Here is a 72089-nt window from a genome sequence, read left to right as displayed (position 1 = left end):
AGGCAGTAAAAAAGCTGTATATGTGATTCTACCATGCTCATATGTGTTCTAAGGCAGTAAAAAAATTGTATATGTGATTCTATCGTGCTCATATGTGTTCAAAGGCAGTAAAAAAACTGTATATATGATTCTATCATGCTCATATGTGTTCTAAGGCAGTAAAAATATTATACTGAAATATTATATAAAAGGTTAGTATTGATAAACAAAATATACTGAAATAAATTATATGCACTGCACCTAAGTTAAGGCAATCAAAGTTATATGAAATCTAACGACATGTAATACATCACATGAAACTTTCATACCTGAGAGGCACCTGCAAACGAAGCTCCTCTGTTCTGCAAAAAACTATTGAACTCATCCTGGAGAATGTCGACAATTGTTTTATGAAAGTAGTCACGCATTGTGTCCTTAACGATCTGGCGTATATCATCCCAAGAATCAGTCGGATGCTTGGAGCTGATGTTGACGGAAGAAGTCTCTGAGCCGTGATTGGAGGAAGTAATGACTGGTGAGGTGTTCATATTACTCCCAAACCCGAACACACGACCCTTTTTGGGTTCACCTGCTGCAGTCTCCCATGCTGCAGGATCAAATGATGGATGGTGAGTAGAGTCATCGTCATATCGCTCTACCATCTGTTGCTCATATGACTTCTACAAAATAATGTTCACAATATGAATTAATAATTAAGAATTACAATGTTTATGATAACTTGTATATTACAATGATTATTAATATAATAAATACATACCATTGTCGTTCTCGCCTTCTCTGATACGAACTCTCCCGTGGTCTTACGTTTATGCGTTTGAACAAACACATCCTTGTATGGTACAATGCCTCCTTTTTCTGCTTCCAGCAAAGTGAAATGATAAAAGATTTAGTTAACATGTTTGCAACAATACTTATAAAATTGATTTGTTTATATATTGATGAGTTACCATTTTCTTCAGATGGCTCCCAAAAGTCCTAGATCCACCTGTGTGTAGATGGGATTCAGGCATTTTTGCTCAATTTTGTGCAGCCTTCGCTGAGCGGTTTTGAAATGTATCCCCAGACAACTTGTCACACATTGCATTCCAAACATTTGATCTGATAGTAGGAAGTCTATGGCCCTTCCACTGCAGTGAATCATCTATCCCGCCAGATGCTTTTCTTGCTGCAGTCTTCATATTGTGCAGCATGTCTGCAAATCGATTGGCAGCCACCTTCTTCCACACCTTCCTTGCATCATGTTCCTTCATCGTAGTCGCAAAGCAATTCAAAGCCTATAAATATTTTCAGAAAGTTAGTAGACATGACTATAACAAATAATTAAATATGAAACACATTAACTATGACAAACAACTGTATACCGTGAATGAGGACCACAATCTGTCTATCACCTCTTTTGGATACTCTTTCCATTGAGCGATCGGTCCTGGTAGATGTTGAAGTAGTGAATTCCTAATATCGCGTACTATTTCTTGTAGCTCAAACCTCATACTATACAAGAATTGGTACATAGTAAATATCAATATATAATATTTATAAAATATGCAATAAGTGAAAACAAAATACTTACAGTCAATTATCGATATACACTATTCGAATGAGTCTTCTTGTGCCCGACTGAGAAGACCCTGCATCCTGTGTTGGCTTCTGACTTATATGATCAACTGGTGTAGGTGGGTCATGTACAAGCGAAACATCATTTATAAAAAAATACGTTAGAAATTCTCATAATGCGTATTTCAACTAATCAAGCATCTAATTAGTTAAATGGTATACCTATCAAAGGAGCCCGTGAAGATGAAGGCTGAGACTGACTACTACTGGATGAACGACCACTGTAAGATCCACGAACCATATTCTAACAAATAAAAAATGTCATGCAATATATTCAAATTGTTTCAAATCATTCACATCAAGTATTTCAATACATTCAAATAATTGAAATCAAGTATTGCAATACATTCAAATCATTGGAATACCTGCAAATAATTCAAATCATTGCAATACATTTCAATACATTCAAATAATTCAAATCAAGTATTGCAATACATTCAAATTATTCAAATCATTGGAATACCTGCAAATCATTCAAATCATTGCAAGACATTCAAATCATTCGCATCAAGTATTGAAATATATTCAAATCATTCACATCAAGTATTGCAATACATTCAAATAATTTAAATCATTCACATCAAGTATTGCAATATATTCAAATCATTCAAATCATTGTTATACATTTCTATATATTCAAATAATTTAAATCATTCACATCAAGTATTACAATACATTTAAAATATTGGAACACATTCAAATAGAGGTTTGTATTACAAGATTTTGCTCACTAGCTTGAGAATTCTTCCTTATCACTTGTTTGACTTTCATATTCTTCTTCTTCTTCATTGTTTGCCCATCCACTTGGTATATCATTTGGATCACATTCTTTTATGAATGTTTCATCGACCAATGGAGATATGACATGCATATCATGTGCAACATCGTGACCATAGAAGAAGTCATAGATATCATCTGATTGATAGTAATCACTCTCTTCAGTTAACTTGTCTTCCTGTAACTTATCATATTCAGGGTATAGTTTGGACTTCACCTTGCAAATTGCCCACTATTCATTTCTATTTGACTTTTTTGTACTCAGATATGAAGTATAATAAACTTGTTGAGCTTGCGAGGCTAATATGAATGGTTTATATGTTCCAAACCTTGATTTATGATTCACCTCCATAATGCCTGAGGCTTTGTCGACTCTTGTTGCAGTTGGATCAAACCAATGACACTTGAATAAAGTTACCTTATTATTTATGCCTAAGTAAGTCAACTCCATTATTTCCTCTATAACACCATAGTAATCATGTTTATTTTTACCGTAGCTGCTACCCTTGACACACACACCACTATTCATCGTTGATTTGTTTATATCGTTGTCTTTTGTATGAAATCGAAAACCATTTATGATGTACCCGTTGTAACATTGCACAACTTTGGTCGGACAATTTTGTATATCACATATTCCTTGATCTTTAACATCACCATGGCGGACCTATAAACATAAACAATGATTGTGATCACGACCAATTAAGTAACTTAGTGTTGTTTACAAGTACACAATTTATGTAAGCGTCCTTACCAACTCTTTCAATCACTCCACAAACTTAGTTTCACGTTCTTTTTGTACTTTTGCATTAGTGAGATGTGAAACTTATCTTCACAACTCCAAATCAAATTGTCTACAAACTACAAATACTTATATTACCGAACCATGTATACACGTATAGAACATAAAAGGATTTAGAATTGTGTTGCATCTACATATACTTACTCGATGTATGGGTCGATCGCTGAGCAATTAAAAAGAATATAGATGTGTGCTACGTCTTGCTCTCAATTTGCCAAGAGTCTTGATCGACAACTACCAAATGCATGCCTAAGTGGTTGAAATATCGACAGTTTATCAGCTACAGTTGTTCTCCATCATCGTTATGAAGCGGGCATTTGTAACGTGTTGGAATGTGAGGTTTAAAGTACATAGATGAGAAATTTGAAATCTCTTTTAAAGTGTAAGCCTCATAAATAGAGCCTTCTACTCTTGCTTTATTACGGACCTTTTTTTTAAGGTCAAACATGTATCTGTCAAAAATATACATTTCAAATTTGAAATATCTGTCATTGAAGAGACAAATATAAGAAAATATATACCTTTCAAATGGGTACATCCATCAATATTGCACAGGACCACCAACCCTTAGTTCATATGGCAAATGTACGATCAAATGTTCCACAACATCGAAAAATGCTGGCGGAAAAATCTTTTCTAGCATACAAAGAGTAGTGATGAGGTTCTACAAATCGATTGTTCTACAAATCGATTGTTCTTACAAATCTTGTAGGGACACCTAATCCGATCTGTGGAATCCACTGTACTGACACTTACCATTACAAATTCAATAAAACTTTCAACACCATTTATATATTTATGCGACAACACATTGTCAACTATCCTACGGTACATCTATTCACGGTTTGCAGTCATTTTGTCGTATGATGTTACGAATAATATCCTAACCAGTTAAAAGAGAATCATCAGAATGTTATGATGTGGAAAATATCAAATTTATCATGCAATATATGATGTCATACAATCACAAGAATTATGATGCATGTATTGATAACTTAATATTTTCATGCGCAAACTATTCATAACACGATACATTCATTTGGAGCATGCATTCATTATACAATTTCACATGTAAGTCATAATAAAATTGGAAGTAACTACATGCAAGCATGAATACAATCACATCAAACATTGCAATACATCAAAAACATTCATATCAAAAAAATGTCAAACATGTACCTGCAACAAACACACTCCAATATCCCGCTAACTACTACCATGCCTAGCATGGAATCCGTACTTCAAAAATAAGAACACTTGTATTCTCATACATTAACATAAACAATGATTGTGATCATGATCAATTAAGTAACTTAGTGTTGTTTACAAGTACACAATTTATGTGAGCGTCCTTACCAACTTTTTCAACCACTCTACAAACTTAGTTTCACATTCTTTTTGTACTTCTGCATCAATGAGATGTGAAACTTCTCTTCGCAACTCCAGATCAAATCATCTACAAACCATAAATACTTATATTACCGAACCATGTATGCACGTATAGAACATAAAAGGATTTAGAATTGTGTTGCGTCTACATATACTTACTCAATGCATGGGTCAATCACTGAGCAATTAAAAAGAATATAGATGTGTGTTGCATCTTGCTCTCAATTTGCCAAGAGTCTTGATCGACAACTACCAAATGCATGCCTAAGTGGTTGAAATATCGACAGTTTATCAGCTACAGTTGTTCTCCATCATCGTTACGAAGCGGGCATTTGTAACGTGTTGGAATGTGAGGTTTAAAGTACATAGATGAGAAATTTGAAATCTCTTCTAAAGTGTAAGCCTCATAAATAGAGCCTTCTACTCTTGCTTTATTACGAACCTTTTTTTTAGGTCAAACACGTATCTGTCAAAAATATATATTTCAAATTTGAAATATCTGTCATTGAAGAGACAAATATAAGAAAATATATACCTTTCAAATGGGTACATCCACCGATATTGCACAGAACCACCAACCCTTAGTTCATATGGCAAATGTATGATCAAATGTTCCATAACATCGAAAAATGCTGGCGGAAAAATCTTTTCTAGCAGACAAACAATAGTGATGATGTTCTACAAATCGATTCTTCTTACAAATCTTGCAGGGACACCTAATCCGACCTGTGGGATCCATTGTACTGACACTTGCCGTTGTAAATTCAATAAAACTTTCAAAACCATCTATATATTCATGCAATAACTCATTGTCAACTATCCTACGGTACATCCATTCACGGTTTACAGTCATTTTGTCGTATGATGTTATGAATAATATTCTAATTAGTTAAAAGAGAATCATCAGAATGTTATGATGAAGAAAATATCAAATTTATTATGCAATATATGATGTCATACAATCACAAGAATTATGATGCATGCATTGATAACTTAATATTTTCATGTGCAAACTATTCATAACACGATACATTCATTTGAAGTATGCTTTCATTATACAATTTTATATATAAGTCATAATCAAATTGAAAGTAATTACATGCAAGCATAAATATAATCATATCAAACATTACAATACATTGAAAACATTCATATCAAAAAAATGTAGTGATCGTCCCCCAGAGCGGCAGGCACGGGGTGATGTCGTGGTTCAGGAACCCGGCGACCGCCAGGCGCCCTACGACCTGTCGCCCCCCCTGTAAAAAAAAAAAAACGAGGCAGAAGGGGCAACCTTCTGCCAGAAAAAAAATGAGGCAGGGGGTCACCCCCCTCCATGAAAAAAAGTGGCAGGGCACTACAACAAAGCAGTAGATTAGCGACGACCACCTTCCGTCGCTAATCCGTCGCTAACCATGTTAGCGACGGATTAGCGACAACGCGGCGACAGTATGCTTACGTCGCAAATATTTCGACGCTAACTGGCGACGGAATAATTCCGTCGCCAAGTCCGTCGCTAATTGCGACGGAATAACGAGCGCTATATTCCGTCGCCAATCCGCCGGTACTAAACGGCGACCACGGCGTGGCGACGGATTTAATTCCGTCGCTAAGCCGTCGCTAGAATAATATGAATAGCGACGGAATCATCCGTCGCTAATCCGTCGCAAAAACGAAAAAAAATAAAAAAAAATTTATTTAAAAATTAATTACGGAGAACTGTACAATTTATATTTCCTGTACAATTTATATTTCCTGTAAATAAAAAACAAACCACACAAAAAAATTCATATAACAAGTATCTATAATAATTAATCGTTCCACCTTAAAACTAAGAAGTTTAATTATTTACAATTCAACAATTACAATTAGGAAAAATAAAAAAAATAGAACTTCTTCAACAAAGTCCTCTAATCATCGCCAAGATTTTGTGCGTCTTCTTGTTCATTGTCTTTATCTGTCCCTTCAGCTCCACTACCCTGATTATCGCTAGCAGCCTACACAAGAAAAGAACAGTCAGTATTGATAAACAAAATATAATGAAATAAATTACACACTATATGTGATTCTATCATGTGCTCATGTGTGATCTAAGGCAATAAAAAAACTCTATATGTGATTCTATCATGCTCATATGTGTGCTAAGGCAGTCAAAAAATTAAATATGTGATTATAGCATGTTCATATGTGTTCTAAGGCATCTAAAAAAACTCTATATGTGATTCTACCATGCTCAGATGTGCTTTAAGGCAGGCAAAAAACTATATATGTGATTCGATCATGCTCGTATGTGTGCTAAGGCAGTAAAAAAATTGAATATGTGAATATAGCATGCTCATATGTGCTCTAAGGCAGGCAAAGCCAAAAATTTTATATGTGATTCTATCATAAATGATATATAACATGTTCATATGTGTTCTAAGGCAGTTAAAAAACTCTATATTTTATTATAGCATGCTCATATGTGTGCTAAGGCAGTCAAAAAACAGAATATGTGATTATAATATGCTCATATGTGTTCTTAGGCAGTCAAAAAACTGAATATGTGATTATAGCATGCTCATATGTGTTCTAATGCAATCAAAAAAACTTTATATGTGATTCTATCATGCTCATATGTGCTCTAAGACAGACAAAAAGTTAAATATATATATATGTGATTCTATCATGCTCATATGTGTGCTAAGGCAGTCAAAAAATTGAATATGTGATTATAGCATGTTCATATGTGTTCTAAGGCATATAAAAAAACTCTATATGTGATTCTACCATGCTCAGATGTGCTTTAAGGCAGGCAAAAAACTATATATGTGATTCGATCATGCTCGTATGTGTGCTAAGGCAGTAAAAAAATTGAATATGTGAATATAGCATGCTCATATGTGCTCTAAGGCAGGCAAAGCCAAAAATTTTATATGTGATTCTATCATGCTCATATGTGTGCTAAGGCAGTAAAAAAATTGAATATGTGATTATAGCATGTTCATATGTGTTCTAAGGCATCTAGAAAAACTCTATATGTGATTCTACCATGCTCAGATGTGCTTTAAGATAGTCAAAAAAACTATATATGTGATTATACCTGAGAGGGACCTGGAATCGAAGATCCCCTATCCTGAACAGCGGCCTTGATCTCATTTCGGAGAAAGGGGGCGACGGTGTATTGGAAGTAGTTATTCAGTGATTCATTAATGATCTCGCGTACATCATCACCGGAAAGAATAGTCGGCTGCTTGGAGCTTATGTCGGCGCAAGAAGTTGGTGAGCCGTAACTGGAAGAACCAATAACTGGTGAAGTGTTCATATTACTCCCAAACCCGAACACGCGACCTTTTTTGGGTTCACCTGCTGCAGTCACCCATGCTGTAGGATCAAATGATGGATGCTGAGTAGCGTCTTCACCATATCGCTCTACCATTTGTTGCTCATATGCCTCCTACAAAATAATGTTTAAAGTATTCATTAATAATTAATGATAACATTATGATGACTTGCATATATATTGCAATGATTATTAATAGAATTAATACATACCGTTGTCGTTCTCGCCTTCTCTGATACGAAGACTCCCGTGGTCTTCCGTTTATGTGTTTCTACAAACACATCCTTATATGGTACACTGCCTCCTTTTTCTGCTTCCTGCGAAGTTAAATGATAAAAGATTTAGTACACAAATTTGCAACTATACTTATAAAATTAATATTATATATTGATGAGTTACCATTTTCTTTAGGTGGCTCCCAAATGTCTTAGATCCACCTGTGTGTAGATGGGCTTCGGGCATCTTCGATCGATTTTGTGAAGCCTTCGCAGAGCGATTTTTAAATGCATCTCCCGCCCACATATCGCACATTTCATCCCAGTAATCTCTCCTGATAGTAATAGGACCATGGCCCTTCCACAATAATGGATCATCTACTACGCCAGATGCTTTTTTTGCTGCAGTCTTCATAGTGTGCAGCATGTCTGCAAATCGATTGGCAGCCACCTTCTGCCACACCTTCCTTGCATCATTTTCTTCCACCGTAGTTGCAAAGCGATTCGAAGCCTACAAATATTTTCAGAAAGTTAGTAGACATTGCTTAAATAAATTAAATATGAAACACATTAACTATGAGGAACAACTGTATACCATGAATGAGGACCACAATCTGTCTAATACCTCCTTTGGGTACTCTTTCCATTGAGCAACTGGTCCTGGTAGATGTTGAAGAAGTGAATTCCTAATCTCCCGTACTACTTCTTGTGGCTCAAACCTCATGCTGCACATGAATTGTTACACAGTAAATATCAATATAAAATATTTAAAAGATATGCAATAATTGAAAACAAAATACTTACGGTCGATTATCGATATACACTATTCGAATGAGTCTTCTTGTGCCAGCCTATGAAGACCCTGTTTCCTGTGTTGGCTGTTGACTTGTGCGATCAACTGGTGTAGGTGGGTCGTGTACAGGCGCAACATCATCTGTAAAAAAATACACACCAAGTTCTCAGAATGTGCATTTGAACTAATCAAGCATCTAATTAGTTATATGATATACCTATCACAGGAGCCCGTGAAGATGAAGGTTGAGCCTGGCTACTACTGGATGAGCGACCACTATAACCTCCACGAACCATATTCTAACAAATAACATATGTCATACAATACATTCAAATAATTCACATCAAGTATTACAATGCATTCAAGTCATTCACATCAAGCATTGCAATGCATTCAAATAATTCAAATCATTGACATCAAGTATTGCACTAATTCAAATCATTCGTTAATTGCATAAATTATAATACATTCAGATAATTGAAATCATTCACATCAAGTATTACAATGCATTCGAATCATTCGTATCAAGTATTACAATACATTGAAATAAAATTTTTAATCATTCACACCAAGTATTGCAATACAACTCACATCAAGTATTACAATGCATTTAAATAGAGGTTTCTAGTATAAGATTTTGCTCACTAGCTTGAGAATTCTTCCTCGTCACTAGTTTGACTTTCTTCTTCTTCTTCTTCTTCTTCTTCATTGTTTGCCCATCCACTTGGTACATCATTTGGATCACATTCCTCTATGAATGTTTCATCAGCCAATGGAGATATGACATGCATATCATGCGCAACATCGTGACCATAAGCGAAGTCATAGACATCATCTGATTGATAGTAATCACTGTCTTCAGCTAACTCATCTTCTTGTAACTGATCATACTCGGGGTATAGTTTGGATTTCACCTTGCAAACTGCCCACCATTCATTTCTATCTGACTTTTTTATACTCGGATATGAAGTATAATAAACTTGTTGAGCTTGCGAGGCTAATATGAATGGTTCATATGTTCCAAACCTGGATTTATGATTCACCTCCACAATGCCTGAAGCTTTGTCGAGTCTTGTTGCAGTTGGATCAAACCAATGACACTTGAATACCGTAACCCTGTTATTCATGCCTAAGTAAGTCAACTCCATTATTTCCTCTATAACACCGTAGTAATCATGTTCATTTTCACCGTAGCTGCTACCCTTGACACACACGCCACTATTTATCGTTGATTTGTTTATACCGTAGTCTTTTGTATGGAATCGATAACCATTTACGATATACCCGTTGTAGCATTGCACAACTTTGGTCGGACCATTTTCTAAATCACATATTCCTTGATCTTTAACATCACCATGGCGAACCTACGCACAGACATAAACAATTATTGTGATCACGATCAATTAAGTAACTTAGTGTTGTTTATAAGTACAAAATTTATGTTAGATTCTTTACCAACTGTTTCAACCACTCCACAAACTTAGTTTCACGTTCTTTTTGTACTTCTGCATTAGTGAGATGTGAAACTTTGCTTTGCAACTCCAGATCAAATCGTCTGCAAACCACAAATACTTATATTACCGAGCCATGTATCCACATATAGAACATAAAAGGATTTATAATTGAGTTGCATATACATATACTTACTCGATGTATGGGTCGATCGCTGAACAATTAAAAAGAATATAGATGTGTGCTGCATCTTGCTCTTGATCTGTCAATAGCCTTGATCGGCAACTACCAAATGCATGCCCAAGTCGTTGAAATATCGACAGCTTGTCAGCTACAGTTACTTGTTCTCCATCATCGTTACGGGGCGGGCATGTGTAACGTGTTGAAATATGAGGTTCGAAGTACATAGATGAGAAATTTGAAATCTCTTCTAAAGTGTACGCCTCACAAATAGAGCCTTCTACTCTTGCTTTATTACGAACCTTTTTTTTTAGGTCGAACATGCATCTGACAAGAATATACATTTCAAATTTTAAATATCTGTCATTAAAGAGACAAATATAAAAAAACATATACCTTTCAAATGGGTACATCCATCGATATTGCACAGGGCCACCAACCCTTAGTTCATATGGCAAATGTATGATCAAATGTTCCATAACATCGAAAAATGCTGGCGTAAATATCTTTTCTAACAGACAAACAGTGGTGATGACAGAGTCCTCGAGATTCTTTACATCTGATACAATGACCTCCGATGCGCACAATGTTCTGAAAAATCCGCTCAACTCAGACAATACCCCCCATATAGGTTTGTCTAACATATCATGGAATGCTAGGGGTATCAATCGTTGCATAAAGATATGACAATCATGGCTCTTCAACCCATATAACTGTCCATCGTCAATCTTCACAGCCCGAGCAATGTTAGAGACATCCATCTGGAAATCTCAGTTGTCTCAACCATTGACATACATGTTTTATTTGATCAGGTCCGAGCACGTACTTCGCCTTTGGTTTCAGTACTTTGCCATTATACTCTTTGAGTTCCAATTCTGGTCTTTTACATATTAATTTTAAATCCATACGGGCCTTCGAATTATCCTTCGTTTTTCCTTTAATATTCATTACTGTATTGAACACATTATCAAACACATTTTTCTCTACATGCATCACATCCAAATTATGTCGTATCAATAGGGTCGGCCAATACGGTAGTTCCCCAAAAATAGATTTTTTCGTCCAATTGTGTTCCTTCCCAAATCCACGGAAGGGTGTAGGACTGCGGGCATCTGTTAATACATCTGGAAAGTATCGCAATCTTCTTAAAATCTCTATGCCAGACAATCTTGAGGATGGACCTTCCATTTCAGTTGTGCCTGCTGTAAATGCATTCTTTTGACGTCGGAACGGATGATCGCTGGGTAGAAATCGACGATGGCAATCAAACCAGCAAGGCTTCCTTCCATGCCTCAATCTAAAAGCTTTGGAATCCTCCATGCAGTACGGACAAGCCAACCTCCCATGTGTGCTCCAACCAGATAACATACCATATGCAGGGAAGTCACTGATTGTCCATAGAACAGCGGCCTTCATGTTGAAATTTTGTTTTTTGTGGGCATCATACGTGGTAACACCGTCATCCCACAGTACTTTTAATTCATCAATCAATGGCCTTAGATATACATCAAGATTTTGGCCAGGTGAGGTCGGACCAGGGATCAACAGAGACAAGAAAAGATTTGGACGTTTCATACACAAGCTTGGTGGAAGGTTGTATGGAGTTACAAATACTGGCCAGCATGAGTATGGAGTTGATCTACCCCCAAATGGATTAAATCCATCTGTACATAGACCGAGTCTAACATTTCGCACTTCCATTGCGAAGTTCTGATGAGTACGATCAAAGTGCTTCCAAGCTTCAGCGTCAACAGGATGCGTGATCTTGTTTTCATCGTGTCGAACTTTATTTGCATGCCATCTCATGTGTTTAGCTGTCTTTGAAGACATATACAATCGCTGCAATCTAGGAGTGATAGGAAAGTAGCGGAGCGACTTGTATGAAACTTCCTTTGATCTCGTGCTACCATTGCCTCTTGTCTTTGGCTTGAACCGAGGATGCCCACATGACGGGCATGATATGTCGTTTTCCTGCTCCTTGAAATACAACATGCAGTGATTTGGACAAGCATCAATCTTTTTGTAACCCATACCTAGAGCGTTGACCATAACTTTTGCACGATAGAAATTTTGTGGCAATTTCTCATCTTTAGGCAACATACTCTTCACAATCATGCACAAACGGTCAAAACATGATTGACTCAAATTATACTCGGACTTCAAATTCATTAGTTGAAGAACTGCAGACAAGATAGTGTGACTCTCACAACCGTTCCAAAGTGGCTCATCAGCATCTTTAAGTAAATCATAAAATCTACTAGCTGCATCGTTTGGTGATTCTTCATCTACGACAGTTCTTACATCACTAGAACTCATAGCAGAACCCAGTTCTGTTCCTGCAGCATCAAATATCAAATTCGTATATGGATTATCGTGCACCACATTCACCCGTGCATCAAAATCGTTTCTAAATTCTTCTCCATGAAACGCCCAGTTCTGATAATCACTCACAAAACCCTTCCTGTATAGGTGATGTCTAACGCCATGAGGTTCTACAAATCGATTATTCTTACAAATCTTGCAGGGACACCTAATCCGACCTGTGGGATCTACCGTACTGACACTCGCCGTTGCAAATTCAATAAAACTATCGACACCATCCATATATTCATGCGATAACTCATTGTCCACTATCCTACGGTACATCCATTCACGGTTTGCAGTCATTCTGTCGTATGATGTTACGAATAGTATCCTAACGAATTAAGAAAAAAACAATCAGAATGCGACAATGAAGAAAATATCAAATTTATCATGCAATATACTATGTCAAACAATAACAAGAATTTTGATGCATGCATTGATAACTTAATATTTTCATGTGCAAACTATTAATGACATGATACAATCATTTTAAGCATGCTTTTATTATAAAATTTCACATGGAAGTCAAAATCAAATTGAAAGTAACTACATGCAAGCATGGATACAATTACATCAAACATTGCAATACATCATAATCATTCATATCAAATAAATGGCAAACATGTACCTGCAGCAAACACACTTCAATATCTCACTAACTACTACCATGCTTAGCATGGACTCCGTACTCCAAAAATAAGAACACTTCCATATTTCTACATTAAAATCATGCTCAGCATGATCTCCGAACTCCAACAAAGCAGTCCTAGATATCAACAACTAAGTGAGTGTGTGAACAATAAAGTGCTGCATTCAATAAATTAAATAACATGTGATACGTTTGCATCACTTACTCACCACGGGTATTTACCCGATTTGCATTGTTTTTGTCATTTACTTACCACAGGTGGCCGAGCACGAGTTGGTTCCGTTGAAAAATCTGCACAAAAACAAAACAAATTAAGTAACAAACTAACTAATCATGAAACAAGATGAAACACTAACTAAAAAAATTAAAACAAATTAAAACAACTCTAACTAATTGAAAGAAGAGAAAAGAAAAATAGTATATATGTTAAGCCAAATCTAACTAGAAGATGCTAATTTAACAAACCAGCTATAACATGTTGAACCAGTCGACTAACATAAAGTCATAGACAATTTCTAATCTGAACTACTTAGCAAAGGAATAGTAAATCAATCAATTAGTTTACTAGAAAAGATGTGAACTCCGTTTAACCACCACTATCATAAAGAATTCAAATAGCCCTAATCTAACTAACTGATTGTGAGAACATTAAATACCAATCTATCTAAGAAAAATATAATTATAAAAGACTAATAGATTGAAATACTCTAACTAACCAGATTTCAAGAAAACAAATTGAAGTAAAACTAACTACCAGTAGACATTAACAAACTAACAAATTGAACAACATGGACAACTTGTATATATACATTACAAAAAAAAATTCAACTTAAAATCCATATGGACAACATATATGCAAACTACACTTAAAACCATATGGACATCTTATATACACATATTACAATTTTTTTTTCAAGCTAATCACATGGACAACATAGGGATCACATAATAACTTTTTTTTTTTTTAAAAAGAGATCACATGGGCAGCATAGGTATCCATAACAAAAATTCTTTTCAAAACAGATCACATAGGCAACGTAGGTATCTCATAACAATTTTTTTTTAAAAAGAGATCACATGGGCAGCATAGGTATCCATAACAAAAATTCTTTTCAAAACAGATCACATAGGCAACGTAGGTATCTCATAACAAATTTGTTTGGCAATGAATTGATCTTTATTCACAAAGCAGATAAGATAAAAACAGGTTCTGTGGACTTTTGATCCGGGGCGGGTCCGTACAGCATCTTTTTGAGCTCCCGTTCAAAGATCTTCATAGCTGGAGCAGGCAAGGAAATCGGGATCACCATCCCTTCTCCCCCTTCGTTATTCTTGGAGTTGACGTAGAAGCTAACCAAGCCGGGGATTGGGCCGTCACTGCCCTTGGCTGGACCGCCGTACACCGGCATTCCCCAGCCGAGGTCCAGCTCGCTGAACCCGGCATGCCTGATGTCCGAGACCACGAAGGTGCGGACCACCGTGATGTTAGGCCGGCCCTTGAGCACCATGAGGTCCGCCACTGACCTCATGTACTCGTCTGTCACCTCCTCCTTGGCCTTCTTCACGAGCTCCACCGCATAACCTAGTGGGTTCGCACAGAGCTTCGCCGCTATCGAGACAGCTGCCGGGATTACTATCAGGCATTGCCGTAGTACCCCTGCGGCAGCGGCGGAATGTACCGGGACCGCGCGTTGAAGATGCACAACAGGCGAACCTCCTCCTCCGGATCGGGCTGGAGGCCGGCAGTGCGGCACCGCCATAGGCAGGGGGTCGACCCCCCTTGCCGGAAACGCAGGGGGTCGACCCCCCCTGCCGGAAAGCACGGCAGGGGGTTAAACCCCCTCCGTTTCCGGCAGGGAAGGGGCGTACCCCCTGCGTTTAGAAGAAGAAGAAGAAGAAGAAGAAGAAGAAGAAGAAGAAGAAGAAGAAGAATATTACCTGCGCTTCGCCGGACGGTGGCGGGAGGTTGACAGGGAGCGGCAGCTGGCGAGCGCCGGCTGGCGAGCGGTGGACGGGGAGCGGCGGCTGGCGAGCGGCGGTGGCCGGACGGTGGCGAGAGCCGACGGGCGGGAGGGAGCAATACAGAGAAACAGGGAAAAGAGAAAGAGGGATGGGATTAGGGATTTACGCGATATTTAGCGACGGCTTAGCGACAAAAACATTCCGTCGCTAAACCGTCGCTAAATCAAAATACAAAAACTGCGACGAAATATATACTGTCGCTAATCCGTCGCTAATGAGCGACGGATTAGCGACGACAGAGTTCCCTCTCTAAATCCGTCGCTAAAATGGTGTTCTTGTAATCAAAAGTAGCGACAAAAACATGCAGTCGCTAATCCGTCGCTAAGTAGCGACAGATTAGCGATAAAAGTCGTTTCTTCGCTAATCCGTCGCAAATTAGCGACAGATTCTATCTCTAGCTAATCTGTCGCTAAGTAGCGACGGGAAAAATCCGTCGCTAATTTCCGTCGCTAATTAACAATTTTCTTGTAGTGGGGGGGGCGACCCATGCAGGGGGGCGACCCCTACGAGAAAAGAAGGAGGGTGACCCCTTGCCCAAATAAAAAAATAAGGCAAGAGGGGCGACCCCCTGCCGAAAAAAAAAGAGGTAGGGGGTCTCCCCCCCTGCCGAAAAAAAAGAGGCAGAGGGAGACCCCCTACTGGAAAAGCAGAGGGGAGACCCCTTACGAATAAAAAAATGAGGCAGGGGGGCCGACCCCCTGCCGAAAAAAAAAACGAGGCAGGGGTCCCCCCCTTGCCAAAAAAAAAGAGGCAAGGGGAGCGACCCCCTGCCCAAATAAAAAAATGAGGTAGGGGGCGCGACCTCCTGCCAAAAAAAAATGAGGTAGGGGTCACCCCCCCCCACCCTGCCGAAAAAAAATGAGGTAGGGGGTCGCCCCCTCTGCCAGAAAAAAGAGGCAGGGGGCGACCCCCCCTGTTGGAAATAAAAAACAAGGTAGAGGGTTGCCCCCCTATCCGAACAAAAAGAGGCAAGGGGGTGACCCCTTGCCGAAAGAAAAAGAGGTCGGGGGTCGCCCCTCCCCCCCCCCCCCCTGCCAGAAAAAAAAATGAGACAGGGGGGGGGGGGCAAACCCCTGCCCGAATAAAAAAACGAGGTAGGGGGGGGGCGACCCCTTGCCGAAAAAAAAAATGAGGCAGGGGGTCGCCCCCCCCCCCCTCTGCAGAAAAAAAAAAAGGCAGGGGGCGACCCTCTGCCGAAAAAAAAAATAACCCACTTACCTGGGAGACGTCGGGTGGCGAGCAGAGGGCGACGGGCGGCGAAACGGGGGGCGATGTGCCGGGGGAGGGACGGGCGGCGACAGATGGCGGAACGGGGGGCGATGGGCCGGGGGAGGGACGGGCGACAGACCGGGGTGCGACGGGCGGCGGGCCAAGGAGTGCGTTGGGCGGGAGAGGGCGACGGCCGGGGGAGTGCGTCAGGCTGGAGAGACGGAACAGGAAAGAGAAAGAAGGGTTCTGATTAGGGATTTACGGGAAACTTAGCGACGGATTTGGTGATGGCCTACTTTCGTCGCAACTCTGTCACAAATTCAGTTAGTGACGGAATATTTTCGTCGCTAACGTCGTCGCTACGTAGCGACAGAAAAACCTCCATCGCCAAATCCGTCGCTAAATACTATGGGTATTGCGACAAAAACATGACGTCTCTAAGCCGTCGCTAATTAGCGACAGATTTGGCGACATAAGTTTTTCCGTCACTATTTTCATAAATATTATGAATTTTAGCGACAGATTTGTTTATCTCATTAATCCGCCACAAAGTTGTGACGAAAAAATCCGTTGCAAACTTCCATCGCTAATAACCATTTTTCCTGTAGTGTTACAAGAGCAAAAGAGCACAAGAACACAAACAAACAAGGACCACTTATGGGTCAATACATAAACACATGCATACAAGCCACTTAAATACTAAAACACAAGGAAAATATAATCTTTATTGAGAGTGAGGGTGCTTGAGAAAGCATAACCCAACCAAGGAGAGAACACCCCTTTATACACTTGAGGGCTCATAGAGCCATTGGGAGCTCCCAACGTCTCTCTATGACATTTCTCCAAAATGCCCATAACAAAAATAAAAAATACAAAACAAGAAAAAATAAAGGAAAAATATAAAATAACATATGTGCCCCTAATGGAAAAAGCCAATTACATAACGGTGAAATGGATAAAATATCCCTAATGGGTATTACCTATTACAACAATATACAATATATTTATTCATTTATTTATATGTATATATGTATATATATATATATAAGTATATATACTTAAATATATGTACTTATATTACAACTTAACATTCTCCCTCAAACTTACAGTGTGATCACCGAAAGTTTGTCAAATAAAAAATGCAACCAGAAAGAAGAAAGCGCTTTTGTGAAGAAATTAGCTAATTGAAATTTTGATGCTACATAAGGCAGGATAATAGTCTTCTTAAGATATTTTTTCTATTTTATATCTAGCTTTTATTTCATGATCATCAATCTTCTATCTTATTAAGTGTTGATCTATCTCAATGTGTTTTGTTTCTCTATGTTGAACTGGGTTCAATGAAATTTTAATAGCACTTTGATTGTCATGAAACAAAAAAGATGTAATTCTTTCACTCAACTCAGTCAAAAGACATCTAATCTACGGTACTTCTGAAGTTGCAAATGTCATAGTGCAATACTCAGCTTTTATGCTAGATCTTGCCACTACCTTTTGTTTTTTACTGCTCCATGATACCAATTTTTTTCCTATAAACATACAATATCCGAATGTTGATCTTCTTTTGTTAAGATCTCCTACTCAATCAACATTAGAAAAGGCCATAACCTTCATCATATCTTCATTTTGTGCTCTTTTCTTGTACACTAATCCACCTCCAACAGTTCCTTTCAAATAGCGTAAGATTCTTTTAATTGCCTCCATGTGACTTATTTTAGGCTCATGCATGTATTATGAAACTTGATTTACGATATAAATAATATCAGGTCTGGTAAATGCAAGTGTTGAAGCATGCCCACTATGCTTTTGTATCTAGTTGGATTGTCATATAGGTCTCCATCATCGACACTAAATCTCTTATGAATTGGACTTGAAGTGATTGTTGGTTTACACTCTTATATCATAGTTTTATTCAACACATCTAAAGTATATTTATGTTGACTCAAGCTTAACTCATTTGCCCTTCTATCAACTTCCACTCCTAGGAAATACTTTAGCCTTCCAAGATCCTTCATCTCAAATCTTTGGTTCAAGAGAAACTTAATTTCTTCAATATGGGTTTCACAACTACCGGTAATAATGATATCATCCACATATATGAGTAATAGAGTGATATGATTCTCACCTCTATATATGAACAATGAGTGATCTAATGCTGACCTTTCAAAATTGTGCCTCTTGATTTCATGTGAGAAGCTTTCAAACCACGAGCGTGATGCATGCTTCAGCCCATATATAGCCCGCTGTAGTTTATAAACATACTTTTTACGATCTTTTTTGCTAAAACATTGAGATTGCTCCATATACACTTCTTTAAGACCCTCGTGAAGGAAGGCATTCTTTACATCAAGTTGATTTAAAGACAACCATGATCCAATGTCAAATACAATCATTTTGATAGTTTTCATTTTAACTACGAGGCTAAAGGTTTCTTCGTAACCCAGACCATATTCTTGAGTGAATTATTTTGCTACCAACTTTGCTTTATACCTTTATATATTATCATATGGTTTGTATATCATTTTGTACACCCACTTCGATCATACCATATTTCTATCTTTTGGCTTTTTAACTATTTTTCATGTTTTACACTCGTTAAAGGATTTTAACTCTTCATTCATGGCTTCTATCCATCTCATATTCATGCGAGCTTCCACAAAACTTCCTGGCTCTTCATGTTTCTCCATCTCTACCATAAATATTTGATGTTTGTGTCTGACATATACTTTCCCATATCTAGAGCCTCCATGGGATTGAATTTGGCTTTCAAGCGAAACAAGAAAGATCATATTATTGTTGTCATTTTGTCGGTCTTCTACTATGTTATCATCATGATGTTGTCGGACTCTTGAGATCATATGAGCATTTAACCATGACTCGCAAATTTCATGTCTCTTCTTAGTTTTCTCCTGCATTGACTTCATAGACATGTACTGAAAAGAGTCTTCATCAAAAATAATATTTCTTGAAGTACAAATGCACCATTTGACGAGTCATAACATCTATAACCTATACAGTCGTCAACATACCCAACAAACTTACAAGCAACAATTTTATCATCAAACTTGTTTATGAGGCCTTTATCAACATTAGCATAGAAAGTGCACCCGTAAACCTTGAACATATCATAATCTGGTTGTTTTCCATACAAGGTAAAATATGGTGATTTATTATTAAGAATTCTCATGGGCAGCCTATTTATGACCAAAATAGTCATATGAAAGGCTTCTGACCATAATCTTAAAGAAACATCACTAGCATGCATCATTGATAAATCGCTCTCAACAATGTGGGTATGCTTCCTTTCAACTAAACCATTTTGCTGAGGTGTGTATGGGCAAAATTTTTATGATTTATCTCATTTTCTTGAAGAAATTTAGTAAATTCTTTTGACGTATTCACCACCACCATCACATTGAAAGTTAAGGATTTGAACAAAAATCTGAGTTTTGACATATGTATGAAAACCTATGAAATAAGGAAAACACCTTGATTTTGTTTTTAATGAAACAAATCCAAGAATAGCGAGGAGTAATCAATAAATATAACATAATACTTACTACCAGACATAGAATCAACAAAGGTTGATCCCCAAACATCGGAATAAATGAGTTCAAAAGGTTTTGATTCTCTATTATTCCAAGAAAAAAAAGGTAACACATGACTCTTACAAACACAACAATTGGGACATAAACCACCACTAAAGATTAGTCCAAACACCATCAGATTTATGCATAAGACCATCAGACACAATCACTGACTATAGTGAACAAGATGATAATGCCAAACATGAAATTTATTGGACCCGGATTCATTAGAAACAGAGACAATAAAAAATGGCTTTGAAGCAACAACACGACTCAATGAAGAAGGTTTCTCCTGTAATGAAACAAGAACAAGAGCAATTGAATGTCTCTTATGAGCTTACAAGAGCACAACCACACCACAATGGACCACTAATGGGTCAATGCACATCACCCATACAAGGGTCAAGAGAGGAGAAAAATAAATGCTCTTTGTATTCAAATGCTTGAGAAAGCATTAAAGAGTTACAAGGGGAGAACCCCTATTTATAGCAAGAGAGAGGGAGAATGGGGCAGCCCAACTAGATTTTGTGACCGTTGGGAATAGCTCCAACAACTAGTTGGAGTTGTCCCTTTCAAGTACACCAACTCATAAAGAGCTAAAAAAAAACAAAAAAAACAAAACAAAAAATACACTATCAACCCCTAATGGGCTGACCACTATTATAAGGTAAAATTATCAAAATACCCCTGAAGGGTATTTCAGTTTATATATATATATATATATAAATATAAATACATATACAATCTTAACACCCTCCCCTCCTTTCTAAAACTCACAGTGTAACAACCGAGAGTTTGCCAAGTAAGAAGTGAAATTTAGGTGATGAAAGTGCTTTAGTGAAGAAGTACGCTAGTTGATACTCATATAGTACATATGGCAATGTGATGGTCTTCTTTAGAAATTCTCCATAAATGTAGTGGCAATCCAGTTCAATGTGTTTAGTCCTTTCATCAAATGTATGATTGCTTGCAACGTAAACTACGCTCTTGTTATCATGACATAATCTCAAGGGTTCTGTGATGTGAACTCCCAAGTCTTCTAACAATTGTCTCAACCATACTAATTCAAATGCAGTTGTCGCTATAACACGATACTCTGCTTCAATGGAAGAAAGGGACACCTCCTGTTGCTTCTTGCATCTCCATGAAATTAAGGAATCACCTATAAAAACACAAGAATCAATAGCTGAACATCTATCATTCACATCTCCTCCCCAATTAGAATCAGAATATGCAATAATTTTTAACGAGTAAGTGGATGAAATAAATATCTCATACTTAATAGAAGTTCTAATATATCTAATAATCCTTATTACAACACTCATAGGTACTGTAGTGAGAGCATGCTAAAATTGACTAGTAGAATGAATAACATGAAAAATATCATGATGAGTAATAGAGAGATAAGATAAAGCTCTAATCAGTTGTTTATATGGAGTTGAATCCTTCAGAGGTTCTCCATCATCCTTCTTCATCTTTGCATTGATGACCTCTGAGGTATCAATTCATTTTTCATCTGAGTCAATGATTTCTACTGCATATTTAGTTTGTGACAACAAGTAACTGCGTAATGAGTAAGTCACTTCTATTCCAAGAAAGTACCATAAAAAACCAAGGTCTGGCATAAAATTTTCTTTTAAGCACATCTTTGATATAGCTCTCTGCTTATCACCTCTTGCGATAATCATATCATCAATATAAAGAAGTAATATCATCATTCATGCATTGAAAGACTTAACAAATAATGCAATGTCAGTATAACATGATTTAAAACCAAGTTGTGTCATCACACTCGATCATACCAAGCCTTGAGGACTTGTGTTAGGCAATATAAAGCGTTTCGTAGCCAAAGAGTTTTTTCATGTGCTAAACTCAATCCTGATTGGGGAGGAGGGGGTCTATGTAAACTTTCTCATTGAGATTACCATTTTAAAAAGTGTTTTTTAAATCCATTTAAAAAATGGGCTATTTTTTTAAAAGATGCTATAGAAATAAGAGTTCTTACAGTAGTCATGCGAGTGACTGGAGAAAATGTCTCATCATAGTCTATTTCATATTCTTGACTATATCTCTTTGGCTACTAATCTGGATTTATATCTTGCTAATGTCCCATCATGTTTAGTTTTAATTGTATAGATCCATCTACATCCTATAGATTTCTTCTATTTGAGTAGTACTTGAATTTTCTAAGTTTTTGCATTTTCTAAAGCTTTTAATTCATCGTTCATTGCTCTAATCCATTCTTGATGATTTTTAGTATCATGGTAAGATGATGGTTTACAAATCTACTAGGAGCCTTTGAAATTCTCATGGATCTTCTAATATTAGAGGAATCTAAACCTTGATTTTGAGAATATCTTTCAAAAGCACATGGATGATGGTCTTTGGTACATCTAGTATAGATTTGAATTTGATTATGGGATTGGTCTATATTATCAAGACCTTCATTCTCATTCCCATGTGCATCACATGTGTCCTCATTGTCACTCTCATGCACATCATGATTGTCATCAAAACTTACATGATCATTGGCAAAGTCAAAAAGAAATGAACAATCACAATGATCATGGATTTTTTCTTTTTCAAATTCATTTTTGTTTTCAAGAAACATGACATTTCTTGAGACATATAATTTGTTCATTTTAATTTCATAACATCTATATCCCTTTTTATTTTTGGCATAGAATAGGAAAACACAAGGAATAGCTTTTGCGAAAAGTTTATCATTTTTGTAGGTAAGAACAAAGCATTTAGAACTAAAGACTCAACCGTTTGTAATTAGGAGATATTTCAAATAAATTTTTAATGAGAGAAATGTTTTCGATAGTTTTTGGTGGCATTTTATTTATCAAATAAACCATCGTAAGAGCGACTTTGGCCCAAAACATCTTTGAAACATTTATGATATAAGAAGTGTTCTAGTAGTTTCAACAATATGTATATGCTTCCTTTTGGCTAGTCCATTTTGATGATTAATCTCATGTAAGTCAATATAGTTTTTGTAATCATTTGCTACAAATTCTCCTCCAGAATCTGTTCTAAAGATTTTAATATTGGTTTTGAATTGAGTCTTTGTATAACAATGAATTTTTTGAAAATAATCAAATACCTTGGATTTATGTTTAAGAAAATATATTCAAGAGTGTATACTATAATCATCCACAAAATTAACATAATAAGATATGCCTTCTTTGGATATAACCGGAGTCGGTCCCCATACATGGATATAACCGGAGTCGGTCCCCATACATCTGAATGTACAAACTCAAATGGTTTCTTTGATATAAAATGACTAGACCCAAAAGGTAATGATTTCATTTTACCAAGGATGCAATCTTCACAAACAAAATCTCTTCCTTTATAATTTGAGAGAAATGGAAACAAATGCAATTTTGACACACTAGGATGTCCTAGTCTTTTGTGTCAATTTTTTTATATCTTTTTTTTCATAAAATTATAAAAAATATGTTTTGATAATTCAAGATAATCCATAATATAGAGATTTCCTCTTCTATGGCCTCACCCAATTGGCTTCCTAGATTGAAGATCGTGTATCAAACAATCATTAGGTGAAAACAAGATTTTGCATCCATGATCCATAATTTAGGAAACATATAGGAGGTTTAAATTTAATTTTAGTACTATTCTAATATTGGGTATAAAAAAAGCTTGATGTTTTTGTAAAGTCCCAAAACTTTGAATTTTTAAAAAAGTTTCATCGGTGGTTGAAATATAAGAATCATTTAGGTTAGTATGACATTCGGATAGTATGGACTCATTAGGAGTCATATAAAAAGAAGCATTAGAATAAAAAATCCAAGAAGTCTTACCAGGGTCAATGCATGTGGATACGACCGAAGCAGAAAGAAAGAAGCTTGATTTTTGAACATTGGTTGTAGTGCCTCCATTAGTTGGGCCAAAGATAATGACCTGATGCTTTTGGAGTCATCTACAGTATTTCTTTCAAGAGATGAACCCATCGAAGCCACCTTCTTATCATCTCTTTGATCTTCTCTCTTTTCAGAGCAAAAGGGCTTGATATGACCCAGCTCATAGCAATGATAGCATATCAATTTGCCACTCTTCTTGTATTCTTGGTCGCTTCTTTTATCGTTTTGGCTCCTCCCATAGTCACTAAAATTTCTTTCATTCTCGTTACTTCTTCCAAAGTAAAGGGGCTTATAAGCCCTTGTGTAATTTTCAGGCCTTGACATAACAAGCACATATTCTTTCTCTTTAGAGGATGAGGGTTTTTTAAACCTATTTTCCTTCATAGTTAATTCTTCAAGTGTTTCAAGTATGGTAAGTACACCTCCTCTACAAAAAAAGGGCCGATTTGATCTCTTCAAATTCAGGTCAAAGCTCATTAATAAATTGTTAAAATGCTCTATTCTAATTTGTTTTTCATGGAGTTCTACATCTTAAGGTCAATGCTACTTTGGCTCTAAAAGTCATTCATCCCAAAGAAAAAAGAGCGTTATAATATTCTCTAATACTCATCTCTTTTTGGGTTATAATTCTCACCCTATTTTGCATATTGCATACGTGAGCTATATCCTTAAGACTATACATATCTTTAAATACTTTCATTAAATATCTAGATTTTACGTTTTTAAGTATGTTGAAGAAACTTTATAGTTTTCACAACATACTGTCAATGACGCGTGAGTGGTTACATGAGAGTCTATAATCATTGTGGTTACTTTGATATTTAAGTGCCATCACTCTTTCAGTCTTGATATTTAGCTTGACAATGCTACTTATTTGTGCAGATGTATGCTTCACAATATTTCGTTCAAATATCACAACTGTTAAGAAGACTTCCACGTGTGATACTACTAATGCTTAAGACAAATGACTGCCTGCAAGCTGTCAATCATTCTCTGGTATGCCATAACCCTTTACCTTTATCAATGACTTCAAACCAGAAATGCTATTGTTCCCTTGCGACTTACATTATACAGTTGCGCTTAGAGTCTGTTTTGCTTTTGTTGAGTCTGATGTAAGCTGCCCAATTCAAGTGAATCAATACCTCGAAGGGGCAGCCTGTATACTTGAACTGTAATAGCATGCAGGCAAAATTGTGAATGAAGTAAATGCATTGAGCTTTCTTTTGTTCACCCTTGTTGTGATTGCAATTTCTCTCCCTCTATTCTCTCTTGCTCTCTTACACTCTGATTACAAGCTTCCGTGATCGGCAAGCGAGCTAACAAGTAGGCTTGCGGCGCTGAGGAGGGACTGTCGCGCCGTGCTGGCCCATTGAAGAAAATAGGCCTGTGACAAGTGGTATCAGAGCCCGTTCTTGTGCTGGAGAAGGGACTCCAGAGTTAGTGTCGACAGACATGCCGACAGACTGTGATTTGTAAGCAAGACATCGTGGCGCCTTATCAAAACTTGCACAACACCAAAGGCAAGGCAGTTGCCGAAGTTGAGGAGATGAGTTCACCTCGGGGCCAAGAAGAGTTGACTGCAACTGTTAACAAGCTAGTGAAAGATGTGACTTCGCACGAGGAAGCGATTTCACGCGCATGTGAATCATTCGGTGGACTGAATGATGTGGTGGCGAGCCTGCAAGAGCAGGTAAACTTACTAATGGGGCAGGTCACTTCATTGACGACTACAGTGGCTGACTTGCAGACTGAAGTAGGGGAGCTTCAGTTAAAGAACTGTACGTTGCAGCGGACAGTGACCCTAAATGGCGAAAATGGTAAGAGGCAATCAAGGATTGATGTGCCAAGACCCATGAAATTCAATGGTTCTCGTGATAGCAAGGTCATTGAGAACTTTTTATTCCAAGTAGAAGATTACTTGGATATCCAGAATGTGATCATTGAGAATCTGAGGATTAAGACCACAACAACCTTACTTGATGGAGATGCCAATTCTTGGTGGAGGCAGAAGTGCAACGCCATGGAGATGAGTCAATGCGTGATAGACACCTTTGATGACTTTAAAATAGAGTTGTGTAACTATTTCATGCCAAGAAATGCGCAGAGGTAGGCATACCTGATGGTTTGTGGGCTCAAAAACTCTGGTTCGTTGCAAGACTATGTCAGAACATTCCATAAGCTTATGTTGGAGATACCTAACATGCCAGAAGACGACATGCTCAACTTGTTTATTATGGGACTTCAGCCATGGGCACAGTCTGAAGTGGAAAGGAGCAACCCTCGTATTTTGGAAGATGCATATGTGGCGGCCGAGCGCTTAGTTGACACTCAGCGCAAGCCTTTCACTCCATTTACCAAAGTCAGGAAGAAGTCTGACCACAGAGGCAAGAAGGTTGAGCAACACGATGATAAAGGTGAGGCGTCAACACACCATCAATCCGAAAAGAAACAGAACTATACAAATCATAACAATAGCAACAAGAGTGTGGTTGTGACATGCTGGTTCTGTAGCGATAGGCACATCGCCAGGCAGTGCCCAAAGCGCCTCATGAAGGACGATGGGCAAGCCAACGCTGCACAGGAAGAATGCAATGATACTCAATGTAGTGACACTAAGATGATACAACCAAGGATGAGGGCCATGCGATTGATTAACGCCACTAGAAGTTGCACGGCTAAGAACATGCATGTCAGTAAGGAACTTATGTACTTGGAAGTCATTATGAATGAAAAGTCTACTTCAGCAATGATAGACTTAGGGGCCATACACAACTTTGTCTCGCGGGAAGATGCAGAGCGGTTAAGCTTGAAGCTTGGGCCAAAGCAGAGAACCATCAAAATGGTAAACTCTGAGGCCAAGCCTATCCTTGGTGAAGCAAGGGATATGGCTATTCCAGTGGAGAATTGGTCTGCAAAGCCAACTTCTCTGTGGTGACCCTAGACGATTTTAAGATGATTTTGGGTATGGAGTTTCTGCGAAGCCAAAATGTTATGATGCTGCCAAAGTTTAACATGTTGACAATCATAGGGTCAGACCTGTCCCACACAGTGCAGTGCCTTACGCAGAAAGGCAAGTCTTTAGTGCTATCGGCAATGCAACTAAAGAAGGGTGTCAAGCATGGGGAGCAGACATTCTTAGTTGCAGTGTGCGCAGAAGAAAGAAATGTAGAAGTAGCAGTGCAACCGACCCTAGCCCCACTATTAGAGAAATTTTGGAGGGTGATGCCTCTAGAATTGCCAAAGTGTCTTCCGCCAAGATGTGAGGTCGACCACAAGATTGAGTTGACCTCGGGAGTGAAGTCTCCTACAATGGTTCCATATCGTATGGGGCCAACTAAGCTGAAGGAGCTGCATAGGCAGCTAGATGAGATGTTGGATGCAGGCATTGTTTGTCTATCGAAAGCCCCATTTGGTGCCCCAGTCCTTTTTCAGATAAAACATGACGACTCCAAGAAGTTATGTGTGGATTATCGTGCTTTGAATAAAGTCACAGTGAAAAAAAAGTACTCATTGTCATTGATAGCAGACTTGTTTGATAAGCTAGGCAATGCCCGTATCTTTTCCAAGTTAGATCTGAGATCGGGTTACTGGCAGATGAGGATTGCTGAAGGTGATGAGCCGAAGAAAACTTGTGTCACTCGCTATGGTGCTTACGAATTCTTAGTAATGCCATTTGGGTTGACAAATGCTCCAGCAACATTCATGACTTTAATGAACCAGATCTTCTACCCCTACTTAGACAGGTTCATGGTAGTCTACCTAGATGATATCGTGATCTACAACAACATGTAGGAACATGTCGAGCACTTGCGAACCGTGTTTCAAGTGCTGAAGGAGAATGACCTTTGTGTTAAATGAGAGAAGTGTCTCTTCGGGCAGGAGGAGATCAACTTCTTTAGCCACGTTGTGGGGCGTGGTGCATTGCGTATGGATGGGCAAAAGATAAGGGCCATCCAGGAATGGGTTCCACTAAGCAAAGTGCTAGAATTGTGATCATTCCTTGGTTTGGCGAACTACTATCGGTGTTTCATCGAAGGATATTCCCTCATTGTTGCGCTCTTCATCGATTTGTTAAAGAAAAATCGGGCATGGCTCTGGATAGGAGCATGCCAAGATGCCTTTGATGGCTTGAAGAAAGCCTTAGTGAGGGAGCCAGTGGTGCGACTGCCTGATTATTCGAGACCCTTTGAAGTCCACACGGATGCCTCAGACTTTGCCATTGGCAGAGTTATTATGCAAGATGGCCATCCGATCGCATATGAGAGTCGCAAGCTGAAAGATGCAGAGAGGCGTTACACAGTACATGAACGTGAGATGACCGCCATTGTGTACTGCCTCAAGACTTGGCGACACTACCTCTTGGGTGTTGAGTTTGTCGTCAAGATGGACAATGTGGCCACAAGTTATTTTGAGACACAGAAGAAGTTGATGCCTAAATAAGCTCGATGACAAATGTTTTTGGTTGAGTTTGACTTTGCCTTGAAGTACAAGGTTGGAAAGACCAATGTTGTGGCAGATTCCCTAAGCCGTAGGGCTGAACTGGCAGTTGCGCATGCGAAACCTTCTGAAGTGCATTTGGAGGGCGCATTGCTGAGCTGTATTCGCAAAAATACGCAACAGGATCCGACTGCACAACACCTTGTTTCTCTAGCGCAGACAGGGAAGACTCAACGATTTTGGCTACATGATGGCCTCCTTGTGACAAAAGAGGAATACATTCTCGTGCCACGATGGGGAAGCCTCCGCCGAGAACTACTTAAGGAGTGTCATGATACACTATGGGTTGGCCATCCTGGTCAGGAGCGGACCTTAGCATTCCTTGAGCGTGGCTACTATTGGCCGCAGATGAGAGATGACATTGAGGGGTATGTGCAGACATGCCTCATCTGCCAACAAGATAAGGGGACAAACCAGAAGGCTGCTGGTTTCTTTGAGCCTCTACCAATTCCAAAACGTCTTTAGGATAACATCTTCATGGACTTTATTGTTAGTCTGCCAAAGGTAGAGGGCCTCAGTTCTATTTTGGTTGTGGTGGATCGTTTCTCAAAGTATGTCACCTCCATCCCAGCTTCCAAGGAGTGCCTTGCAGAGAAGACTGCAGAGTTGTTCGTAAAGCATGTAGTGAAACACTGGGGCATACCAAAGAGCATTGTGAATGATCGCGATGCTCGCTTCACGAGCAAGTTCTGGCGTAAAGTTTTTCGGCTACTTGGCTCTGATTTGTTGTTTTCAACAATCTTCCATCCGCAGACAGATGGGCAGACAGAGCTTATCAATGGGATACTTGAGCAATACCTTTGGCACTTTATTAGTGCCAATCAGAAAAATTGGGTGAAGCTCCTTGATGTGGCATAGTTTTGTTATAATCTGCAGGAGAGTGAGTCTTCAGGCCACAACCTGTTTGAGATAACCACGGGGCAACAACCACTAACCCCACACACTCTTGCCGCACAAGAAAAGGGAAGGCCATCCTTCGCCTATCATTTTGTCCGTGATTGGTACGAGTAGAATGAGTTGGTGAAGGCATTCTTACATAAGGCGACAAAGAAAATGAAGAAGTGGGTGGACAAGCATCGTCGGCCCGCGGGGTTCCAAGTTGGGGACCAAGTGTTGGTGAAGCTATATCCTGGTCGTACAGACATCTTCCGCGGGCGGCACCGCGGATTGCTTAGAAAGTATGAAGGACCATTCACCATCACAAAGAAGGTTGGCAAGCTGAAGTTGCCCCCAGACTTCAAGGTGCACCCAGTGTTTCACGTGTACAACCTCAAGCAGTTCCATCTGGATGATGGAGACTCGGAACACAGTGTGCCACAACACACTCCCATCATGTAGAGGGCCCCGACAGCACAACGGGCCGAAAAGCACCTCAGTCAGATTTTTCACCACAAGGTCAACTACTTGAGGGAGGCAAAGAAATACTTGGTATAACGGGAGGAAAAAACAGAACCAACGTGGGAGCCTGCATTTCGAATGAACAACCGCTACCCGACTGAAGTCAGAGCTTACCACGAAACAGATGGTGCCGAGGACGGCGCATGATTTGAAGGAGGGAGCATGTTCCCTTGCGGCTTACATTGTACAATTGCGCTTAGAGTCTGTTTTGCTTTTGTTGAGTCTGATGTAAGCTGCCCAATTCAGGTGAATCAATACCTCGAAGGGGCAGCCCGTATACTTGAACTGTAATAGCCTGCGGGCAAAATTGTGAATGAAGTAAATGCGTTGAACTTTCTTTTGTTCACCCTTGTTGTAATTGCTTCTTGTGATTGCTATTTCTCTCCTTCTATTCTCTCTTGCACTCTGATTACAAGCTTCCATGATCGGCAAGCTAGCTGATAAGTAGGCTTGCGGCGGTGAGGAGGGATCTTCGCGCCATGCTGGCCCATTGAAGGAAATAGGCCCGTGACAGCTACTCTACAATGTTGAAGTAGTTTAACACTGTCACAAATATCATGGATATTTTGAAAATCTTAAACTTTTCATGAGATATTCACTGGACATGAAAATCCTGATATTATGTGAGTTTCAAAATCTCGCTTATTCCAATATACTGTGATACAATAAAATAGGATGGCCTTTGTTATGTTTGTTTGGACATGGTTTCTATTGTGAATAACGGTAAAGGATATTCTGTGGTTGCAGGGGTCTTCTCTTGACACGTTCTTGATTATCGGAAGAGTTTCATCAGAAGCAGTTGTCGAGACAAAGATTTCACAGAACAAATCCTTTTTGTCAAGAGTAGGCATCTTACTGGAGGAGATCCTGCTGGAAGCTCGACTACTCACTTTGCAGATTGCTTCATGGTTTTTTCAGTTCAGAAAATCTTTGTCCGACTAACATAAGATGCCATTCTTCGATCATTGTATTTAAAATAATGTCATTCTTTTCTTGATGGGTCTCCACAAGTTGAAAACAGAATTCATGGGTCATAATCAGCTTTCTGCTGCATCAGTCTCAATCAATTTTGTATTTTCTTTATGATTCGCACCAAACTATGCCTTTGCACTTCAGAGTCGATTAAGCAACGATCTTTGTGATATATTTTTTCACATCCACAATAATAATCAAACGATGGATAGCAAGGAATTTTAGATACAGAAGGTTGTACGATTAAATTTCAGTATAATATACCGTTTCGGTGCTGATTCATGATGGTCGAAATGTTCTTCAATATATATATATATATATATATATATATATATATATATATATATATATATATATATATATATATATATAATGCTAGGAGTACCTACACCCACCTACTAGAAATCATAGGTGCAGGTTGCATCTTCTCAATCAAGCCATGCAGATGTATTCAACATAGTTTATTTGATAGGATCATGCTTTGAATCATGTTTTTTTGACATAAAATTAAGCTTTTTTAGGTCATGAAATCTTGGTACATTGTGAGCCATTGATTTTTGAAGATCTTGAAAAACCTATATGTATGCCATAATCACATGATCCAAAATTTGATTTGAACAAAAAAATGCATGTAGATCATATCTATGGGGTCTGATCAACGAAAAGCTATCAAGAATTATGAAAATGTAAAGCCTCTGTGGGGTTGGGAGTAGGTGCTCCTGGAGCACCCCATTATATATATATATATATATATATATATATATATATATATATATATATATATATATATATTCAATTTTCAGATACTAATTCTTCGTAGCTCACACTAAAGTGCATCAAAGGCAGCCGATAAGTCATCAAATGGCTTGTGTGACTAATGGAATGGTAAGCACTACTCATTTGAAAGTGCCCCGTGGTGACAAATTCTATATCGATCAGTTTGCTTGAAAATTCACAGGAGCTACTTCCCTGACCATATCCTCTGTCCAACTTAAGAAGCTAGGGCCTGATGCAGTAAATGCGAGATCCAAAATGCCCTATGCTTAACCCACAAGCTTCACAGCCGGTGAAAAACAATGACTCGTCCTCCCTGCCAATTCGGCGTTTCCAACTCATCAAGAATGATGGCCGCGGCAGTTTGATGTCTGACCCTGTAACATGCAGCAAAGTCTGATCCATGAACCTGAATCCACTTTTTCGTCTACCAACTTAAGTTCTAGATCTACCTGAAGCTTCACCATCCTTGGGTTTGTATGATTTCAGAAGAAATGAGAGTGTTTTTATCAAGTTTGGGTATTGCTTTACATCTGCAATAAACATTACACCAAAGATCGCTTGAAAGTAAGTTTGGTCGCCTTACAACAGAGTAGTATGTCACTCGCAATGACCAAGTCCCAGTCTGGATCTTTACAGGGAAAATTATCACCCCATGAATCTACCAAAGGAATTAGAAAAGAGAGGAAATAAATCATTTTGGACAACCTCTACATGCTGGTGTCTCAAATTGTAAGCGCACGACCAATGTGTCATAGACAAAGTAAATGCATCCCTGATGTTAGAGCTAACAATTTCGTGTTGATCTCAAAAAACATTTTCACCATAAAGGCAGAATACGTTATGTAGCTGCAGATTTTCCCTGCCATCTGCTATAATGCTGCAATAGACTAACTGGCGCATAATGGTTTCTAGATCCACCTGCAGATTTTTAAAGGACAAGCCTCGACAAAAGCTGCTCCAAAGTGCAGTTTAACAAAACCTTTCTTCAAGATACCAACACATTTTCCAAAATTATGAAAGTACCTGACTCTTGTACATATAGGAGCGTGAAATGAAAAATATCTGGCATTTGAGTTATATCTGGGTCCCCGTATCACCAAATGCAGATTATGCCCTACGAATAGGAGCAAGAAACGATGAATATCTAGCATTTGGGTTTTACCTGGGTCCCCATATCACCAAACGCAGATTATGCCCTTTAAAGATGAAACCAAACTTCAGAATCAGTCTTTGGAACTGCATGTGAGAAAAGAATTTGCCTGATAAACAAATGCGAAGTTTGATTTGCCGCAAAAAATTCATAGCAATCATTTCTCAGATGAACCAGACTAAAAAAACCACCAACAGGGCAGAAACACATACGCCGTATGTGTGGTAGCTCTGCAGTTATGTGCAATATTTTCTTCAATGTCTGGATCATCAAAGTCTGAAGTTGTGATATCCACTTGGAGCGTTTTTGCCAAGAAAATAGCTAAAGCTCCAGTTCCACTACAAAGAAACAAAAAACTTGTTTCAGAAACCAGCTCGATCAAATGTCATGAGGCTAAATTTTCATCCATATAACTAGTGTGCTAGAGCTTTCAAGCAGATGAAAGGACCAATAGGCAAAACCAATTTCCAGTGCATTTTTCGTGCTCATTCGAATACGGGCAGAAGAAGTTGCATCATGAAATGAATTAGAGAGGTGGAAAAAAAGTCACAAAATGACAAACTGGTATGTCCAAGAAATTGTGACACAATAAATTCAGCAAAAAAGAAAAAAACAAACCTGACCTGCTTAGTTCTATGATACGGCGGCCTCTCAAGTATGAATCATGTTGAACCAACCATTCTGCAAATGATAAGCTGCCTGGCCAAAGCAAGTTTGCATTTAACTGATGGAAGGAAAATTCCCTGACAAGTTCGTTCTGCAGATATTGCAAAAAATTTGTGAGATTAGACAAAAGATACTAGCTTCTAAATAAATAGTTTACCCCAGACTAGGGCAATGCATTAGAAAAGAAAAATTTAACACCATCCATTTCTAAAAGAAGCCCAGAAAGTATCCATATATAAAAGAAGCCTAAAATGTGTCAAGTTAGCTGATCAGTATGTGGAAAATAGTGTCCTACGTTTATAATGGATTTAAACAGCATAAGTAGTTTTGACACCTAAAATTCGTGTATATCTGACATGTATGGTGCACATGCTTGTGTCTTTGTCTTTGATGTGTGAAAAACAAGCAACTAAGAGGATGACTTTAAGAAACAACAATGGAAACCATGCATACTCAGAAAATAACTAAATGCATTAAAGCATATTTTCTTAAATATATCTTTGAAGGATTAATACAAGATAGGTTGTGTTATTAGCACAATTAAACATACTAAAACTGAGAGAATAATATTCAAAAGAAGCTAATTTTTTGGTTATTAGTCTGTAAACCCATAGATCGAGCTAAAGCTATGTCAAGGATCTCATTGGGATATTCGAGATAAATCCATTCAAGACAAGGTATGTTGAATTTGACAAGTTACTTGCATTTAACAGAATTGTTGATGAATGGTTTACTTCTATTTTGATGTAGCTAATGCCAAATTCCAAAGCAAGCTAGACAAGAAAAATCATACAAAAGAATGATTAATTGAACAACCTTCATCCAAGATTCTGCTTTCCCCTTAAATAACACAAACAGGGATAATTAAGCAGTAGTTTTGTGAACTAGGTTTTCTTTTAGCTTGTGATAGACCGTGATATTGCCTGTTGAACCTTTATTGTATGAAAGAACACAACCAAGAACATCTTGGTTTTTTGTTCTTTTCCCTCTCTCTTCTGTAATCCAAAATAGCAATGTGAGTCTCACACATGGTAATAGTGCAATGCACGTCCACCATGTTAAAGCAGTTTGACTCACAGAAGCTTTTCTTACAATCACTGTGACTAGGGCTGGACAACGGGCTGAGCGGCCCATGGCCCAGCCTGAAAGGATCGGACTTGGGCCTAGTTTTTGGAAGAAGGCCCGACCCAAACTGGGATTAAACCCGACAAAATCATGGGTTGGGTCGGGGCAGCCCTCAGGCTAACGGACTACCCACAGGCTTTATATATATATATATATATATATGGAGTCAAGTATGTGATTCAAAAAATGAATCCATCTTGGATCCCATCTATTCTTTTACATTTTTGAAATTTTCACTAAAAGAACCATGGGCCTAACGGGCCGTTGGTCAAGGGGTCGGGCTTGACCAGGCCTGACCCGTCAATGGCAGCATGTCCACTAAATGGGTCAGGCTGACCCGACACGCCCATTGTTGAGCCCTAACTGTGACAACAAGAAGAGGATGGTTTTGGCACATTTCTCAAGATGCCCAAACCACATTATCAAAATCGATCTGAACCGGCCGTGATTTTCTTTTTTGGATCATATCGCCGACCCCAATGGCGTAGTTGTTGATCTGAACCGGCCGATTCACATCAATCGGTCCCTTAACAAAATAAATCAGGGAACAATCGGATGACGTGTTTTTCTTATATAAAACATAAATTATAACAACCCAACACCTTCGAAGTTTTGAACTCTGCTGAAACACTTCAGGGAAAAAGGTGCTCGGCCATTTGGCAGAGCCCCAACAAGGATCCGGTGAAACCTACTCTCTCTCTCTCTCTCTCTCTCTCTGGGGGCACAATGGCACCAGTGAGGCCGCTGGTCCGACCGAGCACCCTCTCCCCTTGCCATCATTTTTCTTATTTCTATGTTTTATCCATTTCTCTAAAAATATATATGAGATTTTTATTTTTTTCTATTTTTAATAAAATTTAATCTTTTAAATGTTCCAATTCAAAATCAATTCTATTTGTTACAATTCAGACCATTTTTTTTGTGTTCTTTAAAAAACGATTCACCCAGTGATACATTCCACACTATGAACGGCTTGGTGCTGAATGGTGCACACGGGCACTTCACATGGGTCATGCATCAGGGCATAAATGCGGGAATTTGACCAGTAGCATCAGCAGGTGTGAGAATGTTGAGCCAATGTTGTTAAAATCGATTTGCTAGGTGAATCAATTTCTTAAAAAAAAAAAATCAATCAATCAATCTTGAATCAGCCCTTTTTTACCATTAGATGACGTGTGTCATTAAAAAATAAAAAACGTCAAATTTTTTTGCTAACCCCCTTAAAATACTAAAAAATAAATTTAATTAACCCCTTGAATTGCCTCTGGGCCAATTCAGACTGAACTTGATAACATTTGTGCTGAGCATGTTCAATATCTCCAGGGCATAGAAGGGGACCAGCAACACACAGGTGGAACAAAGGTGCACAGCATGATGACCTTGTTCTGACAAAGCATGATGTGCAACAAGCGGCAGCATCCAATCCAACCGCAATGAGGTGCACCCATATGTGGGTTGGCCTACCGAACACATGCAAGTGCAGTGGGGGAACAACAGGGCAGCAAGAGGACATGCACAGCATGCACCTGCAGAAGCAGCAGCCAAGGTGAAAATAGCGATCAGTGCCACACGGCCATCGCGCGTCGCACACTACCAGCGCATGCACATAGTAGGGCAAAAACCACAATGTACAATTCTAGAGAAAAAGAACTATTCTGCCTATCGCCGGAAAACGGTCAAATTGATTCTCCTATGCATAATCCCCTCCAATTCGTTCTACACACACTAGGCTAGCTCCAGGCCAAATTAGAGACCGAGCCCATGAGCTTTGCCTGCAAAGTTTAAGCAAATGCGCAGTCAACAGAAACAGAGCAGGATCCTACTGCTCACCGAAAAATGCTTCAAAAATGCCGAAAAAACGGCAAGATCTTTAGGCGGTGCCCAGGATGGATCTAAAGAGCACTTTATCAGTGATATGAGTCCCGCCGTTGCCGATAAAACAGGAATGGATGAAGCCGTTAAAGCCCCTAGTATTAGTGTTATTGATAACACACATGATGAAGCCGTTGCCGATAAAGCAGGAGGTATTAGTGTTATCGATAACACACATGATGAAGCCATTGTGGATAAAACAGGTGGTGATGATGATGCCAATAAAACAGGAAAACCGGATATCACGTGAAGCTGTTATCACATATGATGATACCAGATATGCTGGTATCGGATATGATGATACAACAGGCAAATCGGGTATCATGCGAAGGAGCTGTGCGCTGTCACACTTGGGTCATAACAGATTCTATGTTGTTAAACATTATCATCTTATCAAATGTTGATATCCTTTTGATTGTTATCAGAACAATGTACATGCATACGTAAAAACGTGAAACTATCCTTCCTTTTTCATATGGTATCAGAGTTTTGATAAAGAGAGTCTGCTGTCATTCTCACGATCTTAGATGGCTTTCCCTTCTCCTTCCTCAATCCTTGTACCATTCCAGCCAATTTATCCCTACCCATCCACGTTAAAACGTGGGGAATTTCATCTCCCTCAAGCTAAGTCAATTCAATTACGTCCTTTGGAAGACCCAAATTCTGGGATTGATAGAAAGCCAAGATTTTCTTGATTTCATCAACGACGAAACTCCTATGCCACAACCTATCATCATCTCTCCCACATTTGAATTCCTTGAAAAAATGTTAGAGAACCAAATGTTCAAGGCATGAAAGAAGTCAGATCGGTTTTTAAGGGGATGGATCACCCAAACTCTATCCGAAGAGGTTCTTAGACTAATCATAGGACAAAAAAACGCTGCCCAAGTTTGGGCTATGTTGGAGGAATCTTTCGCTCTTGACTCTCATGAAAGAGTGTTACCTAATCTAACAATTACATATGTATCGCAGGCAAAATTCATCCATCGTCTAATATATTAGAGGTTTTAAAAACATCTGCGATGAGTTGGTGGTGATTGGAAAACCGGTAAGTGACCGAACAAAGGTTTTCAATCTCCTGAACAAACTAAGATCAGGTTACGAGTCATTTGTCACCGCTATGCTAAAGTCGACTACTCCATCATATAGGGAGATCATCTCGCTGCTTCAAAGCCACAAAACCATGAGGAATTTTCATGCTACCATTGAGCACCCAGAAGCCACACACAACAATGTTGCCTTCTTTGGGCAGCGACAAGGAAAAGCATGATCAAACAAAAGATTATCTTCGAGGGGAAGAGGATTTGCTCAATTTGGGCAACAAGCCTCTCGCAAAGGAGCTGGTTCCAGCCAAAATGACATTTCGACAAGATCTCATCAACAAGCTACTCATGCTAGTAACAATCAATCCCATGGAGCGTACAAAGTGTAACGCCCCAACTTTTTATAGTGAAAATTTTGGAGTAAATTTTTTTTTTCTTTAAAATAGCAGAAGTGCGAAAAACACAAGTCGGATGCATTACAGGGTAAAAATAGAGAAGTAACAAAAACATATCATTCATTAATTGAAACATTAATGACATTAATTACATCTCATAACAGAAATGTAAATCTACTAATCAGAGTTCAAATAGAAAACACTGAAAAACTGAGATCTCTTGACTACTTCCAAATGCGACGCCACGATGCTCTATTTATGTTGCTTCCTGAAAAAGATTTAAGCAGAAGGGTTAGACTCCCCTGTCTGCGTAAGAAGCATGTATTTATATGTGGTGCTCAGTGTCCTGTGTACAAATATGTGCAACAACTGCAGATATAACTAGCATGGAAGTTTATATCATTCTAAGAAGATAATTATGATTTCTAATTCATGATACACTGCAAAAGATGACTGAACTAAAGGTATATTTATCTACATTAGTACAAGTTGTAGATTTCACAAGTTTCACTAAAGCCAAATCAACAATATATAATTCTTCAGAGATAAGTTTCTAGTCAACTTAAATTATTTAATGCTTAACTTACTCTTACCCTATGGGTATGCACAGGCATAGACCTCGTAGCGGACCAAGACCACACGGTGAGACGCCTAGCTCTCACGAAAACACGAACGTCCACGAAGTTCGTACCACCTACCCCCTCCAAGGTAGACCATGGGTCCAGTAACATACATCATCTTTCAGGTATACCCAGAGCCTGAAGAATCTGGTAACATATACCGTCTTTCAGGTATACCCAGAGTCTCGAAGGTTTTATATTTCATTTTACATTTTCTTTATAACCAAGTGCGAGCTATTGCACTACAAGGGGTCCGGTAACATACACCATCTTTCAGGTGAACCTAGAGCCCTGGGAAACCAGTAACATATACCGTTTTTAGGTATACCTAGTATCCCGGGAAACCAGTAACATATACCGTCTTTCAGGTATACCCAGAATCCCATAATTATTATATGTGTGCATAATTTTCATTCTTGTTTTGTTTGGATCCAGTAACATACATCGTCTTTCAGATGTACCCAGAACCCTGGGAAACCAGTAACATATACCATCTTTCAGGTATACCCATAATCCCATTTTTAGGTTATGTGTGCATATTTTGTATTTTGTTAAATTCTTAGTGCGAGTCATTTCGCCATAGGGGTTTTCCAAAATCCCAACCCACCTTCAGGTTGATCTTAGTGTATGCACATTACCCACTAAAAGCCCAATAGGCGGCCACCAAAATTTCTCAAAATTCTGGTTCAACTTTGTGTCGAGTACTTATACATTCGGCGTTTTAAGATTTGTTTATGAGCTCGAGTGTACGTTTCATACCCCCACTGGTTACGCCGCAACATGGCATTATCTAACTTTATCATTTCTTAAGTGCTTGTTTGTCACTCCCAACATTTAGCAAAACCACATGTTCATTCTTGAACTCTTATATTATCCTGAACAAGAATTTATTTTCATTGTGCAAATATATGTATCATGTGTGTTCCATGTATTGGACATAATCCTAAAGTTCATATGTGAATCACATATTTAGTTTACCATCAAAACTATTTCCTTCATAGATATTTCAATTGCATTTCACCTAAAAAGTCTTTAGGAGAACTTTTCTAAAAGAACCCTTCATGAAAATCATTTTCGAAAACCATTTACTTAATTTTTCATGTTTATTAGTCAACCAATAGACTCACCGGTCGACCAACCTTTTTGCTTCAAATCTTCTAAGCAGAAACATTATTTTTTTATAAAATTAGTCGACTGAAAGTTTTATCAGTCGACCGGACAAAATGTCTGTTTTCTGGAAATTTAGCAGCAGTCGACTGAAGGGTTTATCAGTCGACTGATCATAAAATTAGTCGACCGAAAGTTTTATCAGTCGACTGAACAGAATGTCCGTTTTCTGAAAAAATTTAGCAGCAGTCAACTGAAGGGTTTATCAGTCGACTGATCATAAAATTAGTCGACCGAAAGTTTTATCAGTCGACTGGACAGAATGTCCGTTTTCTGGAAAAATTTAGCAGCAGTCGACTGATCAAAATGTCTATTTTCTGGAAATTTTAGCATCAGTCGACTGAAGGTTTTATCAGTCGACTGATCAGAATGTCTATTTTCTGGAAAATTTTAGCATCAGTCGACTGATCAGAATATCTGTTTTCTGGAAAATTTTTAGCATCAGTCGACTGAAGGTTTTATCAGTCGACTGAACAGAATGTCTGTTTTCTAGAAAATTTTAGCATCAGTCGACTGAACAAAATGTCTGTTTTCTAGAAAATTTTAGCATCAGTCGACTGAAGGTTTTATCAGTCGACTGAACAGAATGTCTGTTTTCTGGAAAAAAAATTTAGCATCAGTCGACTGAAGGTTTTATCAGTCGACTGAACAGAGTGTCTGTTTCCTGGAAATTTTAGCAGCAGTCGACTGAAGGTTTTATCAGTCGACTGAACATATTATCAGTCGACTAACTATTGTTTCAGTCGACTAATTTTGCCGTTTTTCTGTAACTTTTAAAAGGGCGTATCTTTTTATTTTCAAACATTTTGATCATTCTAAATGGACTATTTTGCCACCCCTTTCATTCTCAATGTATGAAATCTTTCAACTATAAATATAGGTGTGTTCCACATTAAAAAACATTAAATCCAATCGAATTACCCTATAGGAATGATATATCTTTATTTTTCTATGATGTAATATTGCAATCACGTATACATATCTTCAGACTTGATTAAGACCATTCAATCTACAAAGTATGAAAGGTGTATTGAACAAGAAAATACAACCAAACAATAATTTTATGAATAATAATCCGAGGTACTTAAGGTTCCACGCCATTTACCTACTTTATTTTTTGTTTTGATCTTGAATCCGTCATGGCTAACACCCACACCAAAAATATATGCATTTTCCTACATAGATTCGAACTGTAGGTTTTGATATGAGTATTACATATCACCAGGCATACACATAGGAACAAAATGCCCTTACAAAGAACACCACAGTGCCCCAACGTTGGCCAAGGGTGAGAACTGAACCACTACATATTAACCTATTGGCGAGTAGGTGTTTCAACTCATGCCACCTGGGTCTCGAGGCCCTAAACCTACCTACATATAGGTGGTGCTTGTCGCGTAAACTCCATGATATTGCAACATAGACGTGCAACAAGACATCAATCACTTACATACAAATAGCAATGCTCCTTACCTCTTTGGAGTCTCACGACGACAAGGCTGCAACCCCTTCTCTTCGTTAGAGCGGCACCCCACGTCGATAATGGATGTTCACGCGTTCAGCAAGGGAGGTCCACACAGTCCAACAATGGAGGTCGACCACCACCGAGAGAGAGAGAGAGAGAGAGAGATACGTCTCGTGTAACTCCTTACCAAAAATCTCTCATTTAACTCCTCTATCTAGGGGGAAGTTACTAAATTTTCAAAGCATTAAATCTTCACCCAAATCTCACGTTTTTGGTGGGTGATGTCTATTTCCAACAATGCCCCCTCCTCTCTTTGGCATGATTTCCTCTAACTTCCCTCACTATTTTCTTTATTGGTACCCCTCTTCCATGTCACATGGGATTCTCCTTAATCATTGGTAGAGTTAGATGAAAAAGCCAAAAATTTAGGCTTAACTTAATCCCACGTTTTTACCCTTTTCACCAAGGTAGAAATCATCACTTTCTTGTGAAAAAATTAATTTGTGCACAAGGGGTTTTGAACTTGGGTTGTGGTATCACACACCGTGTGTCCTACCACAACACCACACCATCACTTGGTGTTTACTTTTGCAAAAATATTCTTTTTATGTCATATTGGGACGTTTTTCCTTGTTGATGGATTTCTTCCATTTTCAAGTGGGGTTTTCACCCGTTGGTTTTAAACTTGCACTCGCTTACTTTAAATGTGCTTCAGATCTCACGCTATCATCTCGAAACCATCGGATTTCCTTACTTGGCCTCGTGAACCGTGTTGGATCATCAGATCGTCAAAGTCCGGATCCAAGTACCCTTTCCAGTATTCGTTATTGGATTCGCTCGACTGGCCCGCAAGCCTCAAAATCACATTGAATATCTCATAAATCGTATTATCTCACGTAAACACACATTTTTATTTCATTGAAAATTCTTTAAAATTCATGGGTTTTACACAAAGGATCCCAAAAGGAGAAGGGCGCCATTTGCCAGATCTGTTTCAAGCCCAATCATACTGCACTAAAATGCTGGCAGCCATGGGTATTTCTGACAACCATGGGTATTTCTGACAATCAGGATGATCATGCATGGTTCCCTGATACTGGTGAGTCTTCTCACATAACATCAAATCCAGGTAAACTCCAAAATCTTGTTGAATATGAGGGACCATAGAAAATCATGGTAAAAAATGGTGATAAATTGGCAATATCCCATATTTGTTCAATAGATATTAAACTTGATAAAAGGGAATTACGCTTAGAAAATGTGTTGGTAGTTCCCGAAATAAAAAGAAATTTGATTTCAATTAGTCAGTTGACAGAAGAACAACCACTAATCGTTGAATTCTCTGCTGATGGTTTTTTGATAAAGGACAGGAATACACAATCAGTGATCACAAAAGGGCATAGAAGCGGGTACTTATACATATTGGAACCAAGATCTCAATAAGCATTTTTCTCCACTCGGTTTTCGGTTGTCAGTGATGATCATTGACACCAAAGGCTCAGTCACTCTCACATGGATGTCATCCATTTTTTTGAAGAAAAATAAATTGATAACTAGTAGTTCTAATTTCTCCAATTAGTGTAAAAGCATTTGCTCTAGTTGCGCCATGGCCAAGGCATGTAAACTCTCATTTTTAGACTCTGATTTTACTTGTAAACATGCTTTCGATAAGATTCATTGTGATCTATAGGGACCTGCACCCATAAGATCATACAAAGGTTTTCAATATTATGCCATTTTGATAGATGATCACTCTTGATTCTTATCTACTTAAATAAAAACCAGATTTTGTGGATTGCTTTGATGAGTTTAGAAAAATAGTTGAGATGCAATTTGAGAAAGAGATAAAAAAAATTTAATCTGATGGCAGCGGGGAATTCGTTAACCATAAAATGACAGATTTTTTGAGAGAATGTGATACACCATAATATCTTGTGTCCTGGCACACCAGAACAAAATGGTCGGGCAGAGCATAAATATAGAAACATCACTGAGTTGGGCCTCTCAATTGTGTTTCAAGCCAACATACCGCAAAAGTATTGGGTTGAAGCCTTCAAAACTACTGTTTGGTTAATTAACAGAATTCCTAGCTGATGTTTGAGAATGAAATCACTAATTGAGAAATTAATCGGTAAGATACCAGATTATGGGTATATGAGAATATTTGGTTACAGGACTACTCTTCAAACAAAATTGATCCACGATCCTTGCCATGTGTTTTCATTGGCTATAGTCAGCAATACAAGGGTTATTGTTGCTTACACGTTCCTTCAGGGCATGTTTAGATATCACGACATGTGATATTTGATGAGAGCATCATGCCATTCTAAGATCCCAAGTTGGAGTCCATTCAACATTTACCACTGCATAAATTGGCAGAACTTTCTTCTTGGTTTCCAGGCACTCCTGATCTGCCATCCACCAACATGCCACAATGCGTTGTCCCGTAGCAACCACTATATGACACTGTCGAACAAGATCAGCCTCATACCATGGACATGCTCCCCAATGCCAAGGTCAAAACTCTTATACCAGAACATGAAGGACTGACCGACCAACAACAGCCTAAACTTGACCATGATCATATCATTACCAGCCTGCCAGTTGCAGTTGTCCATGCTACTCATGCCATGACCACCTGTTCTCAGGCAGGTGTGTTCAAACCCAACCCCAAATATCTCATGCTGGCCACTCTTACTGTTCCTCTAGAACCCAAGTCTGTCAAGGCCGCACTCGAGCAACCTGGCTGGTTCGAAGCTATGACATAGGAGATGTGTGCTCTTCACCAAACGGAGACTTGGGAACTAGTTCCCCCATCGCCCCACATGAACATTGTCAACTACAAATGAGTGTTTAAAATGAAGATTCATGCTGATGGTTCCCTTGAGCGGCTCAAAGCATGCCTTGTTGCAAAAGGCTTCAACCAAGATGCCAACATTTATTTTTCAGAAACCTTCTCACCCATGATTAAACTGACAACTATTCGAGTTGTCTTGTTAATAGTCATCACTCATGGATGGACAATCCATCAACTTGATGTCAAAAATGCCTTCTTGCATGACTTTCTTACTGACCTTGTGTACATGTAGCAACAACCAGGTTTTGAAGATCCCACCAAGCCTCATCATGTGTGCAAACTTAAACGCACATTGTACGGGCTAAGTTGACCTTCTGGAGAACACAAATAAGGTCATCGATAATCTACGATCGTGGCAATCACAACATTCTCAATCGTAGAATTCATTTGATTGTTTTTTTTTGTATATATTCGAAGATCAACATTGTAACTCATTGATTACTCAATGATTTGTATATAATATTATTTGAATATTTCTATGAATGAATTTTTATATAAAGTCGTTTGTGTTGTTATTCATTTATATATAATGTCATTAATTGATGTTTAAATGAATTAAATGTAAAATTGAAAGCACTGTTGAATGTTTAAATGATTTGAATCTAAAACTGAAATCATTGTTGAATGTTTAAACTGAAAGCACTGTTGAATGTTTAAATGATTTGAATGTTCAAACTGAAAGCACTATTGAATGATTTGTATATAACATCATTGTTTATATGTTTTCAAATCATAAATGATATTTGAATATCTATTTGCTTACATTCAATGTTATTTGGGTTGTTATATGCAAAAATCTACTTAAAAACTGAAACCATTAAAATCACAAGTATAATATAAATACGCTTAAACATGTCTACTTAAATTGAAACCACTAAAATTGCATATATCCAACTTTTTTACATATTAATTCACAAATTCGCAAAAAAAATATTTGAGAAAATCCTATTGATTCACACAAATTCGACAATTTCACAACAATCCTATTGTTTCACATAACTGTTGAAGCAACTAAAATCATAAATAACTAATTTATTTGTGAAACAGAAGGATTTTTATGAAACAATAAGATTTTCATAAATATGTTTATGTGCAATTGTGAATTATATGCAAAAAGTATGATTTATGTGAAACAATAGGATTTTAATGGTTTCAGTTTAAGTAGAGTTTCACAATTATTTTTATGCAAAATATTGAAATATATGTGAAATAGTAGGATATTTGTGATTTTAGTGGTTTCAGTTTCACCAAAAAATCACAAATAAATTTATGTGAGTTTGTGAGGTATGAGTTTTCGCATAAAAGAACTTGTGATTCTGGATTTAAGTGAGTGTTGGACATAACAGACGAGAGGTATAATTTTATCACAAAAGGCCTAAATTCGCAGTTACGAAAGGTAAAAAGGTCCTAATAATGTTGAATATTTGCGATTTTGGACATCAAAAGAAATATAAAAAATTATAAGGTTTTTGGGAATCAGGTTAAATTATGCATAAAGTACGATAATTTTTTTAAATTTCAATATAAAAATATGGTTTTACCGGGGTGGTCTGGGTCCGGTTCATGTAGTTCTTATCAGGTCCGGGTATGGTTTTTCTTATACTAGACCCAATTAGACTTGGGTCTGAACCCGATACCATACCCAAAAATCGGGTCCAAGTCTGATTCCACCTGGGTCTGAACCAAACCCGACCCATTGACACTCCTATGCATGAGATATTGGACATTGGATCTAGGCGCTACATTCTCCTTGCTATTTTTTGCGGTGCAAACCACTGCAGCTCGGACCATCTTGGATCGGGGTCCTTCCAAAGAACCCCTGCTACTCCTTTTGGATCCATATGAAGATTGAAACATTTGCATTTTCACCACAAAAGAAACTAATTGATTGATCATTAGAGAAGAAACGTCATACCCTTCATTTTCCTTCAGCACTTTAGGCTTAGTGGCACTTGGCACATTAGAAGTTTCACCGCAACGGAAACGGAAACCAACCAATTTATCATTAGAAGCAACGCCTCTCTTTGTCTTCCTTAGACCGAGATTGCACTATGGGCTTAGCACCACTTGGATGTTAGAACTCCTAATCATTAGATGAATTCTCTATATCAATGTTATCTGGCTTTGAGATGTCTATCGCATCCTCCCCCATGCACCTCAAAAGAATTACACCTTCAGTTTGATCGGTTGTCTTCTTCCTCCAAACTTGTTTAGATTTAACTTGTTGCCAACCTTCATTGGCCACTGATGGTGCAAGACGTGATATATGTTACACAAAGAAAGCTTGGATTCATACTCTAGTCATCTATTTAATAAAGCGGTTTTGCTCAAACATTATCATAATCTCCCTACTTGTTGTGAAGCTTGCCAAGACCTTGGCACATGTTCTCGCATAATAATGTATGATGCATCTCAGTGGCGGAGCCAGAAGTTTTTCCTTGGGTGGGCAGACTTCGGGTCTCGGAGACAATGCTATGGTCTTGAAGGACGATCCATTTATTCGGACCAGTGGCGGACCCGAAAAATTTTCGCTGGAGGAACAGTCATTCGTGGAGAGATAAAACTTAAATAAGCCTTTGAATTAAAATAACAATTGTTACAAACACAAACAACTAAATTTATGAACATAATAAGATAAAACCTTAAATTGTACTTTTAAACTAAAATAAAAATTGTTCACTTAAGAAATACAAACAACTAAATTCATGAAAATTTTATAATTGGCATCTTCTATTTTTCATATTTTGAAAGCAATTCATAATTGCATCATCACTGATGGTATCAAATGTCTCCTTCTCTATGTAAGTAACCAAAGCATCATTGATCCATTCATCTCCCATTCTATTACGTAGACGACTTTTGATATTGTTCATAGCTGAAAATGCTCTTTCAACACTTGCTGTTGCAACTGGCAAAGTTAATGCCAACTTAATCAATAGATACACATGAGAAAATACAATGTGCTTTTGAGTTGCTACCATCATCTCTGCTAGCTCTGCTAAAGATTTTAAATTTGAAAACTGATCACTGTTTCGCATGTCTGCAATATATATATCCAATTGATTTTCCAGTCTAATTATGTTTACGTTAGAAAAGTCCTTAGGGTAAAGCTCAGCAAGACGAATCAACTTATCTTTATCAAAAGCAGAAAAAGAATTCTTTGGACTCAAGCATGCCATTGAAAGGAGGAGCTTTGTATTTGCTTCAGTGAAACGATCATTCAACTCTTGAAGTTGCAAATCAATAATAACATAAAACACATCAATACGATAATGATGCAATGTGGTGATCTTTTCAACCTTACGTCTTGGTCGTCCTTGAGGTGTATATGAGTCCCCTAGATCAGGAATCAGAATATCAAATCTCTTACAAAATATGAACACTTTGTTTATGAGAGAGTCCCATCCATTGTCTCTTAGACCTTGAAGGCACTGTTTTGATATAGTGACTAAACTCATAGCATTCACAATGTCTTGATCTATTCGCTGAAGTGCTTGTGAAAGATCATCAGTTATTCCCAAAACTTTACACATCAAATATAAGCAAAACACAAATTCAAAATCTTGCAACTAATGATATAAAATAATTGCATCTGAACTTTTTCCTGAATATGTATCTTCTGCAATGAAATCTAACACTTGAATAACAGAAGAATACATACTGAGTAAATTAACCAAAGCATCGTAATGAGAAACCCACCAAGTATCACCAGGTCGTTTGGAACTTATTTCTTGATTTAATCCTCGTCCTGTTTCAAGTTCACCCAATGCAAGTGCTTCAGCAATTCTCATAAATTCTGCTTCTCGAATAAGCTCAGATCTCTTGCATGAAGTGGAGAAAAAAGTTGACAACCTGCCTAATATATTGAAAAACACATCAAGCAATGAATTTTTTTAGCAACACCAACTAATGCCAATTGAAGTTGATGTGCAAAACAATGAATATAATATGCAGATGCATTTTCTTGTAATATAAGACTTTTCAATCCATTAAACTCCCCTCTCATATTACTTGCTCCATCATAACCCTGTCCACGCAAACTTGATATGCTTAATTTATTCTTACAGAATGCTTCTTCAACTGCTTGTTTGAGTGACAGAGAACTTGTTTCAAGAACATGCACAAGTGTAAGAAATCTCTCAACCACTCGACCTTTTTCATTAACAAACCGTAAAACAATAGCCATTTGTTCTTTAGTTGATACATCACGAGAATCATCAAGTAAAATAGAAAAAAAAGTATCTCCAAGTTCCATGATAATAGCATTTGTGGTTTGTATAGAAGCAGCCTTGACAATATCCTTTTGTATATCAGGAGATATCAATTTGTTATTTTCTAGAGCACTTTTCAATACAACTTTATTTATGTCATCATTGATCTTTGCAAATATCTTCAACAACTCAATAAAATTTTCTCTATTAAGAGATTCTTCAGCTTCATCATGCCCTCGAAATGCCAATCTTTGACTTAACAAGTATCTGATTGCACTAACAGTTGCCCAAAGGCGAAGTCTATATTCATCTTTCTGTCGAACACTTTGTTGATAAAGTATAGAATCAATATGTTGTTTTTGTTGCATCAAATTTTGACACTTCATTCGTGCTGAATTGTGAAAACTGCCAGAGCTTCCAACATGTTTATCAAACCTCTTCTTGTCTTTCCAGTTATCAAATCCTTCAGATACGAATGCCTCTAAACTAATCTTCTCTGTGCTTTTTGGCCTGAAAAGATAACACTGCAAACAATATGCTTTATGCTTACTTGTACTATACTCCAACCAATCCTTATACTCATCATACCAAGATGGAATGAATCTTCGTTTTTGATGGTTTAGTTGAAACATACAATCTCGAGGTTGACAAGGACCTCGGATCATATATGCTCTACGAACATTATCTTGGATATTAGGATGATAACTAGAAATAGAAGGACGAAGTGCAGGGTCTGCAGGTAACTCTGATTCATCATTTTCTGTTTTGCATATTTTCTGACTTGGTTCTCCATCTCGAGTTACGGAAGATTTATCAAAGATTGACCCTTTCGTTATAAACTTATCCATTCCTACGCAACGAAAAAAAAAAATATGACAATGTTATATAAGCCAAATCTCATTGCAAAAAATGATCGAGTAAAATGAAATGACAACAAGAACAAGAACAAAAACAAGGCAAGGGGCGAAGCCCCCTATTGGCAATCAGAAGCAAAGCCCCAACCGATAATCGAGGGATAGAGGGCAAAGCCCCCTGTGGGTCCCACCCGAAAAGCGGGGAAACTTCTCTGGCAGAGAAGTTTCCCCTCACTATCAAACGTGCCTTAAGTCATGACAAGTATCCTGGAAGAACTTATATCAATCTCAAACACCTATGTATGATTTACTACTAAGAAATTACTAAGTTACCAGTCAAACTCAGGCACATCAACATACATGGGTAAGATGCCTTTACAAATCCGTCGCCAATAACCTAGTGATAGGATTGATTAAAGAATCTGAACTTTGAAAAGGCATTCAAACCAACTAAAACAGGACATGATTATTAAAAAAACAAGAGAGCAACTAATTTTGATTAGGAACAATGAAAGAATGTCTATTGAGTATTGACACAAATCCAGATAGAATTGTTGGTCTTTAGAAGAACTATAGCACTCATTTGAGAATGCACGACTCATTAATCATTAATACTATTAGATTCTAACTTCTAAGCATTTCTCTACATTGGAAGCAGCAGCAGAAATTCCAAAAAGAAAGGGGTAAAACAGCAAATAGTTATTCACCAACTTACTTGTCCATTGAGTGATTGGTCTATAACCGCACCAAAGATTAGGTTTGCAGTGGGATCAACAAGGTCATATATCACTTCTGCAGCAGCATTTACCTGCATTTTCACAGAAACATAAAGTATAACATAATATACTCGTTGGAGATTGAGGGAAAGATAAGACTTCATGAAAATTAAGCACTTAATTAGCTGCAAGATTGAAAATTCACAAAAAGCGAGATAAACAAAAAAACTGGCAAAAGAAAAAGTAAAACAGATGAAGGCAGAAGAGTATAGATGCCAAGGAGGCATCCTGAAACAGAAAGAGGACCACTAGAAAGAAATTAAAAGAAAGTCATCTTGCAGAGAGCATCCCATATGATCTGGTTGCTTATACACGCCCAAACCTACCACCTAAGACTGGCTGAAGATGGCTGTGTGATGTCAAAAGAACAAGAAGACTGAGTTAGTGAATGAACGAAATGTTGTTCTGAACCACCTAAAAGCTTTGAAAGAAACACTGAATGACTGGACATGACCTCATGTTGGGCATGTAGCATACCCTTGAGGGAACATAGGAGCACTATAAACATCTGGTTCAGATCAATATGAAATTATTACCCCATGACAACAAGAAAAAGAACAAGGCAGGGGGCGAAGCCCCCTGTTGGCAATCAGAAGCAAAGCCCCAACCGATAATCGAGGGACAGAGGGCAAAGCCCCCTGTCGGGAAGGGATCGCAACACCAAGAGTAAAAAATTTAATATAATAACAAAAAAAAGGATAAGAAGAGGCAAGAAAAATGATTCAATAAATCGAACCACAAATCTGAAACAAGAAAATTTGAGATAAAGAACACAGAAATAGCGACTCCCTCTTGTTGTTGTTTGCAACAAAGAGAGAGAGAGAGAGAGAGATTAGGTTACCTGTCATCGACTGAAGCTCAGTCGCTGATGCCAAAAATGGTGGCGAAGGCCAGAGGGGGATGGACCGCAACAGAGAAGGGTCATGAGACTGAATGGAGATTCGAGAGAAGGAAAGAGGGTTGGGACCTCCTTTAGGCTTTGAGTCTGTCACCAACGCTGGAAAATGGTGGGGGAGCACGATGGTCAAAGACTCAAAGGGGGATGGACCGCATGACAGGAGAGAGGGGCTGAGCTTGAGATTGAGTTGAGATTTTGAGAGGGAAAGAAGGGTAATCGTAGTTCTAAGGTTTCCAAAACCAAAAATCAAACCAAAAATGGTGGGGGAGGTTACCTGCGACAATGGTGCGACGGTCGGCGGCTACGCCGGCTAGCGATGGTCGTCGGCGAACGAGGAGGAAGGTCCGACTGCTACACCCGTGCCTCGCGTCGTCGGAGCTTGGGGGGGCACCGCGGGTTCACCGAAGGGAGGCCGGTGACAGTCGCCGGTGGCTGCAGAGGACAGGGGAGGAGAGCCGGCGAATGGGGTTGCCGGTGACGGAACGCCGGAACGGAAGGGCAGAGCACATAGGAAAGAGAAAAAGTGGCGAGGGTTTTACCCCTCGCCCCCTTTCGGCAGGCTCTAGACTCATCGAGAGTCCGGGTCCCGAGTCGACTCGGTTTCTCGAGTACCGAGTCGACTCGGTTTCCCGAGTCGCGAGTCGACTCAGTTTCGAAATCTAGGGTGGGCGACCGCCCACCCATGCCCACCCGTGGCTCCGCCATTGATGCATCTCAACCTTTTCGTACAATGATCTATTTCCAGCAGTGTGGCTCCCGTATGCTCAGCAACACTCCATAATAAGTCCTCTATCCAAAATTCGATCGGGAGATCCAGAGCCGAATTCATTGAGGAACCATTGAAGTTCTTTCCGGCTTCCATTCCATGTCTGGCAGTCATTTATTTGTTGCCCATGAAACTGCGCCCAACAAGTTCTCAAGCACCCTTCTAAAGGATCATTCTCATATCCTCTGTCTATAATCAGAGGTAGGCCATTACAACCTGCGTGAATTGAAGATCACTAATGCTAGCCCACAGTCTACTCATAATCTCAAAAATGAATATGAACTCTATTCTCTTATTTATTTCCTCACCAGCAAAGCCTAAAATCATCGACTAAGAAAATGGCTTCATCTATGCATTATATCGGCTAGCAGGAATGTAAACTACTACTGCTGCTAAAAGATACACTTTAGGGGCGTTTGGCTGCTTGTCCAAGCTTGCGCAGAACACACTGTCCAGCACAGATAGGACACTGTCATGTCCAGGACATACTGTCCCACAGGACATTTTTATTTATTTTTTGAACACCGTCCCTTGTCCCCATTCACATAATTCCAGGTGGGTCAGAACGGAAAAATATCATCCCATGAGATGCGTGGAACAGTGTGTACGCATGTCCCGCATTTGGACTGCGCCAATGTCCATTGTGATGCACGGGACGCGCAGTTAAATGGGCCCTTATGACCCACAACCTTGGACCACCTCTTAGGCATTACTGATCTGCAACTCCTAATCCCGCTTTCAATCCTCCTCCTCCCGATAAGCCCCCCTGTATTCAGTATCCTCTCAAAATGCCCTCTCTCTTTTCCAACATCTCACCATTCTCCATCACCAGCGAAGTATCAAACAAAAATTAATAACGATGATGGAAAATACGATAGGTGGACCAAATGACTTCAATTTGGAGGTAACTTGATAAAAGAAAATATTGTAAAAAATGTTTCATGATGGTACTTGTAAATTGGAGGACCCCCACCCACAAAAAAAAAACATCATATTTCTACATATACGGAAATTTTCAAAAAAGGAATCTAAGTTTTGGAAAAATTTCAAAAATATACCTAAAAATATCGTAGTTAATTAAAACTTCTTAGGAGTTTGCTATCGTCAAGTTTTAAATGTAATGTAAATTTACTATTTTACCCTCAACATCATATTTTAAAAAAGTACACTTAAAAAAGGAAAGGAGTCTTTGAAGGGTTTAACTAGTAAATTAACTCTCTTAACTTATCTTGAGTTAGTAATAACCTAGGTTAAAAGGATGAAAGTTTTTTTTTAAGGGTGCAGAAATTTAGGTGCCTTATTAAAAAAAATCGTTTTTTATTAATGCCCAAACTTTAGTTTCATTTTTGCAATTTTTCTCATAAAAAAATAGCGTTCGAGGTTCAATTCCTACTATTTTTCCAACGTTGAACACATCCATGGGTCAAATTTGGTCAAAACAACATGCCTCATTGAATTTCAGCCAGGGTTCGAAACCCAAGAGTGTAACTGATATTATCTCATAAAAATGTGGCTTAATCAAATTTTGTTTATTCCTTGGCCACCTCTTAACAATACCGACATGGCCAATCCATGTTTTATCTTTTGTACATTATTTTTTTGCAATGAATGTATCACTTCTACGTATTTTATACTCTCTCTCTCTCTCTCTCTCTCTCCATGTGTTGGAACCAAATAAAATTCTATAGATATTACGGATTCCAATCTGATCCAGATATGAATCCTAACAAAATCTAATCAATAAACTTTCATAAACAATCCAAACATTCATCCGGTCATTTCTACGTATTTTATATCCTCTCTCTCTCTCTCCATGTGTTGGAACCAAATAAGATTATATAGATATTACAGATTCCAATCTGATCCAAACATGGATCCTAACAAATCTAATCAAGAAACTTTCATAAACAATCAGAATATTCATCTGGTTCTTAATTAGCATCCATGTCCAATTAAAAGTGTATGATTTGGGTGGTTGATTTAATCAAAACTAATTCACTTACACATTATAAAGATAATCCATGAGTTTTATGTATGGAATCGTGAACACTTGCCCTATTTGTCATTCTCAAACTGCATATATATGTATATGATTATCACCACCACAGTGAGTAAGTAAACAAATTCTTCTCGAGGTATTATTATACTTTTACATACAGAAATATAATCATCCAATACACATGAATAACATGCACAAGAACTAAAAATCATATATAAAGCTATAAGAATATGTATATATCCATCAACATTAACATACAAATCTACAATCAACAGGGTTATAACATGCAATATTTTAATATTAAATATTTAATATAGTAACAATATTAAACAATTACCATAAACACAAATAACATACACAAGAACTAAAAATTAAATATCAAGCTATAAGAATATATATATCAACATTAACATACACAATCTACAACAGCATGGTAATAACAAAATGATGACATTAAACAATTACCATAAACATGAATCAAGCACAATTAAGAAGAATGATATATATAATAGCTTGTGCAAATGCATACCAGTAGGTCTAATGCTTGTGGATCTAAGTTCAGGAATATAGTTATGTTGTCTGAGACTACCAATAGGTCTAATGCCTTCATGCATGTGAGACCATTAATATGGTCATTATTCAAAATCTCTTTTAATATAACATTACATTTTGATGCAAGTTGGTAGGGGATTCAGCGTTTGTCTGCACATACATAGAAATGCTTCCTAGCATGCTTGCGATTCGATTATCATTGTGATTTTTGCACTTTTCTTCACTTGATTACCTCGTGGAGGATGCTGGTGGGGATCTTCAAATTTTGAAAAACAAAAAGAGGGGTTTTCAAAAAGAAATTTTATTTGGATAAAAATCTGGATTCAAACTTGAGAGTTGTAGGGTCTGCTCTTCAAGTTGTGTGCATTTCTTCCTCCACCAAGCACAGATTAGATGCACCAAAAGCTCGAAATCTTCAACGCAAGTTTCAGCTTGTGAGTGTTCGTACCACGTATACAGGTCCTAAAAAAGGGGCGATCTTGATGGTGTGAGACACCACCAAGACTAGAAGAAAACAAGAAACAAAGATACTATACAAAGGTTAGGGTGTTCTACACTTATTGAATAAATGAACTGAATATAAAAGGTAAACCAAATCTTACCTCAAGCTTAGGTATCCCTTTTCTATGATGTGATGAGCGTGGTGAAACTATGACAACACTCTGGTTACGCATGGACTCTGAAGGTAAGTGAGATAGGGAATCTGGGTCCTATGCTATGTTAAAGTGTTAGATCTAGTTGTATGGAGATTTTGGCAGAATGTAGGTGAAGTTAGATCTCAAACTACATATGCGGGAATAGAAGGGGGGCAATTTATAGGTTTTCTTAACGGATTTTATCACAATTCTTGAGTATCTAGGATTGGTAGATCTAGCTAGATCCGTCCAAGGACGTGATGACAAGATCCTATTGGCAGAAGTTTGAAAGGGTTTCTCTGGTTGGCCAAGGGTTTTTTAGCCTAAATCTAAGGATTAGATTGGTGAAGGATGAGATTTAAGGGGATTAGTATTAGGCAAGATCATGTCTCATGGTTTTAATGAGACATGATAAGGAAAATAGGTGGTTTCTCTAAAGTGGTGCACATTTTTTAATCAAATGAACTACTAACGACACTCCAAAAATGCTAACGACACATTGAGATTTTTAACGATAATTCATCATTTTTGAACCATTCTGATGAAACGAAAAACAAATGTTAATGATAATTCATGTGTCATCAACATTTTCCTAACGACACGTAGAATGTATATAGCAAAAATGGATAAAATGGACCATACATGGTAATTTGTTTTGGATGTAACTTCATATCTGGATGTTCTTTTGAGGTGATTTCAATTTGTTGAAAAAGCTAACATCGTCTAATTTAATTCATCTTTTAAATAAAAAAATTAAATTCGATCATTTTGGTGGTCATAATGCGCTCAAAGTTAAGGGTATCAACGAGTTAGGTTTGGTTTAGACCCAGGTAGAACCAGACTTTGGGCCCGATTTTTGGGTATAGTATCAGGTTTGGACCCGGGTCTAATCGGGTCCACTATAAGAGAAACCATACCCAAACCCGATAAGGACTACATGAACCAGACTTAGACCATATACAATAAAATAATAATTTTTTTATTTTTATGTTTAAAAATTGAGGATATTAATTGAAACTTGGGTCAAGCCCAGGTCTAGTATAAAATTTCACAAACTATACATGGATCCATGTATTAATCAAACCTTCAGGTCTGAACCTGGGTCTTAATCAGGTTTTATTATTTATCACCATACTCGGACCCTATAGGGTTTGGTCCAGATTGGGTTCGGATAAACCAAACCCATTCACACCCCCACTCAAAGTAGGACCTACCTGAAAAATAGGATTTTTACTAAACAAATCACCTTATTTTGGTCCCAATTTTTGGCTTGTTTGAAATATAAAATTCTCTAGTTTAATTGATCTTTTAGATAAAAATCCTGAGGATGTTGTTTTAGAGTCCAAAAAATAAAGTTTGAATTAGCATAACTTTGAAATAGGTCGAAAACACTAAAATTTACCCATATTTGTTGTCGAGCATGTAAAGCTTGATCGATAACAATGAAAGTTGACACCAGTTTATGAAAAGAGCAAAAAATTGACTATAACATTATATTTTTGAATTTTTTTTATAAAAAGACAAATTCATTGATTGTTGATGGTGAGAGCTAAAGGCGCATACATAGCTCAACACAAGGGTCTCTCTGTGATGATTTTCTATATAGTCTGAGAGGTCTCACCAAATGAGGTTAGACCAAAGACTAAGCTAGTACCTTGTTTCACACGAGGGATTTCCCTTGAACTCTGTAACTACAAAGGAAAAGTCTCGGATAAGTGAGGTTAGACAAAAGGTGAAACAAGTGTTTTGTCGGTTGAAATCACATAGAAGACGATTGGCAATTTCACAAGAGATAAAGACTTCTTTTAAAAGGCAAAGACAAAAATAAGTTTTTTGAGAAAAAATATCAAAATATGATAAAGACATTTAAAATGACATTTATGGTCCAAAAACGTTTTGGAGAGAATGGATGAGATGAAATTGTTTTCGTGCTCATTAAATGGGTATTTAATTACTTCATAAATTTGTGAGATGACCTGACCTAATGTCCATCTACCTATAGAATGGTCCTAAGACATGACTGGATGGGCTTTTTCTAATGAGACATTTGGGTCCTTCAAAACTATGTTAGTTGAAAGAAAAATGGTTAGTAATATATACAAAGATGCATATGACATGACATGATGATGCATGATGAAATGCTTTGATTTAATCTATTTTGATCAAGGTGATCATGAAGCAAGTTCTTAAGATGAATTTTTTGACTAATGAAAGATTAAGTTTTTGAGAAAATAATGTAAAAGATACTTGACCTTAGTTTGCTCAAAGTTGATATTGTCATCTTTAACAAAAAATAATTATGTTGACAAAATACATTTTTCAGGCGTTCTCCACTCCTTGGCTTAATGATCAACCATTCAAAGTGGGAAAGCTTTGTCGATGAACAACCATCGTTCTCAAGATGAAATAAACAAGATGAAATGCAAAAAGACAAAGACATTTTAAAAAAGTTGACTCAAAATGATACTTTTTGCAAAAACTATAACAATGATATGTGCATTGTAAAAAAACCAATTTGGATAAAATTGATGAAATATTATAAATTTTTTTGTCAAAACAAATCTTGTTGTAGGATCAACTTGTAGAACTTTGTAGGTTAAATGAGATGAACTGAATGATTGGATGTAATATGAATGTTATTAATGAGACAATCAAATCATGATGCTAAAGAACTTTATGACAAACAAATGACAAGACAATGATGACATTTATAACTAACAAGGAAGCATGATTATGTTGAGTAACATGGTGAAATATATGAAATACAACAAAAATGATGCTCCTTATTTTTTTTCAAAAAAAAAAAGAACTGCCCCTTGCTAAATTTTTTTGAAAGTGAATATTTTTTTTCATATGACTGGATAATTGCCATGAAAAGTATTGCAAACATGAGAAGAGTGAGTGTAACTTGCACTACTCAGCAACAATTTGATTCTTTTATAATTTTGATCTAACTTCATTTTCTAGTTTTGCACCTAATTGAAGTTATCATAAAATAAATAAACTTGCTCTTCTTCACTATTATAAATATTTTGTTTAACCTTTAAATTTTAAAGCAACTAGTCATAGAAGCACATGTATAAGCTCATGCTTCAATAGTTGCCAATCTAATCTCACAAAGACTGAAACTTTAGAAACTTCTAAATGAGCCTGGGACTTTTCATTCTGATACACTTTAACCTCCACACTACAAAGTTTGCATCAAACTTATCTATATTGAATATTTTCAAGTGACCAACCATTTTTTAAAAACTTTAAAAGAAATAATAGGATATGGGTTATTAAACTTTGGGAAACAAAGCGAATGATAATGACAATGGTACTGGATGAGATGGTAATGACCTTTTTTATTCTAAGGTAAATGAATCTTTTCTTTTTTTCTGTAATCTTTGGGTATCACGAGTCTCAAATGGGTAATAAAGAAGTTTGGGCACAACATTCTTGAATGTGAGGTGCAAAGATAAGCATGTGGGTAAGGGATCATGGACATATCTTGCATGACATCTTCAATTATAGATGAAGCATTGCAACTTTTAGAGCTTTCTCACTTTTTTTTTCTATGGTCTTTTTTTTTTCTTAAATAATGTTTTTTTTTCATTTCCACTAGGACCTAAGACTAGGTCCAAGCCTAGTGAATGACATGACTCTTTTCTTTTTTTGGTATTTTTTGATTTTTTTTTGTATTTTGGTATTTTATTTTACTTTTTTATGCTTAGCTTTATAAAATAATAAAAAAATACCCCAAGATAAGGCTTGAATGGGTAAGTAAAGATTTATCATTCTATTTCACCGCAAGCTCATTCAACAAACAAAATTGCATAATGAGATAATATTTAATGAGGACATCAAAATTTCATGATGATATTCAACAAAAGCCCCAAACATAATTCCTAATGAGATAATATTTATTGAGAACATGAGAATTCCATGATCTGCAAAACAAAAAATTTAATCATTCAATAATGTATGGTAATGTACTATCTATTATAGCATGCAATTCATATTATTGCCTTTGTTTTCAATTTTCCTAATATTCTACCAATTATAGCATGCATATCATATAAAGTATACCATGGAATAGAAGAAAAACCCAAATCAAGCAAAAACCCCAAATCTAAACCCTAAACCTAGTAAAAATTTGGCCATCCACCATGAGATTCAACACATAACTTGCAAATCTCGTAAAATAGAAGAAAAATCCAAATCAAGCAAAAGCTGCAAATTTAAACCCTAAAGCTAGTAAAAATCCTACAATCTACAACGGGATTCAACATGCAATTCATATCAAGTATACTGTAGAATAGAAGAAAAACCAAAATCAAGCAAAAGCCCCAAATCTAAACCCTAAACCTAGTAAAAATCCAGCCATCCACATTGAGGTTCAATACATATCAAGTAAACTGCAGTATAGAAGACAAACTCGAATCAAGCAAAGCCCTAAATGTAAACCCTAAACCTAGTAAAAATCTAGCCATCTACAGTGAGATTCAACACATGTAGCTTGCAATTCATATCAAGTATACCCTATAATAGAAAATAACCCTGAATCAAGCAAAGATGCCAAATCTAAATCCTAAACCACACGACAGAGAGATTCAACCACAGTGAGATTCAACAGCGCTAGAGAGAGAGAGAGAGAGAGAGAGAGAGAGAGAGAGTCGAACTATAACCATCAACATTACGAAACAGGTTCAACCAACATTGAAGCTACCAGACAACTAATTAAAAAGGCCCAAGACATGCCAAGGAGCCTCAAAAGAAGAAAAAAAGAGAAAAAGAAAAGCGAAAAGCAAAAAAAGAAAAAAGAAAAAGAAAAAGAAAAAAAAGATATAAATACAATTAGTTGACGAGCATCACCCTGGATCATGAGGGGGCCATGGTGGCAGATTGCGGTGAAGATCAGGGATGCTGATGCGCAGAATGGCATACACGTCTGCCAAAATAAGGTTCACCAGTTTATTGAACACTGCCAGAATATGCCGAAAAATAGCGTTGTTGCGAGTCATCCATACAGCCCACCAGAACGAGAGAAGCCAAGTTTGCCAAATAACCTGCCATTTATTGCAATGACGAACTAGCTGAGGACCCCACAACAAATTGTTGGCGAACAATTCCTGGTGCACGCTGACCCCCAACTTATTTCAGGTCACCTTAAAGATGTTTTGAAAAATAGAGCACTCCCAAAAAAGGTGAAACACAGATTCTTCGGCTGCCTCACACAACACACATTTACTCGGCAGATGGAATCCGATGGATTTAAGGAAGTTGTCAGTCTGCACCTGATCGTGTAAGATTAGCCAAGCCAGGAAACGTGATCTAGGAGTCGGTCCCTTGCCCTAGATCAGGCTCGCCAGGAACCGGTCCACCCCTGAAGGAAGGAGAGCGAGGTAGCATTCTTTTGAGCGAAAAGATCCGTTTAGAGCAAAGTTGCATCTAAAAATCTGAGATTGCGAGTCAACATTTCCATTATTTGAAAGAACCGCAAACCATGCTTGGATCCATGATCGACGAAGCTTTGACATTGTTCGCTGATGCACGCTTGTAGCCCCCACCAATGATTCCACACCCCCGTATTTAGCTAGAAGAATGCTTGCACACGAGGACCCAGGTTGGTGTGCAAGCGAGCTCTGCTTCACGACGAGTATCATACTTCTTAGCCTGGGATCCTTGGTTCCCAAACCCCCCTATATAGAGGAAGTCAAAGGGTGTCCCACCCTATCAGGTGGCGCTTGTTGTTGGGACCTTGCCTAGACCACAGGAAGTTTGCCACTATCCGAGCTAGCTTCTTACTAACCCCCATAGGCATCAGGAACATACACATATAAAATTCTGGCATAGCATTAAGAACGTGCTTGATGAGAGTCAGTCTACCAGCGATGGAAAGGTAGGAAGCTTGCCAGCCTGATATTTTATTCTAAACCCTTTGAAGGGTAGCGCTCCAGGCTACCGTTGTTACACGACTAATCTAAAGCGACAAACCCAGATAAAAAAAGGAGTTTTCTGATACCGAGCACCTGAATATTCGCTGACCCATGGCCAACATTGACGGAGGGACATTTACCATGGACAGACAACACTTATCGCAGTACATGGATAGACCTGACATTGATAGAAAAAAAGGACAAGCTTGAATCTTAACATTTGTTGGATGGAAGCCCTTCCGAAGATAATTATGTCATCAACGTAGGTCAAGATCTGACTACGACATTCCTGTATACCGAAAGGTTCAATTAGGCCACACTCCACTGCCCTCTTAACCAAAGCCACAGGGCCTTCAGAGATGACATTGAAGAGTAACAGAGACAGGGGACATCCTTGCCGAAGACCACGACCAAGTTTGAATTGTTTCCCCTTGACCCCATTGATCTGAATCTGTGACTGGGCATTGGTTACCAGCTTATGCACCCAGCTAGAGAAACGCCTACTGAAGTCCAAGTTCACCAACATGTTGAAGAGGAACAGCCAATGAATCGAGTTGTAGGCTTTATGGAAGTGAAGCTTAAGAGTGAAGAAAGCCCCCCCCCCCCGTTGATCTTGAGAGAGTGCAACACTTCTGTGGCCAAAATGAAGGAATGTTAAATTCTTCTATTAGGAATAAAGGCGAACTGAGCCTCCGAAAAAAATTTAGGAGCGACTAACCGTATCCTATTAGCCAAGACCTTGGCAATAATGCGATATAAACCCCCTAACACTGATATAGGGCAGAACCGTGAGATGTCCGATGCGACTTCCTCCTTAGGAATAAGCGACACAATGGCTAGGTGAGAATGAACCGACAATCAGTCGTTGTGATGAAACTCAACGAAGACACTAAGAATGTCACTCTTAACGCATTGCCAGAATATGCGAAAGAAATCCACTGGATACCCATCAAATCCTGAAGCCTTCCACCCAGACGAATCCCGCACCGCCGAGAAGATTTCTTCTTCGGTGAACAACCCCTGAATCGAGTTGGAGAGCGCCCAATCCATGGACAAAAATAAAGTTGTACCCATATAGCCACCTGTAGCTTGGCTGCAGGAATACAGGTTAGAGAAATAGTTGGTGACAGCATGGAGTACCTGATCGCCCGAGAAGGAGACACCGTTGATATACATAGAATGAATCACATGTCTTCGATGCCTATGAGATGCTAAAGAATGAAAGAACTTTGTGTTCCCGTCACCCGCTTTAAGCCAAGTCACCCTTGACCGCTGCTTCCAGCGAATCTCATCCTTTAGACGCCAAGATTGCAATAGAAGAGTCAGCTCGGCCGATCTAGCATTGAGGCTTTCAATATCTGATGCATTCATATAAGTCGAATCCAAGAGTGACTGATTGATAGAAGACAACTCACACTCCCAATCCCCCATATTTTGGATTTTGCTTATTTTATTTAAGATAAGCCAAGATTTGATGTCGTAGAATAAGCAAAAAAGCTTAACCATGCATCATGTAGCCGTCCGGACCGCATAGCAAGCTCTACTCCAAGATTGTTGGACTAACGACTCGAAACCCGCCTCCTTAAGCCACCATTGCTCAATTTTGAAGTTTTTGTCACCGGTGAAGCCTTGGCTCCATCGGATAACAATCTGACTATGGTCCAAGACGGATGGTGGAAGTAGGCAACATGAAATGTCATTAATAGAGCTCAGCAGATCCGACGAAATGAGCACCCTGTCTAGCAGACGAAAGCACGGTCTAGATCGATGATTGGTCCAAGAGAAAACTTCACCTACATGGGGAACGTGGTACATCCGATTCATCTGAATAAAGTTTTGGAAGCCCCTCATTGAAGTCGAGTAGGTTACCGGAATGCTTGAGTCGATAGGTGACAAAAGGCAGTTGTAATCTCCCATGATAATGTGCGGGTCCTCGAATGAAGCAATGACCCTATTCAAGTCCGGCCAAAACTCCTCACAACGACTTTGGTGATGGGGACCGTACACCATTGTGACCACAACTGAAGTCATCTTTGGTGCTAGGGGAAGAGCAATGGATATGGAAAACACTCTTTCGTTCACCCGTTGTAAGGCTAGAGAATGCTTCTCGAGGATGAGGAGGCATCCCGCATATTAAATTGCAGACTTGAAGAAGAAATCGGCACCACGCCAGATTTCAGAGATGATGAAGCTCGAGATATCCACCATCTTTGTTTCACAAAGTGCAATCAGATCAGGCTTTTCTTGATGGATCTAACTCCCCAGAAAAAGACGCTTGGAGGGGCAATTCAGTCCCCGAATATTCCAACACAAGATCTTCATAACTGTAAGTCCAGAAATCCCCGAGGAGTGCGGATCCTCACAGATCACCTAGAAGAAACCTCAGACTCGCCGGATGGAGATAGCGAAGGTCGACAACTGTAAACACCCCAAATTTTCCACATCCATTCTCAAACAACCATCCTCGTGCAGTGCCAACCATGTTAGGTCAGTGTAGGAGTTAAACCCCAAGTTTATGTCAGAAAATCACCATTTTGCCCACTTTCACTAGGAAAATTACCATTTTACCCCTAGGTCATCCCAGACCCTAGTTAGTCGGAGTCAACAAAGCTCACTGATCAGTTCAAAACATTTAGAATATCAGTTATTTCAAGCTCACCTGAGCTCACTCGGAGAAGGCCATTTTCATTTCTGACCATTCCTGCCAAAATGGGATCATTTCTTTAGAAATGAGTTCATTTCTCACTCAAATCTAAGCCAATTGTCTCTGAATCAGTCATTCACAGCCAGTCATATTCCCCAGAGTCTAACTTGAGCTCACCAGAAGGTCAAGCGCTCCAGTTTCAGTTCAAAACCATTTCCAAGTGTTCAGGAGCCCATTTTAGTTCATTTCAACTCTTTCAGCTGAAATTGAGCTGAGTTCAGCCAATTGAGCTAGTGTTCAAGCTTCGATTTTAGTTCATGTTAGTATTACTGATCTTTGTTCTAGCTCAAACCCAGCTCAGATCCCTAATTCACTTCACTCCAGTGACCATTCCGTACCATTTCTCTAAAAATGACAGTATTTCTTGAAAATTTAGTCGAAAAGGTCAGTTGAGTCAGTGGCTGGTCAGTTCATTTGAGTTCTGAAACTCTAAAACCTAGCTCAATCTAGTTCATTTCAGTTCAATTCAGCTCAAACTTTGATTTTCAGTGTCACTCTAACCCAATAGAGTCCAAAAACCTTTTCTTCAACCATTTTGCAAATTTTATCAATTTTAACACCTTTTGAACTGGTACAACTGCCAATTGGGGTTTAAAATCCAAAATTCTTCATTCAGGGTTAGCATTTCGCATGTCATTTCATGACATTTCTCATCATTTCATATCATTTCTCAGCATTTCATAACATTTCATTTCATTTTTGAAGTCTAGAACTCTAGTTTTATAAATTTCAATCCAGATTGAGTTTTAAAAGTTTTCAGAAATCAATTTCAAACCCCAAGTTTCCAAAATTGACATTTTTACCCCCAGGATTCTAAATTTGGAAATATTTTCTCGAGAAAAATAATCTAAATTTCTTTCAAAATTAAATTTTCAAATTCTACATTGGATTTGCTTCGCAACGAGGTATTGAACTTCAAAATCTGAGCTCGTTTCAAAAACTGCCAAAATAGCTCGTTTCGTCTGGAATTTTTTTTTTAAAAGACTATTTTACCCCTTTAATCGTCAAAATGAATTTCAAAAGTGGAATTTGGACCCGCTCTGAGATGGCCCATCCATTTGCAGTTTCTTGTTTTAATTTATAAGAAAAGAAATTTTTTTTTATCTTTTTCTTTATTTTTTTGTTTGTTTTATTTTATTTTTTAATTATTTTATTCTTCCTAAGGTGGGACCCACAAGGGGGTCGACCACCCTAGCCCACTTCCTTTCTTCTTTTTCCTCCATTTTTTTTTTTTTTATTTTTATTTTTTTATTTTTTTCTTTCCTTTTTCTTTCTTTTCTTTTTTTCTTCTTCCTTTTTCTTTCTTTCTTTCCTCCTTTCTCTCTTCTCCCTCCACTCACGTATGGCAGTCCAGACCCTCTTCTCTTTCCTCTTTCCCTCTTCTTTCTTCCCCTTTCTTTCCTTTTTCTTTCTCCCTTCTTCTCTTCCCTTTCTTTCTTTCTTTTTTTTTCCCCAGCCTCCAAACCCATTCACGAAAACTGTTTTGACTCCCTTTTCATTAGGCTATCAATACCTAAGTTAAAGAAGATAAAAAACCTGAGTTTGGGTTTTGGTGAAAAAAAGGAAGGAGACGGCTGCCTCTCTCTCTCTCTCTCTCTCTCTCTCTCTCTCTCTCTCTCTCTCTCTCTCTCTCTTTTGGCTGCAACCCTCCTTGCTGCATCTTCAGACAGCCATCCTTGGGATCACCATCTTCACCACCTTCATCCTTCAGCCACTTTGAATCACATCCATCATCTTCAAACTCCACTGCCAGTTAGCAACTACAACACAGTTGCAGCCATCAGCCTCTCCAGCAAATATAACGTCTTCCAGCCACCATCTCAAGAGCACCTTCAGGTACAACTCCCTGCTGCAATTCCTTCTCCAACCCAGCCACAGCCAGCACTTCATCATCCACCGTGGCAGCCGACATCCAGCCTTCCATCAATTGCAGCCCACCATTACCTCCAGCAACTACCTCCATCTAACAAGCCTTCCAACGTCAGTCTTCAGCCCTCATTGGCTATACCTCATCGATCTTCATCCATACCTTCTCCAACCGGTGGTGACACCTTCCTCAAGCACCCATCTCCAACCTTCACCATTGTAGCAGCTCCAGCTACCATCAAGCGAGTCCCTCTAGCCGTTGCAGCAAGGTTTACACCATCTTTGCCTTGGCAAACACCACCAGCTACCTTCAAACTTTGTCATCTCCTCTACTGTCAGCCCCTTCTTCAGCCAATTGGAGCGAAAGCCTCTCAAGGTAAGACCCTTCTCACGTTTTTTCCTCTTTTTCCTAGGAATCTACTATGTGAATCCAGTTTAAGACTGGATTCACATGGCTGGAAATAATATTTTCCTAAAACTCCCAATGAATAGCCATGATCAAGGCTAAATAAGGAAGATCCATCCAACGAATGGATCAGACCCCCCTCGTTTCGATGACCAACAGTAAAAGTGGATCATATTTCCCTGGTAATTTTATTTTATTTTATTTTAGCATTAGTTTCATGTAAATTTCATGATTTAAGTATAGCATTTAGTTTTATTACATCATGCTATGTTTATTCCATTTATTCTAACTTAGTCTCATTGGAATCCCCTTTATAATCGTTATTTTGTGCATAAATTTTCATCAATAAATCTCAGGAATTTTATATTTAATAGGTTTGCAGGTTATTTATTCCCTGTCAAAAATTTGATTTAACTTGAGTTTTGCAACTTTATTCTAAAAACCGAATTCCAGACTGAGATTTCACATTTTCAAAAATTTCAATTTCTGCTTTAGCAGACAAGAACCTCCAACACCACCCTTGTGAGAGATTCGGATTGTCCTCCAAAAATCACAGTGGATTCATGATTGAATCTACTAATGATCTGAAGATTTGTAGGTTTTTCCAATTAGTTTTGACCTCTGTCAAAAATGGGATTTCCCAGACCTCTGGGAAAATCTTGATTTTCCTTCGTCAGGGTATAGACATATCCTAATGCATCGAGTCCGTTCAATTCGTAGTTCTTCTGCAAAATCTTTCAACACAAAAGTTGTTCTTAACATGTTTTTCTATCATTTCCCAAAAGTTGGGGATTTTTGGAATTGTCTCAGTAGTTTTCCCAAAATTTCCTTTTCTGTCTAACAGATTTCAATATCCCGAAATTTCAGAGATTCGGGTCTCTGATAACAATGTGCCTTTTTCCAAAGCGTAACCCAAATCCTAATGGTGTAAAAATATAAAAATTTTCTATGTTTGTCAGGGACATTTTCCCACAATTTAAGCCTTTTCCCCATCTGTTTACTATTTGTCCTACATTTTTTACCGAAACCTATCTGTTTCCCCCAAATCCTAGAGTCGCCGGATTCCGATCCGACTTGCCAGAGTGGTACAACTCCGACCATAGGTCAAAACCAGAAAGTGTAAAAGAAAAAAATTCTTGACTTACTGTCCTTTGTCACCCCATAAAATGTGGGAAATTTTTATGGAAGTATGATATCTGAAATCCCATTTAGAATTAACATTTTAGGCAAAAATCACAAAATTTAGGGTTTTTATTTGAATTTTCATATTTAAAAATACAAAAAAAATATATTTTCGAGCTCTATTCTGTTTTTAGGGTTATTTTAGGTGTACATGCCAAATTTGGATTAATTCCAAGTTCATTTGAGTTACATGTTAGTTTATCTTTAAATTCAGAAGCGAAAATTAGGTTAAATTTGATATTTTATGATATTTTCGCCATTTTAGGGTTTTATTCATGTAAATTAGCATGTAGAATCATATTAGGGTTAATTTCAATCTCATTTGCATTTCATATTTTTTAATTTTACAAAATTTATTTCAGAAAACCCTGGTTTCAAGGCCATAGTCTTGTTATCAGGGGTATTTTGGTCATTTTGACCTAAATTTCGAAATTTCAATCTTTAATTTCATAAATTTTCATGCATATCATCATATTTTATCATATTGTATTTGATTTTCAAAAATTCCAAAATTTACAAAATTTCTTTTAAAAAAACCTGATTTCAAGGTCATCAGGGGTATTTTGGTCATTTTAACCCTAATTTTGATTTTTCAAGTTTATTTTCAAAATTATTCATTATTTTTTATGTTTATATCAAAGGGGGTATGAATTTGGGTTTATATCTGAATAGTATCTGATAATTTCCTATATTTTCAGATAAATTCAGAAAAACCTTTATTTTTGCGCTAACCTTATTTTCTAGTTTTGTAGGAACATTCAAGAAGAAGAGTTAGTTATTTTATTTCTTTATTTTATTCAATTCAATGTAAAAAGCAATGTAATATTTGGAATAAGAGTTATATTTCTGCTTAGAATAGGGCTGCATTGCATATAGTTTAATTTCTGCAAATTCTAATATTTGAATGTATCATTCATGCACATTTATTTCAAATTCACTATGGTTTACACGAATGGAACGTTCACAAGCTCTTATGGAGTTTATAAACTCGGTGGGATTCGTATTTATGACCATAGTCAGAATATGAAGAAAACCAAGATTTATGATCTTCGTATTAGCCACATTCAGCCCACACACTTAGGCTAACTTCAAAATGCACTGCATTTCTCAAAGTTTTAAAAGGATTTCTCAATTCCTCAATTGAAATTCCTTTTCAAATTCATATTCATTTATTCATATTATTCAAATTGCAAATTCATTTTCCAATTTCAATTTCAAAAAATTCAGTTTTCTCAAGAATTTCCAAGTCTTTCACAGGATCTGATTTTCTTAAAATCCAGAGTTTTCAAAAGAGATTTCAAAGCATTTCCTAAGTTCAAATCAAGATTTTCCAATGTTTTAAAATTCTCAAATTTCAAAGTCTCAAGTTTTCAAAAAAATCGATTTTCTCAGATTTCCCATTTTCCTGAGAACCCAGTTTCCTGAGAATCCATTTTTCATTTCAAAAGTCATTTTCCAATGAATTTCTTAGATTTTCTCAGAATTCTCAAATCCATTTTCTCAGAAAAGCAATTTCAAATTTCAAAATCGATTTTCTAAAGTTCAAATTTTCCTGAGAAATCACTTTCCAATGCAAATTTCTGATTTCCAATGAAATTCAATGATTTCCCCAGGAATTCTAATTTTAAGCACTTTTCCAATCATTTTTCAAGCATATTTCAACTTTCCAAAGCAAACATCATGTTTCTCAAACTTGTATTATTTTCAAAATTTCATAGCACAAGCCTGATTTTTTGTGCATTCTAGGAAAAATAGAGCATAATTTAGATATTTGAGTCGAGTTAAAGCACATAATTGATCTTTGGTTCAATTACCCCTCGTAAAGGCGCCATGAACGATTGAACCTCGTACCGATAGGCGGATCCCATTCCACGGAATTTTCCCGCAAATTTTTAAAACGAAGGCGAGTTAATTTTCAAATCAATTTTCAAAACTTTGGTCAAGTTTGACTCGCAAAATTCGTTTCTCTCTCGCAAGGGAGGGGAAAAAATTTGCGATGATAACAAAACGTCGCCTTATTGGGAGACCACCCCGCCCAGTTTGAAATAACCCCCCAACCAAAGGAGATTGGGTGCTGTGATCATCACAAAAAATTCTCCTCTCTTGTGTTTCTCTCTCTTCCTTCTATTTTCTTTTCCAACCTCTATTTTCCCTTTTTAAAGGGGGAAAATAGAAGACAGAAAAAAAAAAGAGAAAAGAGAAAAAAAGAGAGAAGAGAGAAAGGAAATATTCTGCGAAGGTCTCACTTGACCTTAATTTTGAATTTTTTTTTAAAAGATTACTCGCCTCCGTTTTTGAAATATTTGCGAAAAAAATTAGGAGACGGGGCTCGCTCGTCGGTACGAGGTTCGACCGTTCCTAACGCCTTTACCAGGGGTAATTGAACCAAGGATTGAATTTATGTCTTTTTGCTTTGCTAAAATATCATCTAAGAATTTATTCTAAGTCCAAAAATGCATAGAGAATCATGCTTGTGTTAATGCAAAAGATGTATGCTCTTTTGAGAAGAATTTGGAAATTTTATCCAAGTATTTTGAAGTTATGAAGAATATGATGAAGAAATGGTTTTTGAAAGTTGAAGATGGACTTGGAGGAGTTAGATTTTCTAACTTAAGATTCGAGTTTTGAAATAATCAAAGATTGAGATAAATTTAAATTTTTGAAGAAGGGAGTTTAAGAAATAAGAATTGAAAGTTAAATATGAACTTCAAAATGGATCTAGAATTGAGAGTCAAGATCTAAAATGAAGTTGAATTCTAGGATCCTAAATGGAATTGGATCCGAAGTCTGGGATCCAAAATGAAGTTGAGTTCTGAAATCTGGATTCCTAAATAGAGTTGGATCTGAAGTCTGAGATCCAAAAATAAAGATTAGATTTGGAAATCTGGATCCAAAGTGGAATTGGATTTTAATCAGAAAGCCCAAATGGGACTTTTGAAGATAAATCTGGGTTTTGAAAACTCAGATTGAATTTAAGACTTTAGAGAATAATCGAATTTTGAGATTCAGAATCAGTCTCAAAACTTTGATTTTGAATTTTGAGAATCAAGACTCAATGAGAAATAAAGGATGAACTTGATTTTAAAGCTTGAGTTTTGAAATCAGAAGATAAATCAGAAATTTCAAAGTTTTCAATTGAACTTTTGAAACTGAACTTCGAGATGTTTGATTTAAATTTTTGAATCCTGAAAATGAATTTGAAGTTTCAAAGTTAATTTGAACTTTGAATTTTGATTAGAAATTGAATTTTGAATATACAAATGAATTTCAAAGTCAAATTGGACTTTGAATTTAGAGTTAGAATATAAAGATAGCATTTGAATTTACAAGAATTGAAAATTGATTTGAGAAGTGAAGAAGATATTTGAAGAAAAATCACTTGGATTTTGAAAAAAAGATTTTTTTTTTTGAAAACATGATGTAATTTTATCCTAAATGATGAATGAATTTAAAGAATTTTGAAATTGGATTTGAAAAGCATATTTCATTCTTTAAATGAATTGAAATAAGATTGAAAATATAATACATCCTTGACTATGGTCATTGAATGTATTATATAATAATCATATTTGAATTCAGGTGAAGAATAAAACACATTTTGGTGCTTTTATAGAGTTTAAAATGAAATTAACTCTCAATATATTCTGACTATGGCCATTGATATATATATATATATATATATATATATATATATATATATATATATATATATATATATATATATATATCGAATTAATTTTAAACTAAACTCTGATAAAAGAGGAAAATATTCAGAAAAATATGATGATTTTTTAAAAGAGATCCAGTGTGGATCCAATGTTATTTCATAAAAGATGAAAATCCTAAGTCTTGTTCACACCCTGACTATGGCCATTGTTGTAAATCATCAACTTAGGATTTAATCACCTCTTATTAGAATGGTGCACATGCCATTCGTGTTCCATTATGTGAAATTTTGAAATGGAAAAGAAAGTTAATATGAAACGAGTATTATTTACATGCTCATACATTCTAATCTAAGAGCTGGAAAGGTAAGGTTTCTCATTATCATCTAATTATTACAATCCTGAAATTGGGATTGAAATTACAATTTCTAAGCTAAGAGAGAAAATAACATTTCCTGCGAAACAAGGTTAGCATAAAAAAAACATGGAAGACAAGGGCAGGTATTACACCAAAAACCTATATATGCAAATGGGATGTCTACATGGAGAGAGTACATATATACATGTGCTTACAAAAAGAATGACAATGCCCATATGATATCTTATGTTTGCATGAGAATGAGATGAGATATCATTATACATATGAATCCGCCACCATAAATTTTAGAAAAGAATGCTCAACTACATTGCAATCCAAGTTTCAAAATATATAATTTGTGATTTTGGTATTAGTGATATATTGGCTGTAGCTAATTGGAGGAAGATGTTGTAAGTGACAGCAGGGCTGTTATAAAGGCTTGCGCACAATGGTGAAGGTGATGTATGGTGTTGGGGAAGTGGATGTTGTGGTTTGTGATGGTGAATGAATGTAAAGTGAAGAGGGTGGGTGTAACTACATATGTTGTAGTTAGTGAATGTGCAGAAGGTTACAAGAGGTATGCTATGTAATAAGTAGTAAAGTGGAGGAAGGTGTTGTAATTGACAGCAGTGAAAATGTGCTGTAAAGGGAAGAGTATAATCAGCTATGAAGGGAAAGATGTATGATGCTGTAAGCAGGTGGTAGTTAGATGGAAGATGGGGTACCGTGAGCCACAACAAGTGGCTGATGCGCAAACCATAGAGGTTGTGCACTGTGGGTGTGAGGGCTGAAGGTATATGCAAGATGAAAGGCCTACATTATTTAAAAAGAACAATGAAGTGATACTGTGTAATGGTGTTGTAGGTAAGTGAGTGTTGCAATGTTTAAGTGAAAGGGTAGGCTGGTCATTGCTAAGTGGAAGTGGCTGGAGTGATGTGAATACAGGTGCCGGTGAATAGTGCTATTTGGAGGGAAGACTGGATAAGATGTAACAGCATGTGTAATAATGGAAGTGTAGATGTGATGGGAA

At 37.6% G+C, this 72089-nt stretch overlaps 2 pseudogenes; both read right to left on the bottom strand.

Annotated features, from left to right (window-relative positions):
• Nucleotides 1–14735: 14735 nt before the first annotated feature.
• On the bottom strand, nucleotides 14736–15314 carry LOC149840041 (benzyl alcohol O-benzoyltransferase pseudogene; annotated as a pseudogene).
• A 16814-nt stretch (nucleotides 15315–32128) lies between these two features.
• LOC149840040 (uncharacterized) lies at nucleotides 32129–65687 on the bottom strand (annotated as a pseudogene).
• Nucleotides 65688–72089: the final 6402 nt, after the last annotated feature.

This window comes from Nuphar pumila, chromosome 4, assembly GCF_984573655.1.
Source record: "Nuphar pumila chromosome 4, dmNupPumi1.hap1.1, whole genome shotgun sequence".
NCBI lineage: Eukaryota > Viridiplantae > Streptophyta > Magnoliopsida > Nymphaeales > Nymphaeaceae > Nuphar > Nuphar pumila.
Note: the sequence above shows the minus strand (reverse complement) of the source record. Positions and strands in the feature narration are given on the sequence as shown.